This window comes from Euprymna scolopes, chromosome 46 (genome assembly GCF_053919585.1).
Source record: "Euprymna scolopes isolate OS-2025 chromosome 46, ASM5391958v1, whole genome shotgun sequence".
NCBI lineage: Eukaryota > Metazoa > Mollusca > Cephalopoda > Sepiida > Sepiolidae > Euprymna > Euprymna scolopes.
This window is the reverse complement of record NC_136527.1, coordinates 183,167,985-183,240,073: the sequence shown is the minus strand read 5'-3', so window position 1 is coordinate 183,240,073 and position 72,089 is coordinate 183,167,985. Positions and strand designations below refer to the sequence as shown.

At 33.4% G+C, this 72,089-nt stretch overlaps 1 protein-coding gene across 1 annotated transcript; it reads left to right on the top strand.

The window, feature by feature from the left end:
* The first annotated feature begins 17,452 nt into the window (after nucleotides 1-17,452).
* LOC145270296 (uncharacterized) lies at nucleotides 17,453-65,100 on the top strand. Its single transcript, XM_080125942.1, has 3 exons — nucleotides 17,453-17,819; nucleotides 20,921-21,282; nucleotides 62,758-65,100. Exons 1-3 carry the CDS (start codon nucleotides 17,453-17,455, stop codon nucleotides 63,496-63,498), a joined length of 1,470 nt encoding a protein of 489 aa, XP_079982068.1. The 3' UTR covers nucleotides 63,499-65,100.
* Nucleotides 65,101-72,089: the final 6,989 nt, after the last annotated feature.

Sequence of the window (72,089 nt, the reverse complement as noted above, 5' to 3'; positions counted from 1 at the left end):
GTGGGAGAGAGGTTGCAGGGGAAGAGAAAAGGGCACCCCCACTAAGCTACGAAGTCTATTTTTTACACTGTCAAAGCAGGATGGGCTGTTTTTAGCAGCTCCTGCCCAGATGTTGTAGCAGTACTCCATCCTTTGACGTACTTGGCTTTTATATAGATAGAGAATTGCATCAGCAGTGAGATATCTACGGGATCGGTTAAAGGATCCCACCATTTTTCCAGCGAACTTGGCAACAGACTTGGTGTACGTGTTCCATTTCGGATCAGGAGTAAAGATCAATCGCAGAAGCTTGTCAAAACATGGAGCCTCCCCATGACAAAAGCCATTCATTTCAGTTGATGCCAGATGGGGATCAGAGCTTTGATGATGTAAAGATAGGAGGTTGGTTTTAGATGCATTAAAAGTAACCAGTTATCTCTTCGCTCATTGTACCACGCGCTCAAGATCAGAGGAGTGAGAATCAGAGAGAACTTTGTCATTTACGGCCTTTGATGTGTTGCCATAGATGGTCGTGTCATCAGCATAGATGTCAACGAATGATTTATGTATGTGTTTTGGGAGAACATTTATGTAGATCAGGAAGAGAGTTGGGCCTAGGATGGACCCCTGAGGGACTCCAGCATTAATACTGCGGCTTCTGATTTCTGCCCATCAACAACTACTCTTAGTTAGAGAAAAATGATTTAACAATTTATAAAACATTTCTAGTGATACCGTAGCTGGAAATCTTGTCAAGTAGGCCCTTATGCAATTCCTTATCGAAGGTCTTGGATATGTCAAGAGCAATTGCCCTAGAGAGGAAGCCTTTATCAAGAGATTCACTAATCCTATGAGATATAACAACACATCTGCTGTACATCTAGCAAAACGGAAACCATATTGCATGTCACTAAGAAGGTTATTTCTGCTGAGGTGGTTGACTACTTCTATATTTTATATGGATTCCAGCAACTTACTCATGACACACAGGAGACTTATTGGTCTGTACTGGGAGGGAGATGACTTATCACCTGAATTCTTAAATACTTATCATACTGACGAGGTTTTTCAGGGTGTTGGAAAGCATTTCTCCTTAAACAGTTTTGTAAGTACGGGGCAAGTTCTGGTCGAAGCTTTTTCAACAGTATAATTGCTTTACTGGAATCAAGGTTCTTGATTAGGTTGGTGAACTCACGCACATATATTTGTATGTTGTATAGTGTGTTGTCTGTTATAGGAGGAAATACGGGGAGTTGGTGACCTTCGTCGCAGAGGGTAGAATTAACTGTAAAGTTCTTGGTAAATAGTTTGGCCTTGTCTGATGCTGACGAGATGAACATTGATGATGGTTGGGATAGAACACATGCTTTTGTTCAGGATCCTGTTTGTTATTTGCAAAAACTTCTGCCAGTCCTGAAAGGGGCTTTAGTCTCAGTACATCTATTACGTCTATAACCCTTATGCCTGAGTGGCTTCCGGGCCTTGATAAGTGGTTATCACTGTGTAAAAAAATACGTTGGTAGTTTTGGAAAAGTGATTTCTCAGCGCGATGAACCATGGCTGACTGTCAGGGTTTTGTTGGAATTTTTTAAATGGTATAAATCGGTCTATGCCAACAATTAACCATTCGGTCAGGTCTGATACTATATAGGACATATACTTTTTAAACATGGAATGCAGAGGTTGATCAGATATGAATGTACGGAAGCGATCCCAGTCTGCCATAGAGTATTGATATACAGTACGGTGGAGAGGTTCGTCTGAAGACTTATTTTTTTCATTTTTATCGTAACTGATACAACGGAGTGCTCGGAGGATCTCAGGGGAGATAGAACGGAACATGAACATAGCTCAGGGGAAGTTGTTAGAAAAAGGTCTATAAGATTTTCATACTGACCGGTATTGTCGGGCACATGGGTGGGTTCGTGAACAATCTGAGTGAGGTCATAGGCAATGGGAAAATCATGATAGAACCTCCCCTCATCATCCCACATTATGAACATTGAAGCGACCGCAAATGTGAATGTTAACCAAAAAATGAGCAGACAGGATGTGGTCAATTCTCTAAGATATAATCTTAAAGATAGTAACCTCGCTGTTGGGGGGGGCGATAGAGGGCAAATATAAATGCGGTACTGTAAGCAAGTGCGACCCAAAAGAACATATAAGGTAAATTAGTGTCCTCTCTGGAGATATCCCTACCATACGGAAAGCCATCTTTAATGCAGTGTAACGTAATCCCCCATTAAGAAGCGTTAGAACTACGCTGAGGTAGCTTTGTATTCCCGAGTGACGCCAGATAACCTAAATATTTAAGATAGAGAAGATAAATATACATATTTTATTTCATGTCAAAATAGGTATTGTTTGAAAACCAGAGAAATATATTTTTACGGCTAAAAAGTTGACAACAGGAAATTTCACTTAGAACCTTGTCTGGCCTTAGATGAACCCAAGGTCGGAGGTCAGAATTGACATCTGTCCTTGAAAATCATACTTAGATTTCAGTGTGGGAATTATACCCACGCAAAACCCTGGGGCTTAGGATTTGGTTGAGATTTCGTGGCGAAATCTTATTGGCTGGGGTGAAGTACTACCCCATTCACTTACCTTACTATAAATACGACTGTCGTGCGAACATTAATGAGAAGAGCGAGAAGAGTTTTCAGAGAAGAGTCTCGGAGTTGAGTCGAAGAGAGTTTCAGATCAGAGCAGAGCAGAGACGTGACCCCTCCCCACCTCATCCATCTGTCTGTCGCTGAAGAGAGTTGAGACTGAAAAGAACTTGCAAAATCTGAATAATTTTATGAGAATTGTAAAAACATTTGTACATAATTTTAAGCTTTTGTAGATAGACTACAATCGTTGTCTTTTTTCCTGCCTGCTGCTTCGATATTCGCTTTCAGCATACCAGATTATGTAACAACCTCCGATGAGCCTAGACGACTACGTGCCGAGATCCAGTGAAATAAGAGTCCTAGCCACCTCCTCGAACGAGGCGTTACAGTATTCCATGCCCATTACGATTTGGGGGGGCATATTTCATTTTCGCTCTATACGAATGCACATCGGAACCACAGAAGTACTCCCCATCCATCGGTAAACCTTCTGAATTGTTCACTTGTGAAAGTGGTGCCATTGTCAGTTAGTATCTCCATTACAGAACCACGTTCAAGAAAGATACCGTTTAGCTGCCGGATGACTGCTGCCATATCTTGTCGACAGAACGTTCGCCATATCAAAAACCTAGATGGGCCGCAGTCAATGAGCGTTAGGTAATCGTCGCTATTGTGGTGAGTACCGTCTATCGCAAGCCGGCTCCCATGGCTCTTTACGTCCATTTTTCCTTTTTCCCAGCAAATGGATGCCGGGTCGATGGATTGGCAAGCAACGCAACTCTCAACCACTCTTTTAACGTCTGCGTTACATACTTCAGCGTTATCCAACTTAGAAAAATACAAGGTTCGCTTGATCCCTGGATGTCCACTTTGGTGGTGGACTTCCTTAATTTGATCAAACTGAGCAGAACAGACGGTTGCGGTACAAGCTGGTTTTATGGGTTCGATGGTTTTTCTAGTGGCGTCAATCCATCTGCGAGGAAGTCTTGTTAAACTATCAGCCTTATTCAGGATGGATCAAACCAGGGTGATTTCCATTGACAGCACATATTCTTTTTTGACCCTCATGATGGTATCAAGCCACCATTGGATGAGTATCTTTCTTGTAACTTTAGTTCGTACTCTGGCCCTCATGGTAAGAATGTTCAAAATCCACTTGTGGACACAAGTAGAATCTATAAACAGCCGCAGGGTAGCTGACTTCTAGAGGATCGCTGATATATCCTGCGGTGGGTGGCCGTAATAAAAGGATATTCAAGAAAGGTATTCCACCAGGGAAATAAATGGATAAAGAGGTTCTGAAGTAATAAAGAATTAGAGAAGTTTATTGAGAATATTTACAGAGACAGCATGTTACGTTTTTAAGTGTTCCCGCCCAGGGAAGGCTCTCACAACCGGTGACCGGTGATAACGTTCTTTCGATAAAAAGTTCCGGCGGTGATTAGCAGTGTCAGAAATTTCGTGAAAATAGTGAATAATTCCACCCCATCTTTCCAAGCTTATAACTCCTCGAAAAATGTAATTCAAGCCCTAATTTTTTTTTTCAATTAAAGGAGTAAGGACCAAGGTTTTATTTAAAAAAAACAAAAAACAAAACAATGTGTGTTTTTTTTTTTTTAAAGGTTTTAAACTTCGGACTTTACAGGTAAATTTCTAAAAAACTGATTTTTTTTTTGTTTTTAATTTGAATATATTATTTATTGACCTTTTCTCTTCAATTTGTGATATATAAACCTATTAAACATAAATTAATTATTTACTTTTTAATAGACATTTCAAAATGAGAGGCGTAAATTATTCGACCCCCTATCTTTCTAAGCTTATAACTCCTCGAAAAATGTAATTCAAGCCCTAATTTTTTTTTCAATTAAAGGAGCAAGGACCAAGGTTTCATTAAAAAAAAAAAAAAAAGACAAAAAGAAAAAATGTGTTCTTATAAAATAAGGTTTTAAACTTCGGACTTTACAGGTAAATTTCTAAAAAACTGATTTTTTTTTTTGTTTTAAATTTGAATATATTATTTATTGACCTTTTCTCTTCAATTTGTGATATATAAACCTATTAAACATAAATTAATTATTTACTTTTTAATAGACATTTCAAAATGGGGGGGGCGTGAAAATGGGGGGGCGTGAAAATGGGGGGGCGTGAATTTAAAAAAAACGTTTGTCTAAAATATTATATTCGGTTTATTGGAAAGAACATAAAATTTCACATTGACCCTGAAAATATCGTAAAAATAGAATCAATAGAAAAATTTTGATAGATTTTTAAAATTTAAAAATTTAAAAATATTGAGTTTAAACATTGAAAAATATTGAGTTCAGAAAAATTCATTACTGTTTTAAAAAAAAAATAAAAATATTTTTATTACTTTTAAAACAACTGTAATAGTTTATTTTGGAAGTATAATCCATAAAGAAAATAAATAACCCACTTTTAACAGAGAAATTACGAGATTTTTATATTGTATTCGCAGTTTCGTGTTAGGGGTGTCAAAAATTCCTACAAAAATTCTGATACTGCTAGTGAATTGCTCATCTCGCTATAACATTTTCCGACTACGTTTTTTTTTTTTTTTTACTACTTTTTAAAATTAATTAATAAATGTTATGGGAAGATTCGTTACAGAAAAAAAAAGTCGCCACAGCTTTAAAAAAAACAGTTGTTTGTTAAAATCACAATTTCCTCTTCAGCTATCGTTGCATTTTCCTATATTTTCGCAATAATTCTTACCAGACATTAATTTGTTAATTTAAAAATGTATTAAAAAAATGTTTTGTAATGCTTTCATTCTTTGGGGGTTAAGCTTAAAGAGTTTTTTTTTTTTAATAGAAACTCACAATAATAAGTTTATATTACTGTACATATAGATTCGAAAAAGTCGTCAAAAACAAATATATAACAAATAAATGTTATCAAAAGCAAGATAAGTTACTTTTCTACCACACTGGATATGTTTTTAGTGTTTTTATTTAATGTAACATGTTTATTCAGCTCGAAAAACATACAGTGTTCACCGATGTATTGGAAAGTTAAAGATGGGGCCTTTCGGTGACACGGTATGTTTGGGAAAAGGAGTTAAAAAAAAAATATGCAAACACTGTTGGAAACTTGCTCAATATATGTTGCCGTGACATAGACTGACATATATTCGGTGGGTTTTTAACAGTATTTTGTCTGGATTTTTTTAAAACTCCTTTTTCCCGAACTTACCGTGTCAAAGATTTTTTTTGACTCCTTTTCCCAAACTTACCGTGTCAAAGATTTTTTTTTAAATTCGTTGCAGCTTTTTTTATGTTTTGATTTAATAAAAATATCCTTAGTAGTAGCGTCCTAAATTATGAGATGAAAATTGAACGAATCTCTTAGTGAAATGGAGTTGTCTCCCTCTACACAGAACCTTGTATACAAAAACACCCATATTATTATCGTTTATTATTTTTAATGTAGTAAGGGAAAAAATACCAACTGCTTGAAGCATTTCTATTACTTTGCTAATGCTTTTTCAAAACCATATGAAAATAATTTTTATGTGTAATTATTTTATTCACTAGATTAATGTATAAAGATTTTTGTAAAAATAAACTTTATTCAATTTAATCTTTAGAAAAAATATATGATATACCGTGTGGTTGAGAAAATATAGGAATAATCAAGAAACTGTATTCCGTGAAGGAAATAAAGAGATTAATATGTACTGCAGTACTGCACATTTAAATAAAAGAATGAAAGTTTATTAATGTATTTACGGATATACAATGTGTCGTGTTTATCGTGTTCAGTCTAGGGAGAGATTGCAATTAAAGGGACATAACTCCCAGAAGAGTTACCTCCCCCTGAAACAATATATAAGGTAAATAAAAGACCGTTTGAGCAAGTCACACGGTGAGCAGTAGATTGTAAAGTATTGATTTGTGTCCTTTTCTATTCTCTACCATATTCACACCCGGGGGCTGGTGCATCATTTTACAACATTAAACCACTTCTCTATCAAAGAAGGTGTTAATGCATAGAAGGAGGGCACACACAACCCATGACAAATAAAGCCTGTCTTGAACTAGTTACAATGATGATAACGCGCAAAACATAAATGGAATGAACAAACAAATTAGAAACAGGTATTACACTTTCATCGCTGTTCGTTTAATGCTGATCTTATGTAAAATAAGCAGACTAATAAGCAGGTTTAAATCTGGAATAATGAGTGAAGGTCATCGTAAGTTTAACCGAATCAAGTTTGATAACAATAAGTAACAATTCCCATTACGTAATCATGACGTCATAGTTTAATTTCTTGGACCAAATCTATTTTTGTCATTTGACTGACTTCACTGTTTGTGCAATTCCTTCCTCTTATTGGATTTGTTTATGTGAAATATTTAGTTTTACAATTTTTAATATGAACATTATTTGGATTATTATTCGGAATACTGTTCTCATTTTAAACGTTAACAGTAATTCGACTAATCCAAATAATAATGAAATGTTTTATCTAAAAAAATAAACCTGATTTTTAAAGCTTCATATTTTTTTAATGAATTGAATACGAAATATAAATTTACAATAGAAATACCCCAAAACGTTTAAGAATTGCAAAATCTAAACTTTATAGGAAAACAATTCAGACATTTTTACAGTAGGAACAAATTAATGATTACACCGTGTTATTACGATGACCTGAAGTTCTTTGTTCTGAAGCGGTTGTTTTTCATTAAATAATTTCACGTTTAAATCGTGTTTTTCAACTTTTAATTTCGATTCTTTTATATTTTCATATATTTTATTTCTTAATGAATTGGACACACAAAACGAAAGTTGTATCAATTTACTAAAGAAATCAGAACAAACAAACAAATTTTCTGTTTTGAACACAAAAGAAAAAAATGACAATTTTTCTCGTATTGAATGAAAGGTAAGTTTCTTTTATTCGACATTTTTTAAAATATCATTTAACAACTTACAAATAATTTTAAATATTTAAGTTTATTTTTATTGCAATCAAATGTGAAATGTAATTTATTTTTACGCTTTTAAAAATCGTTTGAATAACTTTTAAGTATAATGTGAAACAGAAAAACAGTTTATTTTTGCACCTCAGAAATATTGATTTTTTAAAAAAATATTTTTTTTTATTGCAATCCAATAAAAATATTTAAAAAATATGCTTTATAACTTGAATAAAAATTTATGAATCTCCGATTTAAAAAAATCTTCTGGTAAATATGAAGAATTACTCCACCTTCGAAAATTCATTTAAAATTACCATTCTTACATGTTTTCGGGGTCGCTGAAAACGAAATTAACGTTTAAAATTACGGAAAAGGAGTAGTCTCCAAGATATAAAGAAATGTTAGTTTAAAACAAGTAGGGAATCATTTTTCTATATTAATTTAACGTAACTTTGTGGCCATAATTTTTTTTTTCGGAAGGGTGGAGGTACTTTCTTTTCACCCTCGGAAAATCCTTTAAAATTACCACTAACTTTTCAAATTCCAGGAAACAAGTAGTTTCCAAGACATGAAGAAATGTACTCACTTTATCGTCACCTTTTTATTTTTTATGGGGGGGGGCTGCCAGTTAATTTTCGTTCTTTTTTGGAGGAGGATATTCAATTATAGAACTTGTATAGTTTTAATTAACTGTTTTGAGCAGAAGAACTGTTTAATATTTTACAAAAATTCTGTTTATATTTGGTGGGAGGCGGTGGAGGGGCGGGATTGTTGTGGCTGCCGCCCCTCCTCCACTGCCTCCCACCAAATTTAAACAGAATTTTTGTAAAATATTAAACAGTTCTTCTGCTCGGTTAATGTCGGCACGTTACTTACGTTAAAACGGTTAATTAAACTGCATAAAAGCACCTGTTAAAAACTATACAAGTTCTATAATTGAATATCCCACTTCAAAAAAGAACGAAAAACAAACCGCCTCCCCCCAAAAAAAGAAAGTTGACCATGAAGTGAGTGCGTTTCTTCATATCTTGGAAACTACTTGTTTCTTGGAATTTTAAAAGTTAGTGGTAATTTTAAAGGATTTTCCAATGGTGGAAATAAAGTCTCCATGTCCCCTCAAAAAATCGTGCCCACAAAGTGCGTGCTCATTTTACGTTAAATTAACATAGAAAAGTAATCTCCCACCTTTTAAAAACTAACATTTCTTCATATCTTGCAAACTATTTACTTGCCGTAATTTTAAACAATATTTTCGTTTTCAGCAACCCCGAAACCCTGCGACCCCGAAAACCTATAAGAGTGATAATTTTAAAGGAATTTTCGAGAGTGGAGTAATTCTTCATATTTACCAATCTCCCTTTAAAATATAGTATTCAATCTGACTATTAGATCTTTTTGTCAAAAATGTGTTTATTTAAGTAAAACTTAGGTGATTTCTAGTAAAATAATAATGTTTACCATAAACAAAATAATTTAATTCAAAGTTGGTTTAAACTGATTTTTCGATATTTAATTGTGCACTAGTACAATTTTATTCAATATTTAAGGTTATAGAATAGGCAACACTTTCTTTAATAAAGTTTACATAAAAATGAGCACCCATTTATTGACAATCACCAATTAACTAAAATTTAATGTAGAAAAAATAATTGGTAAATGTTTACAATCGAAGCCACCATAGTTTTAATCCTACAAAAATATCAAACTCTCCTTTTTGTTTGCAGTTGCGTCTGAAAAGCCATAAAAAATATCCCGAAAAATAGAATAACATTAACACAAATTATAGATATTTAACACTTTCTTATATAAATTTAACATAAATTTAGCACCTATGTCCTAGCAGTGTCAGAAATCGCGAATAATTCCACCCCATCTTTCCAAGCTTATAACTCCTCGAAAAATGCAATTCAAGCCCTAATTTTTTTCAATTAAAGGAGCAAGGACCAAGATTTCATTAAAAAAAACAAACAAAAAAAACGTGTTTTTTTTTTAAAAGGTTTTAAACTTCGGACTTTACAGGTAAATTTCTAAAAAACAGTATATTTTTTTGTTTTAAATTTGGATATATTATGTATTGACCTTTTCTCTTCAATTTGTGAGTAAATAATTATGTACTTATCGGGGTCTAAATTAATTATTATTAGACATTTACAAAATGGGAGGCGTAAATTATTCGACCCCCTGTCTTTCCAAGCTTATAACTCCTCGAATAATGTAATTCAAGCCCTAATTTATTTTTCAATTAAAGGAGCAAGGACCAAGGTTCCATTAAAAAAAAAAACAAAAAAAAACAAACAAATAACGTGGTTTAAAAAAAGGTTTTAAACTTCAAACTTTACAGGTAAAATTCTAAAAGAACACTATGTTTTTTTTTTTTTTTAAATTTGAATATATTATGTATTGACCTTTTCTCTTCAATTTGTGAGTAAATTAATTATTTACTTTCGGGTGACTAAATTAATTATTTACTTTTTAATAGACACTTAAAAATTGGGATCGGGGGGGGGGTTAGTGAATTAAAAAAAAAACGTTTGTCTAAAATATTATATTCAATTTATTGGAAAGAACATAAAATTTCACATTGACACTGAAAATATCGTAAAAATAGAATCAATAGAAAAATTTTGATAGATTTTTAAAGTTTAAAAATTGAAAAATATTGAGTTCGGAAAATACATTACTGTTTAAAAAAAATATTTCTATTACTTTTAAAACAACTGTAATAGTTTATAAAATTTATAATCCATAAAGAAAATAAATAACCCACTTTTAACGGAGAAATTCCGAGATTTTTATATTGTATTCGCAGTTTCGTGTTAGGGGTGTAAAAAATTCCTACAAAAATTCTGATACTGCTACCTATGTCCTGTCCAAATATCAGTCAAAGAGACTTGTAATCGTTCGCAGTTTCAAATTTTTATGGCAGGAAAAGGGAGAGGGAATTCCTTGTATCGCTTTTTGTTTTGATTTTGCGAAGGTAGGATTAGACCCACATGTTTTAAACTATTCTCTACTTTCACCTAACAATTTATTTGTCAGAAAAAGTGATGCACGACATTTACCTGCGACCATCTGGAAGAGCTTAAGCAAAGAAAATGTTTGTTCACGTCGTGAGGGCAGAAGTGCTAGCAGTTCATCAGAGCATTCACCATTAAAATACTTGTAGAACAGGCAGGGATGCAACGTTCGTCGATGGGACAGAGGCTTAAGCTTAGATGCCAGTTTAGGGCCTATCAGATTTGCGACTCTCTTTTGAACCCTGTCAAGGAGCGAGAGACTAGTAGCCGATGCACCAGCCCAAATATGACAGCAATACTCCATACATCGGCGAATGGTTGCCTTATAGAGATACAGGATACTTTCGGGTGTTAGTAGTTTTTTAGCACGGTAGAGAGAGCCCACCTTCCTTGCAGCGGCCCTGGCAATGCCCTCGATGTAATTGTTCCAACTCATGTTTCCTGTGATTTAACATTGAACCAAATAATTTACTTGTCTGAAAAAGTGATGGACGACATTTATCTGTAAAGAAAATATTTATGGCAATGTTGATCTTTTTATGCTTGAGGTAGCCATTACGTTTGACTTATTTGATTGGATAACTTGGGTATAATAAGTCACATGATCGGACTAAAGGTGTGGTTAATCATTCCGAAGTTGTGATTAGTGGAAATTAAGTGTTTTCCAACATCACCAGACCAATGAGGCTATACGTTTTGTGTTACCTACGGCACAAGTCGCAACAATCCCTTGTGGCAGACTTAAAATAACTGATGCTCTATAGTGGACAAAATACGACATAATTCTAAAAAACTGGAATCTTATCTGCATTCAGATGACATTCTAACTTCCATCATGTTCCTTTCTGTTCTCCAGAACTCAACTGCCGCCATCTTGACTGCCGGCCTTATATTCCCTCACCCTGATCCTTAAGATAATTTTCACATTGACATTTAAATGTGCATTTAACATTCAACCAAATAATTTATTTGTCAGAAAAAGTGATGAACGACATTTATCTGTGACTGTCTGGAAGAGCTTAAGCAAAGAAAAAGTTTATGGCAATGTTGATTCTTTTTATGCTTGAGGTAGCCATTACGTCCAACTCATTTGATTGGATAATTTGGGTATAAAAAGTCACATGATCAGACTGAAGGTGTGGATAATCATTCCGAAGTTATGATCAGTGGAGATGAAATCTTTTCTAACATTAGCAGATCGACAAGGTTATACTTTTTGTGTTACCTACGGCACAAGTCACAACAATCCATTGTGGCAAACCTAAGATAACCGATGCTCTACAGTGGAAAAATACCACATGATTCTAATAAAAAAACTGGAATCTTATCAGCATTCAGATGACATTCTAAGTTCCATCACTGTCATTTCTGTTCTCCAGAACTCAACAGCCGCCATCTTGACTGCCGGCCTTATATTCCCTCATTCCAGTGTCTAACCTTATTGATATGCAAATCACATCAAACCACATTCCCCTTTGACCCTTAAAGATCACCTCATAAACCTATAACCATGCTACTTTCACTTCCTAGCCCACTCATATATCGCTACACTAGCCCACTCAAATATTCCCGCTACTCTTGCTTCCTAGCCAACTAAGATATCCCTGCTAGTCTTGCTTCCAAGCCCACTAAAATATCGCGGCTAATCTAGCTTCCTAGCCTACTCAGATATCCCTGCTAGTCTCGCTTCCTAACTCACTCGGATATCCCTGCTAGTATTGCTCCCTAGCCCTCTCAGATATCCCTGCTCGTCTCACTTCCATGCTGACTAAGATATGCCTGCTGGTCTCGCTTCCTATCCCACTCATATATTTCTGCTAGTCTTGCTTCCTAGGAAACTAAGATATCCCTGCTAGTAACACTTCCTAGTCCAATCAGAAATCACTGTTTTAATTACTTCATTTAAGAGCGACAATTTTTTAGCAAATGCAACCAAATTTCTTTTTAAATTTCTCATTTAAAAACGATGACTTTTTCTGTACAAGTCAACTGAATTGCATTGAAAGTTCTTATAACAGCAACGACTTTTTTGTTCAAATACAACCAAATTTAAAATATGACCGAATTTCAGCATCACGCACTCGAATTGCCATTGTAAGTTCTATAGAATGTTTAATTTTCAAATTTTGACTTGCATGTGCAAATAAAAAAATTCTCTATAGTCCGACAAATAATCACAAGTCCGAGCTTTTAATGCATATTTCACTTCTCAATAGCATCATTTTTTCGAAAGTCCAGCTTTTGATTACGTATATAAAATCCACAGCATAACAAAGTTTTACTTTGACTTTTAAATGTGCATTTAACATTCAACCAAATATTTTTTAAATACGTTAGTTGTATGATGACAATAAAAAACCCAACAAATTTTCACTTTGACTTTTAAATATGCATTTAATATTAATCCGAATAATTTATTAAATACGTTTGTTATATTATGGCAATAAAAAATCCAACGCATTTTCACTTTGACGTTTAAATTGTTTATTAAATGTGTATGTGAAAGTACAGAATAGTTAACAATATATAAACTCTAATTCCCAACAACGTAACAAACATATGTTTTGTTTATTAATTTGTTACGTGAAAGTACAGAATAGTTAACAACATGTACACTATAATCTCCCAACAACGTAACAAACGTTTTGTTTATTAAAAATTATTGTAAGAAGCTGCAACCGATATGCTCCTCTTATACCACTATCAGCCGGTCAGTGAGGTGTATGAATGACTGACGTGTTATATTAAATGTCTTAAAGTGATCTCGGGAAAATGTAAAGATGGGCCAGTCTTTAGGAACTTTGTAACAAGAAAATCATACCTGAGATGTTGGATGTGCTGTGTGGCTCCTTCTTCTCCCAGGAAACGTCTTGACCTCTTCACCCTTGGTGACGTTCTGACTGGAATTTTCCTTCTTCATTTTCCGGACTGCTTTGTTGTTTCAATGAAGGCATTTATTGCAGACACAAGAAAAATGACACGCGACACAATTGTAATATATATGAAGCATAACTATTTTATTTTACAAAATATATTATACATAAACTTTTACAATTCAAAACTGGACAATATGCTTTTCAAACCTAACTAGTATTGAAGGAGGAGTCGTACAGGAAAGAGACAGAAAGATAGCAAGGGAATTATGGGAAGGGATTTCTTTGTATCTATATACATATCAATATCTCTCTCTATATATATCTATATATATATATCAATATCAATATATATATATATATATGTATATCAATATATATATATGTATATCAATATATATATATATGCATATCAATATATATATATATCAATGTTTCTTATTTTTTCACTATGATGAATATCAAATAGAATTCTAGGTGTAACTGTTTCTAAAGTATATGTTAAAAACACCTGTATCGACTCTTTCTGTGTCAAATTATAAAACATCCGATTATTTTCTTCTGTGTATCATATAAAGGTTTGAGTAAACAAGATTTGATAAAAAAAACAATATATAAACGATGATACTAAAATATTGAAATTCATTTATTTCTGTTATTTACAGATGTTCCTGTTTGCTGATTGTTATAGAAAATTATTGATATGAACGACAACACATATATGTATGCGAATATGGATATATATCATTATATATTATTACATTTTCATTGATCAGTATGTTTTACTATAGAAAATTATTGATATAAAAGACAACACATATATGTATGCGAATACTACTATTCAAAATAATTATTGGAAATAGTGTAGAAAATCACACACACCTTGAAGATAATATTCACATATGCGGTATATGTGCATAATGTTCAAACGAATGAAAAGCTATAAACAAGATGATCACAATTCACAGAAAAGTATGCGAAAGTCCAGCTTTTGATTACGTATATAAAATCCACAGCATAACAAAGTTTTACTTTGACTTTTAAATGTGCATTTAACATTCAACCAAATATTTTTTAAATACGTTAGTTGTATGATGACAATAAAAAACCCAACAAATTTTCACTTTGACTTTTAAATGTGCATTTAACATTCAACCGAATATTTTTTTTTAAATACGTTTGTTGTATGATGACAACAAAAAAATCCAACAAACTTTTATTTTGACTTTTAAATGTGCATTTAACATTCAACCGAATAATTTTTAAAATACATTTGTTGTATGATGACAAAAAAATCCAGCGCATTTTCACTTTGACTTTTAAATATGCATTTAATATTAATCCGAATAATTTATTAAATACGTTTGTTATATTATGGCAATAAAAAATCCAACGCATTTTCACTTTGACGTTTAAATTGTTTATTAAATGTGTATGTGAAAGTACAGAATAGTTAACAATATATAAACTCTAATTCCCAACAACGTAACAAACATATGTTTTGTTTATTAATTTGTTACGTGAAAGTACAGAATAGTTAACAACATGTAGACTATAATCTCCCAACAACGTAACAAACGTTTTGTTTATTAAAAAGTATTGTAAGACGCTGCAACCGATATGCTCCTCTTATACCACTATCAGCCGGTCAGTGAGGTATATGAATGACTGACGTGTTATATTAAATCTCTTAAAGTGATCTCGGGAAAATGTAAAGATGGGCCAGTCTTTAGGAACTTTGTAACAAGAAAATCATACCTGAGATGTTGGATGTGCTGTGTGGCTCCTTCTTCTCCCAGGAAACGTCTTGACCTCTTCACCCTTGGTGACATTCTGACTGGAATTTTCCTTCTTCATTTTCCGGACTGCTTTGTTGTTTCAATGAAGGCATTTATTGCAGACACAAGAAAAATGACACGCGACACAATTGTAATATATATGAAGCATAACTATTTTATTTTACAAAATATATTATACATAAACTTTTACAATTCAAAACTGGACAATATGCTTTTCAAACCTAACTAGTATTGAAGGAGGAGTCGTACAGGAAAGAGACAGAAAGATAGCAAGGGAATTATGGGAAGGGATTTCTTTGTATCTATATACATATCAATATCTCTCTATATATATATCTATATATATATATATCAATATCAATATATATATATATATGTATATCAATATATATATATATATGTATATCAATATATATATATGCATATCAATATATATATATATATATCAATGTTTCTTATTTTTTCACTATGATGAATATCATATAGAATTCTAGGTGTAACTGTTTCTAAAGTATATGTTAAAAACACCTGTATCGACTCTTTCTGTGTCAAATTATAAAACATCCGATTATTTTCTTCTGTGTATCATATTAAGGTTTGAGTAAACAAGATTTGATAAAAAAAACAATATATAAACGATGATACTAAAATATTGAAATTCATTTATTTCTGTTATTTACAGATGTTCCTGTTTGATGATTGTTATAGAAAATTATTGATATGAACGACAACACATGTATGCGAATATGTATATATATATCATTATATATTATTACATTTTCATTGATCAGTATGTTTTACTATAGAAAATTATTGATATAAAAGACAACACATATATGTATGCGAATACTACTATTCCAAATAATTATTGGAAATAGTGTAGAAAATCACACACACCTTGAAGATAACATTCACATATGCGGTATATGTGATTAATGTTCAAACGAATGAAAAGCTATAAACAAGATAATCACAAATCACAGAAAAGTATGCGGTTTTTGAAAAGACAAGATTGTACAATATTCAATTCTATTAAATATTTTATTCTTGTGAAGGAGAATATTTTCGAAATAATGCTCAAGTGAAATTCTGTAATATTCATAACAGAATACATAATATTGAACCTGGATAAAGTTTAGTAAAACATGCAAGTACACAGTGAGAAAAGGCCACATTCTTGTGAAGTGTGTGGATATTCTTGTTCTGTAAAATATTCTTTAGTGAGACATATGAGAACTCACACTGGAGAAAGCAAAAGAGAAAAGCCACATTCTTGTGAAGTGTGTGGATATTCTTTCTCTAGAAAATCACATTTAGTGACACATATGAGGACTCACACTAGGGAAAAGCCATATTCTTGTGAAGTGTGTGGATATTCTTTTTCTAGAAAATCACATTTAGTGACACATATGAGAACTCACACTGGGGAAAAGCCACATTCTTGTGAAGTGTGTGGATATTCTTGTTCTATAAAATCACATTTAGTAACACATATGAGAACTCACACTGGAGAAAAACCACATTCTTGTGAAGTGTGTGGATATTCTTGTTCTCAAAAATCACATTTAGTGACACATATGAGAACTCACACTGGGGAAAAGCCACATTCTTGTGAAGTGTGTGGATATTCTTGTTCTAGAAAATCAGATTTAGTGACACATATGAGGACTCACACTGGGGAAAAGCCATATTCTTGTGAAGTGTGTGGATATTCTTTTTCTAGAAAATCACATTTAGTGACACATATGAGAACTCACACTGGGGAAAAGCCACATTCTTGTGAAGTGTGTGGATATTCTTGTTCTATAAAATCACATTTAGTGACACATATGAGAACTCACACTGGAGAAAAACCACATTCTTGTGAAGTGTGTGGATATTCTTGTTCTCAAAAATCAAATTTAGTGACACATATGAGAACTCACACTGGGGAAAAGCCACATTCTTGTGAAGTGTGTGGATATTCTTGTTCTATAAAATCAGATTTAGTAAGACATATGAGAACTCACACTGGCAAAAGGCCACATGCTTGTGAAGTGTGTGGATAATCTTGTTCTAGAAAATGAAATTTAGTGAGACATATGAGAACTCACACTGGAGAAAATCTTTAAGCATCATTGTCCAAATAAAAAAGGCATTGCAAGAGAAAAACTCACATGCCAGAAGTTTAACTTTATGAAGAACAATGCTTTCTCTACGGAGCAGATTTCCAGCATGATTAGAGACATTCACTTGATGATTGAGGATGATATCTGCCCAATAAGCAACCCCATCCCTCTTCCCAGTGATATTACACCAGAACCCATTTCATCTCAACTACCCGACATGGTCTCAGACCTAACATTGACAGAGGAGACGCGTTATCAAGGGCAATGCCCAATAAACGACAGTAACTCTCCTCAAGACTCACCTCCGAAAATATCTCAACTAAAACATGGGCAAAAACAACACCGCAATGCCCCACCTGTAAATATGACACTGGATGGCGACCAGATTGAGCTGGAGGAAGAACTGGCGAATAAAATAGAAATTGCACGATGCCTGGCTGTTGGAGATCGACCCAGACTGGTGAAAATAAATTGTACCAAAGCCTTCAAGATCCTTGTTACGAAAGTGAATGATGCTCTCACAAAAATTGTCTCAACTAATGCGTCATTTACTGAAACAAACCATGCAACTTTTGGGGCACCATGGTTTATGCAGAGGAAACTTTTACCTCAGCATAAAGAGAAAAAAGAGGGAAAATTTGAGGCCAAAACAAAAGAACCAGTCTGGAAAAGTAGGCTTCAACAGAAAATATTAAAACTCCGAAAGGAAACATCCCGGATATCTGCCTTTCTGTTATGTGACAGCCCAGGGAAAAAATTAAAAAAGAAGATGAATAAACTTAAAACTGACTATTCTCTTCACAACCAAGTGAAGCTAAGAGCTAAAATAGCAGAAAACCAAGCTGAAATAAAAGCTTTAGCTGTACAAATTAAAAACAAACAACAGAAAATGGAGTCCAAGTCATTGAATGAGTTGTTTGGCAAGAACCCAAGGATGGTGTACAGAAATTTAATTAAAGAGGAAATCAAGGTAAATTCGCCACCGTCACAGAGAGGGAGTGGATATATACAATTAAAGAGGCTGTTAAGGGCAAACAAAATATGCCACCACTAAAAATCACGAAAGATGCTCTAAGGAAAAATCACCCATTTTGGCAACTTTAAAATCCCAGGAATTGACAAGATCCCAAATTTCTGGCTTAAAAAACTCACAGCACTTCATGAACATTATGCACAGGCATTTACTCGTGTTGTCAGCGGTGAGGAAGATCCACCAGAATGGTTAACTCTTGGTAAAACGACTCTGGTACCCAAGAGCCAAGAGACTCACTTGTCCAATAAATACAGGCCTATCTGCTGCCTCTCAACCACATACAAGTGGCTTACAGGAATGATTGCAGATGCAATCTATCAACACCTGACCGAGGGTGAGGACCTTGAAAACGAACAAAAGGGATGCACCAGGAATAAACTTGGTACAAAGGACCAACTGCTCCTCAACAAAACCATCCTGGAGCACTGCAAAAAGCGTCAAAGAAACTTATCAATGGCTTGGATAGGCTATAAGAAGGCATTTGATAGTGTGCCTCACTCCTGGATACTGAGATGTTTGGAGATATATAATGTTGATGAGAGCATAAGGACATTCCTTAAAAAACAAATGACCATGTTGCAAACATCAATGGCTCTACACCACATGGAAGGGACAATACAAACTTCAAATCTCAGTTTCAAGCGAGGTATATTTCAAGGTGATAGCCTGTCACCATTGCTTTTCTGCCTTACTATTGACCCACTCAGCAAGCTCCTCAAAAATGTGATGCTGGGTACAGTCTTAGTAGGGGAAGGAAAAAAGAAAAAGTAAAAGAGTAAATCATCTACTTTTTATGGACGATCTCAAACTCTATGCAGAGACAGAAAAAAAGCTTGTCTCTCTGATTGAAAATGTAAAGACTTTTACAGAGGATGTCTGCATGGAGTTTGGATTTGACAAATGTGCCAAATGCACAATAAAAAAAGGAAAAAAGACGACATCCGAAAATATTCGGTTCAATGATGGCTTGATTGAAGACCTAGGAGAGGATGCCACATATAAGTACCTCGGTATAGAGGAAAATCTAACTGTGGAGCATGAAAAAATGAGACATAAGGTTGAACAAGAATACACATCACGCCTTAAAAAGATACTCAAATCCGAATTAAGCCCGAAAAACAAAATAACTGCCATAAATCAACTTGCAATCCCTGTCATCACATATGGGTTTGGTATTATTGACTGGCCCCAATACAGTATTAATAGGCTAGATACAAAGACCAGGAAACTCCTAACCTTGCATAAAATAATATACCGAAATCAATGTATGGACAGGATATACCTTCCACGAAGAGAGGGTGGCCTCGGTCTCACTGAAATAAACCATGCATATCGAGCCACCATAGTAAGCATGGGGAAGTATATTAAAAGCTCAACAGATATGACAATAGAAATAGTGAGGGACCACCATGAACGTCTACCTCAACAAACCTCAGTCACGAAGCTTGGCGAAAACTTTGGGGGTGTCATACTGGAAAATACTGCCGAGGTATATGATAATCCAGCAACACAGATTGAAAGAAAAAAGAGAAAGAAATACACCGAAATCGAAATAGACACAAGAAAGCAAGGATGGGAACAACATAAAAGAGCAGGAAAGTTTCTGGAAGAGCTTAAACAGGAATATATAGACAAGGATGCTTCACTCCAATGGCTCAAGAGCGGGAGACTTCCATTTGATGAGGAAAGACTCATTGTAGCCAGTCAAGACCAAGGCTTACTCACAAATGGATTAAAAAAAATGGCTGGCCTACAAGCAAATGGCCAATGCCGGTTTTGCCATTCAGCAATTGAGAGCCCAAGGCACCTAATGTCTGCATGCCCAATCTTATTGGCAGATGGCCTCTACACTGCCCGCCACAACAAAGTATGTAAGTACCTTCATTGGAAAATCTGTGGAGAGATGCAGCTTGACAGAGCGACGAACATCTGGGAACATGAACCACCACCAATAACATCAAATGGAAAAGTGACCGTGTTCTATGACAAAGACATACAGGTGGGGAGCTACATAAAAGACAAGGCCATCAAGCCAGATATTGTAATATGGAACAAGCCTGAAAGAACTGCGCTCATTATCGATGTTACAGTCCCAAATTATTTTGGCCTTAACAGAGCTGAACGGGAAAAAATAACAAAATATCAGGACCTAAAAAATGATCTAAAAACGACATGGTCTCTGAAAGAAATAAACATTATACCGGTTGTGATAGGAGCAACTGGGTTAATAAAAAAGAATCTTCATAGATACTTAGGAGCAATCCCTGGAAGACCAAGCTGTAACGAAATACAAATAGCAGCCATAAAGGGAACAGCATCTATTCTTAAAAGAACCCTCGGATATAAATTTAAATCATAACAGAATCAAGTGTTAGCTCCAGGAGGGAGCCCCTTGATCTCTTAATACTTACTGAAGTAAAATAAATAAAAAAAGTGAAAAGACACATACCTGTAAAGTGTGTGGATATTCTTGTTCTTTAAAATCACACTTAGTCATACATATGAGAACTCATACAGGGGAAAAGCCATATACATGTTAAGTGTGCGGATCTTTTTCTCATAAATCAAATTTAATGATACACGAGAGAACTCACACTGGGGAAAAGCCATATATTTGTGAAGTGTGTGGATATTCTTGTTCTCAACATTCAAGCTTAGTCATCCATATGAGAACTCACACTGGGGAAAAGCCACATACTTGTGACATGTGTGGATCTTCTTTTTCTCAAATATCAAGCTTAGTCAGCCATAAGATAACTCACATTTGGGAAAAGCCATATGCTTGCGAAGTGTGTGGATGTTCTTTTGCTAAAAAATCAGGGTTAGTCAAACATATGAGAACTCACACTGGGGAAAATCCACATACTTGTAAAGTGTGTGGATCTTGTTTTACTCAAAAATCAGTCTTAGTCACCCATAAGATAAATCACACTGGGGAAAAGCCACATACTTGTGAAGTGTGTGGATCTACTTTTACAACAAAATCAAGCTTAATTAGACATAAGATAACTCACACTGACGGAGAAAACTTGAATGCCTACTAGACACTGTCCTCGAGTGTCTAAGGTCGCTGTACAGAGGTTTGTCAGAACAATCTGGCATGAGGATACTTTTTCCATGGAAGTAAACCCTGACCAAATATTCAAAATCACATAGCATTCGCAGCCCAAACAGGATCTCCTAACTACGGCTAACCCACATTTGCCTTTTCTGAGGAATGTTGCAACTTCTCCAAGTGATATTACCTCAAGTAATAGCACGAAGCTGGATACTCCACCAGACTAGATAAATTCTTGTCCTGGAATCCAGTAAGACCAAGAGACCAACATGAAAGATATACTACAACGTATGAAAATGGTTAATTGGGGAGAGAAAAATTATGTTCTCAATTTCTTTACTAACTCTTGAGAGATAAAGAACTTTAATGGAACATTCGAATATCTAGGTATCTCATATAGAGTTCAAGTGTTAGCCCCAGGTTGCGGGCCCCTTGATTTCTGAGAACTTCGATTGAAGTAAAATAAAACAAAGAAGGGAAAAGTCACATACTTGTGAAGTGTGTGGATATTATTGTTCAGTAATAACAATTGATGATTCTGCCACACAGAAGTAGAGAATGTTAACCTCTTGACATCCAATTGTAATGTCCTGTTGGTAACGACTATTATACAATGTGACAGAATGGAGTGTTTAAGTAACTCCACTGTAAGATCTTGAATATTTCATGTATTAGCAATCTTGGGAACATGTACCAGAAACAACAGTTGGTAATAAGTCATACACCATCCATTATGACTACAAAATTCCTACATCTACATACATAGAAAACGGGATATTAAGCCGGACATAGCGATATGGGACAAGAGGGAGAAAGTAGCAACTCAAGTTAAAGTAAGCGTCCCTAATGATGCGGCCTGAACATCTGGCTAATCTACTCGGTGAACCAAGTGAAAAAGAAATACAAACAATTGCACAACAATGGGCAGTTAGAATCTTAAAAAGATATTTCAGTTGGCGTAACTAAATAATTGGAGTATGTTTGGCATCTGGTGGAAGGCTCCAGTCCCAACAAAAACAAAGTGATAAATTAGAAGATAAAAAGCCACATTCTTGTGAAATGTGTGTTTTTTCTTATAAATAATGAAAAGTTATTGAAACATGAGAACTCAACACAAAAAATTCATATTTGAGAACAATTTGTAAATATTCTCGTTTTTTTAATCAAGTTCATTGATACATATTAAAATCGCACAATTAGTAAAAGCCATTTTTTGCAAAATATGTTTATAGTCTTATTCTAAGAATTTGCATTTATTTATATGAGAACTTCAAACTAGACAACATTACATCGAACACACTTGAAAGGACTCATTATTGATGCAACAATTCTAAATGAATATTGTCATAATAAAGAGAAAAAGAGAATAATATAATATTAGTAAATAAATAATCACAAAGAATATAATTGGGTGCAACTGAGAAAAAAATCACAGACATGGAATAAAACTATATAATAATATATATTTGTGTTATAGTCTTTCGTTCAGAAGAAGATGTATTTCTTGTAAGGTAAAAATCACCAAGAGAGCGAAGGTCAATGGGACAAGGTATGTTTCCTTTTTGTGTGAAGTGTAATGCAAAGATGTCTATTTGTCATGGAAAAAGAACTATATTTGTTCCGGTTGTAAACAGTATCGATATGTGTATCCACCCGCAAGCGGAAAACATCAGAGATTGTATACTAACAACACAGAAAAGAAAACATAATACATACATTAATATATTTACATGAACACGGTTACATAGACGCAATACAACGCGACACGTACATATGGACGTTATGTATATGTATATATGCATCAGTATACATTTTGAATTGTCTTCCCCGGCCTTTTGCATTATCAATTTGTTTACAAATACGAAAAAAATATTTGAAAAGACAATAACAAGTTATCTTATTAAAGATTTTATTAGAATATATTTTATTGAGAAATAGTAAAGGATTTTTTACACAGTAACCACCACTTACTAAGACCCAGAGGCCACTCGAGGATAAGGTTTAATGGGTATACATTAGTCAATGTGATTATAGCGTAGTAAAAATAAGTAGTGAGAATTTTGAAAATTGGATTACTTAGGTGACAGTTCATCAAGAACTTGTTTACGTTGGATTTGAAGACAATCAGATTGTAGTCAGCTGGAAATTTTGAACTTCTAGCAGCTCCTGCCGAGATGCGGCAACAGTACTCCATCATTGGATTACCTGGCTTTTATATAGGTAGAGAATTGCATCAGGAGTGAGAGATCTACTCATCAGATCGTTGATGATTTACAAAAATAACATTAAGTATCATTTTTTTCTCATCAAAAAATGTTTTTGTCTATCTTTATAAAACAATAAAATCAGTAAAAAATGTTAAAAATAAAATAAAGATTAATATTCAACAATAAAAAAATAAAAAATAAAATAAAGATCAAATTCAACAATAAAAAAATAAAATAAAGATCAAATTCAACACTGGATTTTAATTTTATTTCGACCGTTACTGTATTTTAAAATTTTTAACGAATCTTTTCTAATTTCATCTGAAGAAATTTTTGGCTTGTTATAAAATATATTTAAAACAATTTTTGTTGGAAATTATATATCTTTGCAACGGGTAATAAGTGTCCACTTTTTTCTGCCTGATGACCTTATTTTGCGCATGTCTGCCACCGTGCATAGCTTTCTTGGTGTCTGAGTGCCCGAGCAAAACGCGTTGAGCGTTTTAACAATTCACTATAATTACCCCCTCCAGCGATGCAGTTTGGTCTGAGTTGATAATGCAGCTGTGAGTCGATGGTGAAAGCTCTCTACCATCCAGTTAGCAGAAGGATGATAGGCGATTGTTGCTATGTGAGAAGGTTTGAAGGATTGGCAAATGTCTTAGAAGGTTTGTGATGTAAACTGGAAACATCTGTCAGTGGTAACAGTGGTGGGTACACTAAAGTTAGAGATCCAGTTCTCTACGAATGCCTGGGCTACGACGTCTGTTGAAATGTCATACAAAGAAATTGCTACTGGCCAACGTGTAAAAAAGTTTACCATGGTGAGCATGTTGCGATGACCATCAGAAGGTCGCAGTGGTCCAACAATGTCCAGGGGATCGTGGGAGAAACCTGCGTCAGGCACAGAGAAGCTGCCTAGGGTAGAGTTTATATGACGATGAACTTTTGTAGTTTTGCATGAAATACGTGCCTCACTTCATCTACGTATATTGCCATTCATGATAAGCCAAACAAATGAGCTGCGATAAGCTTGACGGTTGCCTGCTTGCTGGGTTGTGTCAAGTCGTGAATGTGTTGAAATACTTTCTTACAACAAAAATGAGGTAAGTAGGTTCTTCAACAGATATCGCACCAGATTAGCTTTCTGAAAAGGAATAGGAATCTTTTTCAACATAATGTTTGATTTGGACATAAAGTCTGTCAATGCCGTTGTTACATGGAAAGGGATGTCCCCTTCCCCTGTAAGTAAGAAGTGAAAATGAAATTAGATTCAACGTTTATGCAAAGTTAAGAAATTAAATGTTAGAAATTAAGTCTATTCTATTTTGATAATTCTATTAGAAAGAGTTAAATATTGTTTATGTCAGTTAAAGATATATTGTTAAAAATAGGTTAGAATTACAATTGAGGATTCTGTTGTTCGCCAAAAATGTGTTTAGACAATCATATGTAAAGTCACGTGAAAATTAGTCACATTTGAAAAAATACTTCTGACGTCATAAACAAAGGAGATTTCTCAATATAGGATTCTGTGGGTTCAGAGTTAGAGGCAGTCAGTTGATCAGCCAAGAGTTGAAAGGCAAGAGTTGGAAGCGAAGGTAGAAGAAGATAGGTCCAAGATGAATTCCTGACTTCATCGAATTCCGGCCGATCAAATGAATAAAGAAATCACCATTTATGTTGTAACTGTTGTCTTGTGTCATCATTCATCGCAAACAAAAGGAAAATGTGTTTATCATTATTTATAACGAACATTGTAATCTTTCGAAGATTATGTGACCTCCCTCCTCTGTGTTAAGTACTTGCTTCATATATCACCCAGTCCGTATTAATATGAAACCTCCAAGAATTGTCGCAGTCGTTGTTATGATGTAATATATATATATATATATATATATATATATATATATATATATATATATATATATATATATATTATATATGTGTGTGTGTGTGTGTCATTATCATTCTGTTATAAGAACTGTTATATATGAAGTTCCCAAGAAGCATCCTAGAACTGTTATAAATGTCTTCCCATCATTATTATCATTATCAGTGTTATATCTGTATTATATGTCCCCGTATTACATGAACCCATTAATGTATCCCGATATGTCCCCCGCTACACAATGACGTGTGTCATTCCTAAATCCAGATGTTTGTCAAAATTGTTGAGGTCACAGAAGCGGGAAAGGGTGTCAGCTACATTATTCATTTTCTCCTGGTAACTATTGAATGTCGGCAGAATATTGTGTCACAATTCTCTGTGTGTATGTTTACTAGAGGTAGAAGATGTAAGGTAAGCGATCAGAGGTTTGTTGTCGATGAAAATTGTGAATTGTCTCCCTTCCAACATAAAACAAAAATACTTTAATGCTAAATACATGGCGTGTAGTTTTTCACTGAAAATACTGTATTTGCGCTGAGTAGTGCCCAGTTTGACCATTTACCACCTGGTTGAGTACGGCAGAAACAACTACATCAGAAGCATTTGTAGAAATGCAAGTCTTACGTCATACGATGATGTATGTTTTTGGAGCACGCGAATTTGTACGTGTGCACTGCTTGATGCCAAGCAAGAGAGAAGAAGAAGGAGACGGAAGACTATGTCAAAGGTCACAAGAAATGCGCGCATATTAATTAGTTATCTCATGATTGTGCATGCCCCACTCCTTGCTCTGTGTCGGTGGGTTTGATCTAGACAAAGCAAATTTGCGGCATGTATAACGTTTTGCAATAATTTTATTGTTAAGTTACTGATGTCAAAATTAAATGAGCTTCATATGTTAATTTTATTCAGAGTTCATGAAAAAATAAAGTAAAAACAATATAAATATTAATAAATTGCTGAACACTTGTCTTTAACGAAGTTGTCTCTAACAGATGAAAGAATAACTAAAAATATAAACAAGATAACAAGATTTAATGATAACATTTCTATTTAACAAAAATATTAACAAGACCACATATATTTCATGATAAAATTTTTATTTAATATTTTATTATGTGGATAACAAATATTTATTAGTTGAAAACACACTACATATAATATAGTGTATCTACAATAGTTTTGCTACAGTTGCAATTATTCTAGATAATTACAAATATTTTTTCATTAGGACAATTACTCCTACCAAAATGCAAAAACACAGTACATATAATATAGTTTATCTTTTTTTTACATAGGCATCACCACTTATCAAGGCCAAGAGGTCACTCAAGGATAAGGGTTAAAGAGTGTACAGTAGACAGTGGACAATATAGTAATCATTAGTAATGAAAATTTGGTAAATTTGATAACTCATATAGAACGGCTCATCAAGAACTTATTTACGTTAGACTTTAACATAACCATATTGTAGTCAGCTGGAAAGCAGGAAAACGGAAGACAATTCCACAGGCGTGCAGTTCTAAGAAAGAAGCTTTGTTCATGGAATCTACGTTTAGGTTTAGGCACAGATAAAGAGTGGGGGAATTATTGATAGTGTGTACAGCTAGACGAGTGTTTCTTGTGAAAGTTTGGCGAGGGGGACCATAGATTGAAGCTCAGTTGAACACTTTCCATGAAAATAACGATACATCAGAGACAAACTCGCAACATCTCTTCTGTGAGATAGAGGTTGCAAGGAAGAGAAAAGGACATCTCCTACGAGGCTACGAAGTCTATTTTGAACTCTATCAAGGCAGGACAAGTCCTTTCTAGCAGCTCCTGCCCAGATGTGGCAAAATATTCCATCCTTGGACGTACCTGGCTCTTATATAGATAGAGAATAGCATCAGCAGTGAGATATTTACTGGATCGATAGAAAGATCCCACCATTTTTCCAGCAGCCCTGGCAACAGATTTGATGTACGTGTTCCATTTAAGATCAGGAGTAAAGGTCAAGCCCAGAAGTTTGTCAAAACTTGACGCCTCCTGAAGACGAGAGCCATTCATTTCAATTGATGCCAGATGTGGATCAGAATGCTGATGATGTAAAGAGAGAAGCTTGGTTTTAGATGCATTAAAAGTAACCAGCAACTCCTTTCCCCATTGTACTACGTGCTCAAGATCAGAGGAGAGAGAATTGGAGAGACCTTGGTCGTTTACTGTCTTAGATGTGCTACCATAAATGGTAGTGTCGTCAGCATAAATGTCTACAAATGATGTAAGGATGTGATTTGGAAGATCATTAATGTAGATCAGGAAAAGAGTTGTGTCCAGGATGGACCCCTGAGGGACACCGGCATTAATACTGTGAGCTTCTGATTTTTGCCCATCAACTACTACTCTTATGAACCTATCCGAAAGAAATGATTTAATAATTGAGAAGACATTTCCAGTTATACCATAGCTAGAGATCTTATGAAGTAAACCTTTATGCCATACCCTATCAAAGGCCTTAGATATGTCAAGATCAATTGCCCTAGAAAGGTGGCCTCCGTCAAGAGATTTGCTAATTCTATGATATATTACTGTAAGCACATCTGCTGTAGATCTAGCAGAACGGAAACCATATTGAGTGTCACTAAGAAGGTTATTTTTGTTGAGATGGTTGATTACTTCTGTATTTAACACAGATTCCAACAACTTACTCATGACACACAGGAGACTTATTGGCCTGTACTGAGAGGGGGATGAGCGATCACCTGAATTCTTAAATACAGGGCATACTGATGAAATTTTCCAGGGAGATGGGAAACTATTCTCCTTAAGACAGCGTTTAAACAGTTTTGTAAGTATGGGGGCTATTTCAGGTTGAAGTTTTTTGAGTACTATAATTGGAATACCGTCAGGGCCAGTTGCTTTACTGGAATCAAGTTTTTTGATTAGCTTGGCAACATCACATACAGATATACGTATATCACATAGCGTGTTTTCTGATAAAAAGTTTTGTTACAGTTGCAAATATTCTGCATAATTTATAATATTTTTTCATTTGGACAATTACTCTTACCACAACTAGTATATTTCTTTCGTCATAGTTTATTTGTTTTCAAGTTATTCCAAGATATTCACATTTCTTCTGTACCACTTGATTCGCCGACATAAATTTATATCCGTAAGTTTTTTTAAAGGATTAAGTACATATTGGTATTACATTGTATATTGGTAAATGATATTATGTAGAGACAGTACATATTGGTATTACATTGTATATTGGTAAATGATATTATGTAGAGACAGTGAATATTGGTATTACATTGTATATTGGTAAATAATATTATGTAGAGACAGTACATATTGGTATTACATTGTATATTGGTAAATGGTATTATGTAGAGACAGTACATATTGGTATTACATTGTATATTGGTAAATGATATTATGTAGAGACAGTGCATATTGGTATTACATTGTATATTGGTAAATCATATTATGTAGAGACAGTACATATTTGTATTACATTATATATTGGTAAATGATATTATGTAGAGACAGTACATATTGGTATTACATTGGATATTGGTAAATGATATTATGTAGAGACAGTACATATTGGTATTACATTGTATATTGGTAAATAATATTATGTAGAGACAGTGCATATTGGTATTACATTGTATATTGGTAAATGATATTATGTAGAGACAGTACATATTTATATTACATTGTATATTGGTAAATAATATTATGCAGAGACAGTGCATATTGGTATTACATTGTATATTGGTAAATAATATTATGTAGAGACAGTGCATATTGGTATTACATTGTATATTGGTAAATAATATTATGCAGAGACAGTGCATATTGGTATTACATTGTATATTGGTAAATAATATTATGTAGAGACAGTGCATATTGGTATTACATTGTATATTGGTAAATAATATTATGTAGAGACAGTGCATATTGGTATTACATTGTATATTGGTAAATGATATTATGTAGAGACAGTGCATATTGGTATTACATTGTATATTGGTAAATAATATTATGCAGAGACAGTGCATATTGGTATTACATTGTATATTGGTAAATAATATTATGTAGAGACAGTGCATATTGGTATTACATTGTATATTGGTAAATAATATTATGTAGAGACAGTGCATATTGGTATTACATTGTATATTGGTAAATGATATTATGTAGAGACAGTGCATATTGGTATTACATTGTATATTGGTAAATGATATTATGTAGAGACAGTGCATATTGGTATTACATTGTATATTGGTTAATGATATCATGTAGAGACAGTGCATATTGGTATTGCATTGTATATTGGAAAATAATATTATGTAGAGACAGTGCATATTGGTATTACATTGTATATTGGTAAATGATATTATGTAGAGACAGTGAATATTGGTATTATATTGTATATTGGTAAATGATATTATGTAGAGACAGTACATATTGGTATTACATTGTATATTGGTAAATAATATTATGTAGAGACAGTGCATATTGGTATTATATTGTATATTGGTAAATGATATTATGTAGAGACAGTACATATTGGTATTACATTGTATATTGGTAAATGATATCATGTAGAGACAGTGCATATTGGTATTGCATTGTATATTGGTAAATGATATTATGTAGAGACAGTACATATTGGTATTACATTGTATATTGGTAAATAATATTATGTAGAGACAGTGCATATTGGTATTACATTGTATATTGGTAAATGATATTATGTAGAGACAGTGCATATTGGTATTGCATTGTAGATTGGTAAATGGTATCATGTAGAGACAGTACATATTGGGATTACATTGTATATTGGTAAATGATATTATGTAGAGACAGTGCATATTGGTATTGCATTGTATATTGGTAAATGATATTATGTAGAGACAGTGCATATTGGTATTGCATTGTATATTGGTAAATGATATTATGTAGAGACAGTGCATATTGGTATTGCATTGTATATTGGTAAATGATATTATGTAGAGACAGTGAATATTGGTATTGCATTGTATATTGGTAAATGATATTATGTAGAGACAGTGCATATTGGTATTGCATTGTATATTGGTAAATGATATTATGTAGAGACAGTGAATATTGGTATTACATTGTATATTGGTAAATAATATTATGTAGAGACAGTGCATATTGGTATTATATTGTATATTGGTAAATGATATTATGTAGAGACAGTGCATATTGGTATTGCATTGTATATTGGTAAATGATATTATGTAGAGACAGTGCATATTGGTATTGCATTGTATATTGGTAAATGATATTATGTAGAGACAGTGCATATTGGTATTGCATTGTATATTGGTAAATGATATTATGTAGAGACAGTGAATATTGGTATTGCATTGTATATTGGTAAATGATATTATGTAGAGACAGTGCATATTGGTATTGCATTGTATATTGGTAAATGATATTATGTAGAGACAGTGAATATTGGTATTACATTGGATATTGGTAAATAATATTATGTAGAGACAGTGCATATTGGTATTATATTGTATATTGGTAAATGATATTATGTAGAGACAGTGCATATTGGTATTACATTGTATATTGGTAAATGATATTATGTAGAGACAGTGCATATTGGTATTACATTGTATATTGGTTAATGATATCATGTAGAGACAGTGCATATTGGTATTGCATTGTATATTGGTAAATAATATTATGTAGAGACAGTGCATATTGGTATTACATTGTATATTGGTAAATGATATTATGTAGAGACAGTACATATTGGTATTATATTGTATATTGGTAAATGATATTATGTAGAGACAGTACATATTGGTATTACATTGTATATTGGTAAATGATATTATGTAGAGACAGCATTTTTCAGGTTTTTGTGTGAAGACAATTAATGTAGCTTGTTATCCAAGTGTTTTTGTTACAGCGAAAGGCTGTCCCCTTTCATTGTAACTAAGAAGTCTATTAGATAAGTGAAAATGAGATTAAGATAAGCCGTGACTCGAATCTTGTAAGCAAAGTTAAGAATTGGAATGTTAGAATTTAGTCTATTGTTAAATTCTATCAGAAATAGTTAGATATTGTTTATATCGTAAAAATAATTGATTGTTCATTCTTTTAGAATCGGAATATTAAAATGGCAGCTGAAAGAATGAACAATAAAAATTAAAAATATATTTTTTAAAAATGTTTGAGTTGTATGTTGAGAATTCTTTTGTTGTTAAGTGTGTTGCAAAAAACGTATGCATAGCCACGTTAATTGGTACGTTTGGAAAACACAATTCTGACGTCATAGAAAACGGGGATTCTCAATATAGGTGCTAGAGTTAGTCAGATCAGAGGAGTCCAGAGTTGCGGAGTTGAAAAGTTTAGTTAGCAGTTGAGTTGGGTCGATTTTTTTTTATCATGGAGCTCACCACTTATCAAGGCCCGGAAGCCACTCAGAGGTAAGGGTTATTGCGTGTACAATAATCAATGGGATAGTATTTTAGTAATTGTTAGTATTGGAGATTTAATAAAGTGTTTTACTTAAAAGGGCGGTTCTTTAGGAATTTGTTCATGTTGGCCTTTTTGTGTGAAGACAATTCATGTTGTTGGTCAATCAATAATAAAACATCTATATGAAACGACAGCTTTTGTCAGTTTATTGATGGCAGTTATTTTAAATGATATTATGTAGAGGCACCATTTTTCAGGTTTTTGTGTCAGTGCAATTCATGTAGCTTGGTGACCAATCAATAATGAAACATTCATAAGAATCGACAGCTTTTATCAGTTACCTTGAGTGATATTGTTACAGTGAAAGGCTGTAATTTTTTTTTTTACAGTGATCACTACTTATCAAGGCCCGGAAGCCACTCAGGGATAAGGGTTATTGCAAGTACATTACCTTAGTGTGGAGCTTTGATGAAGTGTTTACTTAAGGGGGCGGTTCATTAGGAATTTGTTAACATTGGACTTGAAGACATCCAAGTTGTAGTTCGGAGGGAAGCAGGCAGACGGAACAGAGTTCCACAGGCGTGCAGTTCTAAGAAAGAAGCTTTGTTCATGGAATCCGCGTTTTGATTTAGGCACAGATATAGAGTGGGGAAAATTTTTCACAGTAGATTCAGCTAGACGGGTGTTTTTCGTGAAAGATTGGCGAGGGGGGGGGCAAAGATTGGAGTTCAGACGAGCATCTGCCATGGAAATAAGGATAAAACAAGGATAGGCTCGCAACGTCTCTTCTGTGGGAGAGAGGTTGCAGGGAAGAGAAAAGGGCATCCCCCACTAAACCACGAAGTCTATTTTGTACTCTGTCAAGGCAGGATAGGCTATTTTTTAGCAGCTCCTGCCCAGATATGACAACAGTATTCCATCCTTGGACGTACTTGGCTTTTATATAGATAGAGAATTGCATCAGTAGTGAGATATCTTCTGGAGCGGTAGAAGGATCCCACCATCTTTCCAGCGACCTTGGCAACAGACTTGATGTACGTGTTCCATTTCAGATCAGGAGTAAAGGTCAAACCCAGAAGCTTGTACAACACGGGGCCTCACCCAGACGAGAGCCATCCATCACAATTGATGCCAGCTGGGGATCAGAGCGTTGATGATGTAAGGATAGGAGTTTGGTTTTGGATGCATTAAAGGTAACCAGCCACATCTTCCCCCACTGAACCACGCGCTCGAGATCAGAGGAGAGAGAATCAAAGAGAACTTTGTCATTTACAGCCTTTGATGTGTTGCCGTAGATGGTCGTGTCATCAGCATAGATGTCAACAAATGATTTAAGTATGTGTTTAGGGAGGTCGTTGATGTAGATCAGGAAGAGAGTTGGGCCCAGGATTGACCCCTGAGGGACTCCAGCATTTATATTGCAGGCCTCCGATTTTTGTCCATCTACCACTACTCTTATGAGCCTATCGGAGAGAAAAGATTTAATGATTGAGAAAATATTTCCAGTTATACCGTAGCTGGAAATCTTGTGAAGTAGACCCTTATGCCATACCTTGTCGAAGGCCTTTGATATGTCAAGAGCAATTGCCCTAGAAAGGAAGTTTTTGTCAAGAGATTCACTAATCCTGTGGGATATAACCGTCAACACATCTGCGGTAGATCTTGCAGAGCGGAAACCATATTGTGTGTCACTAAGAAGGTTATTCCTGCTGAGGTGGTTGACTATTTCTCTATTTAATATGGATTCCAGCAACTTACTCATAACACACAGGATACTTATAGGTCTGTATTGAGAGGGAGATGACTTATCACCTGATTTCTTAAATACAGGGCAAACTGATGAGGTCTTCCAGGGAGTCGGAAAACACTTCTCCTTAAGGCAGCGCTTAAATAGTTTCGTAAGTATGGGAGCAAGTTCTGGTTAAAGCTTTTTTAACACTATAATTGGGATGCCATCAGGGCCAGTTGCTTTACTGGAATCTAGGTTCTTTATTAGCTTGGCGACCTCATGCACGGATATTTGTATGTTACCTAGCTTGTTCTGTGTTATAGGAGGAAATATGGGGAGTTGATGGCCTTCGTCGCATAGGGTAGAATTAGCTGCAAAGTTCTTTGCAAATAGTTTGGCCTTGTCTGCCGCTGACGAGATGACCTCTGGTCCATTGATAATGGTTGGAATAGAACGCACACTTCTGTTCAGGATCCTATTTGTTATTTGCCAAAACTGGTGGGATCCAAGCCGCTGATCAGCTATCTTGGATTTAACAGACTGGGCATATAGCTCTCTTGCATTTTTTATTACTCTTTTACAGTGGTTGCTGGCAGACCTGAAAGCAGCTTTAGTCTCAGTGCATCTATTACGTTGGTAGCTATGGAAAAAGTGATTTCTGTGCGCGATAGCAGCAGCACATTCTGGGGAAAACCATGGCTGGCTGTTAGGTTTTTGTTGGAATTTTTTAGATGGTATGAATTGGTATATGCCTACAATTAAGAAGTATATTAGATAAGTGAAAATGAGATAAGGATAAGCCGAGACTCGAATCTTGTAAGCAAAGTTAAGAATTAGAATGTTAGAATTTAGTCCATTGTTTTATTCTATTAGAAATTGATATTGTTTATATTGTAAAAAGAATTGATTGTTAAATTCTATTAGAAATTGATATTGTTTATATTGTAAAAAGAATTGATTGTTAAATTCTATTAGAAATAGATATTGTTTATATCGTAAAAAGAATTGATTGTTCTTTCTTTTAGAAAACTGAATATTATAAATGTCAGCTGAAAGAATGAACAATACAAATTAAAAATATATTGTTAAAAAATAGGTTAGAGTTATATGTTGAGAATTCTGTTGTTGTTTAAAGTGCATAGCAACGTGAATTGGCACGTTTGGAAACACACTTCTGACGTCATAGACAAAAGGGGGGATCCTCAATATAGTAGCTAGAGTTACTCAGATCAGAGGAGTCCAGAGTTGCAGAGTTGGGTTAGTAGTTGAGTTGGGTTGAGTTTTTCATGGAGGTCACCACTTATCAAGGCCCGGAAGCCACTCGGGGATAAAGGTTATTACGTGTACAGTAATCAATTGGATGGTATTGTAGTACTCGTTAGTATTGGAGATTTGATAAAGTGTCTTACTTAAGGGGGCGGTTCATCAGGAATTTGTTTATCTCAGACTTGAAGACATGCAAGTTGTAGGCAGGTGGGCAACAGGCAAACGGAAGAGAGTTCCACAGGCGTGCACTTCTAGGAAAGAAATTTTGGAGTTGGAGTCAGTCCTTTGGAAGCGAAAGAAGGCACATCAAACGATGTAGATTCAAAATTGTAATTTCTGACGTCATCCTCATTCGACCGCTTGAATGAATAAAGAATCATCTTTGCGTTTTTGTAACTGTTGTCATGTGTCTTCTTTCAACACTCAAAAGGTAATGTGTTAAACATCTTAATATGAACATTGTGTAACTTTTACAAGAATATGTATTTCACCTCTGTGTTATAAGAATTGTGCATCCATCACCCTCCTCTCTAATATGCATGTTACAAGGAAAAATCCCCCCCCCCTGTTATAAATGTATTGTCTCCCTCATCGTTACTATCATGTAATATGAGTCCCCTATCATATATGACCTCATTAATATGAACCCCAATATGAAACCCCCCCACCTACTATACAACAATATTTTCGATGTGAGAATTTGATTAAAGCGCTTCATATATTTTAATGATATTTGATTGGTTTTCTATGCAGTAATTTGTGATATTAGAATCGATCCAACAATATATTTAATATTAGACTATATTATAGGATGATAAGTTTCTTTGCTTTTAATAAGGAGATTTGTGATGGTTTCTCTTCTTTCTTTTGGATCCTGCTGAAGACTAATCGATAATGTGGATATAGTGATGTTACTTGCTTTAGCCATAAAATTGGTAATTGATCAATGCCAGGGGATTAGAAATTGCAGAATGTCATAATTTGTCTCTTATTTCTTGCAAAGTAAAAGTAATTTCTAGCATCTGCTGTTTTTTATGGTTGATTTCTTTTACATTGTAAATCCATTGTGTTTCTTGATGTTGCTTTGGGTTTTCATAGAGTGTATGTCTCTAGAATCATTCTTCGTCTTCTTTTCTTAGTGGTGTTTGAACTGTGGTAAATTGCGGTTCTCGTTATATTTCGGTACACTTTTCAGGGGTTTTGATCGAACTGGCCATTGATTTGTTTAGCTCTAATTTTCTTGTCTTTACCTCTGATCTGTTCAGGTAATTAAATTTTCATATTCTGCTTTCTTTTCTAGAAGCTGATGATCTTCAATGTTATACTTTCTCTCCATTTTATTTATTTTTTTTAGTAAATGTAAGGATCTGGTTTAGTTCACAGTATAGGAAATTATTTGGGAGCTTCTTTTCTGAAAATATCTATTTTTCTTGGAAGCTTGATTTTCTACTTGGGTGTTACAGTTTTGACTATCTCCCTCCTCATTTCCCCTTTTGGTCTTTCAATGTGTGCTCTTGGGTTAGCTTACTTTGCATATAACATGCTGCACCAAAGTTAGCAATGGTTTATGTCAGTTAATGTGAAATGTAAGTGTTATGTCAGTTAAGTTTCAATGTAGCAGTTTTATTTTAGCCATTCTCACGTTGACTTTTTCCAGTAACATTTTGAATTTCTTCCCAGTTTTGATCTTGATTAATTTGAGTCGCTCTTTAATCTCCATTGTTTTGGTCAGTTCGATTTTATTTGCAAGCTCTTCTATTTCTTGTTCAGTTGATTGGTTAATAATTAGCTTTTGATTCAAAGATCCTGGTGATGATGCTCCTCTATTAAGTCTTGATTGGGTTCATCTTCTGTTAAGTAGACTAGGTTCGGTGTCATCTGTGGCATCTTCTGTTAAGTAGACTTGGTTCGGTGTGATCCGTGGCATCTTCTGTTAAGTAGACTAGGTTCGGTGTCATCCGTGGCATCTTCTGTTAAGTAGACTAGGTTCAGATGTCATCCATGCCATCATCTGTGTCAGCTATGCTATCTTCACTCTCATCAGAGTTTGATGATGAAGAGTCAGGTGGTTCAGTAAAGATCTGGATGTTTGGAATTACATCTCTTGTAGGTCCCATTATGGATATTTCATGGGTAGCCATCTTGTGATATGTCCTTATCTGGGCGACCTCCCAGAATTAACACTTGCTTCTTGGCTACAACCCTTGTTGTTAGTGGATGTGACAGTGGACATATGTTGTTCTTTTTTCTCATATGAATAATTAAATACGACTTTGCACTTAGTTCACCGGATATAATCACCAGATAGTTTTTGAAATTATTTTTCTATTAGTCCACTTGCTCCATAATGACGGGTATGATGGATATCTTTTTAAGATTCCACTTTCTTTGCATGTCGTATATAAGTCCTCGGTATTTTGTTTTCTCTCTCTCTAATCTCAGCATCATAAGGGACGCTTACTTCAACTAGGGTTGCCACTTTCCTCTCTTGTCCTATACTATATCACTATGTCAGGCTTAATATTCCCATTTCTAGGTATGTAGCTGTAGGTGTTTAGTAGTCATAGCAGATGGTGTATGACTTATTTCCAACTGTTCTTTCTGGTAAACATATTACCAAGACTTACTACAACATTATTCAAGTTTTTACAGATTTTCCAGTGGACATATTTACACACACCATTGTATTGCATTGTATAATAGCCGCCCCCCCTAACAGGACTTTACAACTGTGTGGCAGCGTGAGTTCTCATATGACTCATTAAAATAGATTGTTGACGAAAAGAATAGCCACAGACTCCACACGAATAAGGCTTTTCTCCAGTGTGCGTTCTTATATGTGTAGCTAAATTCGATTTTTCAGAAAAAGATTGTCCACACATTTTACAAGAATGTGGCTTTTCCCCAGAGTGAGTTCTCATATGTCTTACTAATTTGGATTTTCCAGAGCAAGAATATCCACACACTTCACAGGAATGTGGCTTTTCCCCAGTGTGAGTTCTCATATGTGTCACTAACTTTGATTTTTTAGAACAAGAATATCCACACACTTCACAAGAATGTGGCTTTTCCTCAGTGTGAGTTCTCATATGTATATTTAACGATGATTTTACAGAAAAAGAAGATCCACATACTTCACAAGAATGTGGCTTTTCCCCAGTGTGAGTTCTCATGTGTATGATGAAATTCCATTTGATAGAAGAAGAATATCCACACACTTCACAAAAGTGTGGTTTTCCCCACGCGTGACTTCTCATATGTCTCACTAAATTCGATTTTGTAGAAGAAGAATAGCCACATACTTTACAAGAATGTGGCTTTCCATCAGGGTGAGTTTTCATATGTCTCACTAAATTCGATTTTCTTGAAAAAGAATAGCCACACACTTCACAAAAATGTGGCTTTCCCTCAGCGTGAGTTTTCATATGTTTCAGTAAATTCGATTTTTTAGAACAAAAATATCCACACACTTCACAATGATGTAGCTTTTCTTCACTGTGTGCAGACATATTTAAATAGAATTGATCCTGGAACAAGATGATCACTACTTACTTATAAGCAATACTGAATTCTTTCCTCACTTATATTGTAATTCAGTTGTTGATGCGAGTTTGATTTTATTTTAAAGAAGCCTTAATTTGTATCATTTATCGTTTAATTGATGAGAGATATTTCATAGTGTAAAAGTTAAAATAATGACTTTTCTTACATTTGTGAGCATACGTTTTTGTTGTCTTCCGTGTAAGGCACAAATTGTCTATAGAATAATGTTTTAGGAAAATGATGATCATTAAAATTCTTTAAAAACGTTCAGGCAGGAACATCTGTAAAAAAATAAAATAAAATAATATATTTTAATATCATTTTTTTATTTTAATCGTGCCAACAAAACAAGAAACATAACTTTTTAAAACATTTAAAAATCACAGAAATAAACATTTAATTCACATTCATATTGTTTAAATTTATTTTTATTTCGGAATATTAGTCTCATCTTTATTAGTTGTTGTTTTTGGATCTTTTTATTGGTTCACAACGTTTCGGCCAACTTCCTCTGGCCTTCGTCAGGTGGTAACCGCGACGGATAGGAACTTCGAATCTACTAACTGCATTCTCAGCCATCACTGCCATCCGTAGTTGTTGTCGTCTCACCACATTTTTGACCATTAACCTCTGGCACGCTTTGGGTGGGATTGAAACCGCTATCTTCAGACAATGTTCATCTGGAACCATAGAGATTCAACGTCTCTATCAACTGCGCCCCGAAACGTTGTGAACCAATAAAAAGATCCAAAAACAACAACTAATAAAGATGAGACTAATAGTCCGAAATAAAAATAAAATTAACATATAATGCTCATCTCAAAAAATGAATTCCAATTAAAGAATAATATATATACACATTCATATACTTTAAATGTTTGATATTATTCATAGTATTTTGTAATAGATAAACGAATTATGCAACTAATAAAGTAAAATAAACAATAATATAAGCTCATTCCATGTCAAATCGATAAATTGGGGGGGAGGCACAAACCATATCCGACACGGATTTTTTAAAAATTTGCTACACTTATAGATCTCCATGAAAGGAATTGAATGGCACCTGTTACACATCTCAAGGTCAAGGGATTTCTGCGATGTGGGTGTTTTTTGTTTTTTTATTCAATTTTCACCCAAAACAAGGCACAGTGCCACTTTGAAGCAGGGGGATACTATCAGGGACTTAATTAGCAGGGTCATTATGAAGGGAGATGAGTAGGAAGATGTTTGTTAACATTACACTTGAACTTCTGCATATCAGTGCAGTTGGGAAAGCTGAATCCCGGAAGGGAGTTCCAAAGACCCGCAGTTCTGGGGAAGAAACTATTGGAGTAAAAGGCTTTCTTGCACCTAGGGATCTCTACTGTAAATGAATGAGACTTAGTAGCTCGTCGGATTTGTCGGGGGTAGTTACGTCGGGGAGGTACAAGTGTTTGCAGTTCGGCAGAGCATTCACCATTACAGTATTTGTAGAACAGGCAGAGGGATGCAACATCTCGTCGATGGGACAGAGGCTGAAGTCTAGATGACAGTTCAGGACCGATCAGGTTGGCGACTCTCTTTTGAACCTTGTTCAGGAGCGAGAGACAAGCAGCAGATGCACCAGCCCAGATGTGACAACAGTACTCCATACATGAGTGAATGGTGGCCTTATAGAGGTACAGGATACTGTCAGGCGTAAGTAGTTTTCTAACACGGTAGAGGAAGCCAACCTTCCTTGCAGCAGCCTGGGCAATGCTCTCAATGTATCTATGTTGCATAAGGGTTTTTCATTGAGAGAGTCTTAGAGAGAGATGCTTATCTTAGAAAGAGTTCTAGAGAGGAATGTTGTAAGAGACTTAGATAGATTGTTCATGCTATGAGAGATTCCTATATATTAAAATGTTCATTCCTTAATTGTGTAGAAGAAGAAAGCTCTTTGAGTGAGGACATAGTGTTCAGACAGTTCGGACATGATGATGTTGAGACGTGTATGTAAAGACATATAACACAAATATATAATACAATTCCACTTTACCTTTTTGTAAGAATCATAAAACACAAGACGAGCTTTACAAAAAAACACTTGATGGTTTATTTCGTCACACGGCCGTGTTTCCACCACCAAGAAGTCAAAGTCTCACATTTTTTCTTGAAGTGACGTCTCGCTCCTAGACGACTGACTCCCTCCGAGTTTCTTCACTGACTGTTTTCTAACTCTTTTTTCTCTTTTCCTAGAATTTTCTATTTTCCGTGACGTCATACACATGTTAAAACATGTGCCTTCTTTCACGTTTTCTGGACATACGTATCCAAAACTTTTCCTATTTCTACAAAAGGAATTTTAATCTATATTCAATATGTTAAAAAACATTATCTTAAAAGCTGCATTCTTTAAATTTAAAATTTCAACACAAACTTTATGGTTAACATTCTTTCCTTGAAATATTTATCTATATTCTAAACGAATGTTTGTTTTTCATTTTTAAATTCTCACACGTAATCTATTTCAAAACCAAATTACGAGGTTCGAATTTGTCTATTGCTATTTCCTTTTCATTTTAAACTAAATTCTCCATTGTTATACTTACATGAAAAGGGGACAGTCCTTATCATGTAACATCCCTCCCTTCCATATTTCACAAAAAAAATGTATGCATTTTTAAATTTAGTACATTTTTTTTTTATTTTTACATCTACACAACCACACGGCTAGAAAGATCAGGCTAAAAAACAAACGAAAAAAAAATCTCTTTCAGTCAGCCCTCCACGGCCGACTTCACAATTATTTATTTATTTATAAGATCAGAACCTTTCTGATCTTCGTGGCATTTACTTTTTTGGGTGTAGAGTCTTTACCAATGATTCACATCAGCTATTTTCCAACCACCCATATGCCGCAGACTAGAGGTTTTCACCTTTCTCGAAATGGACGACTTCCTGCATCTCAAAAGTGTTCTGATCTCTCTTTTCGCATGGTTAGTCTTATCAAGTATTGCTTTGTTTTTTTTTTATTCTATAAGTATCTTATACGGGACATACCAAAGCTCATATACTTAAATCTTTGTGGTTGGCTTCAGAAGTTTAAGATATATCTTTTTTTCTCTCATACGGATTCACTCGGATTTCCTTGCTTGGATTCTTGAAACTTCGACGAGGATTTAGAAATATCACCCCTAACTAATTAACACTTTTCGCGCCCAACACCTTAATAGCGCTCTAAATACTATCTAATAGCCCGATTTTTTTTAACAAGCCAATTCATTTATCAATGAATTACGCATGGTGACTTGTTTACTATATTTCCATTAATTACTACGGATTTCTTTTACGGCATATCGGCCTTTTCTTCTTTTTCTTTTTAATATTTCTTGTATCTTTTGTTCTCTGTGTGCGTGTGTTCAAATTTTTTTTTGTTCTTTTTTTTTCGCATTTCTGTGATCGTGTAATTTTTTTCTTTCCGTGGTATTATTTATTTATCTATTTTTTAAAATTACCTTGGACCCTTTTAAAACGTTGTGTTTTTAATTTTTTTTTCTCCGTGGTAACCGAGGTTCTTTTTTTTTTTTAAACCAACCCTTGCTGGGTGGTCTGGTCATTTACGGCACCAAATTGTATATGTTGCATAAGTGTTTTTCATTGAGAGAGTCTTAAAGAGAGATGCTTATCTTAGAAAGAGTTCTAGAGAGGAATGTTGTAAGAGACTTAGATAGATTGTTCATGCTATGAGAGATTCTTATATATTAAAATGTTCATTCCTTAACTGTGTAGAAGAAGAAAGCTCTTTGAGTGAGGACATAGTGTTCAGACAGTTCGGACATGATGATGTTGAGACGTGTATGTAAAGACATATAACACAAATATATAATACAATTCCACTTTACCTTTTTGTAAGAATCATAAGACACAAGACGAGCTTTACAAAAAACACTTGATGGTTTATTTCGTCACACGGCCATGTTTCCATCACCAAGAATTCAAAGTCTCACATTTTTTCTTGAAGTGACGTCTCACTCCTAGACGACTGACTCCCTCCGAGTTTCTTCACTGACTGTTTTCTAACTCTTTTTTCTCTTTTCCTAGAACTTTCTATTTTCCGTTAAAACATGTGCCTTCTTTCACGTTTTCTGGACATACGTGTCCAAAACTTTTCCTATTTCTACAAAAGGAATTTTTACCCACATTCAATATGTTAAAAACATTATCTTATAAGCTGCATTCTTTCAATTTAAAATTTCATAACAAACTTGATAGTTAACATTCTTTCCTTTAAATATTTATCTATATTCTAAACAAATGTTTGTTTTACATTTTTAAATTCTCACACGTAATCTATTTCTAAACCAAATTACGAGGTTCGAATTTGTCTATTGCTATTTCCTTTTCATTTTAAACTAAATTCTTCATTGTTATACTTACATGAAAAGGGTACAGCCCTTATCATGTAACATCTATTCCAGTTCATATTCCCTGTAAACGTTAGGCCGAGGACTTTAAAAGATGTACTTTCAGGCAATGTGTTCTTGGCCATTGCTATTGGTGGTAGAGAAGTTTCTTGTAGTTATTGAAGGAAACAAGCTTAGTCTTAGCAGCATTGAATGTGACCATCCATTTTTTCTCCATTCCACTACAGATTGGAGGTCATCCTTTAGTGTTTCTGCCATGTCCTTGGATATGTGTTCATTTGTTTTCCTCTCATATCTGTCATAGAGAGTGGTGTCATCGGCAAATATACCCATCTCCGAAATAATTTGATCAGGGAGGTCATTTATGAATATCAGGAATAATAGAGGTCCAAGGATAGACCCCTGAGGTACTCCTGCATTTATGTCATATTGTTTAGATGTACGACCGTCGAGGACAACCTTGATTTTTCTCTTACTTAAGGATTTAATTACATTATGAATTCTTCCAGTGATTCCATATGATCTATTTTTCCTTAGAATACCATCGTGCCATACCATGTCAAAAGCCTTAGATATATCAAGGGCTACCGCTCTCCCCTCCCCTGTTTTGCCAATGGACGGTATATACGTTCAGAAACTACAGTTAAGATATCTGCTGTTGAACGGGCTTGCCTGAATCCATATTGTTTGTCAGTCAGGAGTTTAGCAGCTGTTAGGTGCTGGACTAGGGCTTGATTAACTAAGGACTCAAATATTTTGGCGAAAAGCAGGAGGAGGCTAATAGGGCGATAATTTAGTGGGTCAGTTCTTTCACCAGAATTCTTGAAGACTGGTACCACAGAAGAAGTTTTCCAGCAGTCGGGAAAGCAAGATTCGTTAAGGCATTTATTGTAAAGTTTGGAGAGAACTGGAGCAACCTCGGCAGAGCATTCTTTTAATAGCACAGCCGGGATGAGATCTGGTCCACATGCTTTTGAGGTGTCTAGGTTTCTTATAATAGCATGTACCTGAGAAGGGGTGATTTTCAAATCGTCTAGTGTGGCGTCTGTTCGCAGAGGAAAGTCAGGGAGGGAGTGGTGTACCGGGTTCAGTGTGGAGTTTGAAGCAAACTGACTGGCAAGCAGATTAGCCTTGTCAATTTCCGTGCAAGCAACCTCATGATTGTTTGATAGTGGGAGAATAGTTTATTTTTGGAATCTAATAAACCGGATATTGTTTTCTTTTGTATCCTCAGCATCGTCATTCCAATTAAAACCAGAAGAACTGAAGAACCTACCAAATGACCTTTATCCACTATGTCGAGAGATTACAAGGCAAAACCTGGCGCAAGGGCTTACGACTCTGATAACCTCATCAAGGCTGCAGCAGACATCAAGGGAGGAAAGTATCAACGTGAAGTCTGCAGGGCCTGAGTTGTGCAAAGCTGCAATACTACCTTCAGGTGACTTAGGGTGAAAGACTACTGCAGTCACCAGGTGGACAGACCATTATTTCATCCCTAATGGAGAACGCCATTGTCGAGCACATGCTGGCTGTGTCAAAGTAGGGATTCCTATTCGACATCATCGATCTACGAATGACTGTGAATAAATTCAAGGACAATGTCCCTGGTGAGAACTGGGTGCAGTCATTTATGAAGCGGCACAAAGTCCATATAAAGAACTGCACGTGTCAAAACATTTCAAAGAAAAGCACTAGTGTCAGTGTTGGCTCGATCAACGAATATTTTGCAGAGTTGGCCAGGACACTAGAAGGAGTCCCTCCAGAGAATTTCATCAATTACAACACAAACGTGGTGCAAAATGCCCTGAACGTATCATCCATGCAATCAGATTTTACATGAATACACTGACAATAACATAGCCTTCGCTGCCTACCCCCAAACGTCACACATCTGTGCCAACCCCTTGATGTGGCCTTCTATGGTCCAATGAAAAGGAAGTGGAGGTTTATCCTCACTGTGCGGAAACAATCAGGGAGCAAAAATGCAGTCACTGTTCCTAAAGACATTTCTAAAACTGCTCTGTAAATTGAGCTCCCCAATCAAAGGGAGCACCTAATGGCAGGCTTTTGCAAATGTGGCTTTCACCCCATGGATCCACAGCCAGTCCTCAATCGCCTGCCCAAGACTGCAAAATCTGAGGAGATTGACAGAGTCAACACTTCAGTCTCAGAGGTATTTCTAAACCACCTGAGACTTTTGTGACATGGTGAGGAGTGGCCAGTCACAAGGGAAAAGCGAAGACAGTTAGACGTCATTCCCGGGAAAAGCATTGGAGCACTGGAGAAATGACGAGGAGGCTCCAGCAGCACCGGAGGATGAAGAGGTGGCTCAAGCAGCCTCAGAAAGTGGAGAGGCTATTCACGAGGCCAAGAAAACTGTGACTGACTGAGGGGGAGGGAACCAACTCTGAGAATGAGACTGAAAGGTGAAACATTTTTAAAAATTCTGTCAGGCCATAAAAAGCTGATCATTTAAAGGGTCTTTTCAATGAGTTTGTCACCCCATAGGGAGAAAGGGTTACTAAAACCATGCAGTTTTAATAAGATTTTTAAGAGAATTTGATAGTGTGGTCTTAGTCATCCCATGCCAGAGAGACTAAGACTGCACCAAAATAGGCATGTGCGACATAGAAATAAAAGAATTTACTCATTGAAGCTATGCAATTGATGCACACAATCAGTCACTCTAATATATATATTAAAAATTGAGTTTACAATGATTTTTCTTGATCTGGCACAATTATGAAGTTCAAAATGTTACCTTAGTCAACCCAGTCTATGGTACTCGGCTTTTACACTAAAACAATATAAATATTTACACTCGGCTTTCACGCTAAAACAATATAAATATTTACACTCGGCTTTCACGCTAAAACAATATAAATATTTACACTCGGCTTTTACATTAAAACAATATAAATATTTACACTCGAGTTTAACACTAACAGTATATAAATATTTACACTCGGCTTTTACATTAAAACAATATAAATATTTACACTCGGCTTTTACACTAAAGCAATATAAATATTTACATGCGACTTTTACACTAAAACAATACAAATATTTACACTCGGCTTTTACATTAAAACAATATAAATTTTTACACTCGGCTTTTACACTAAAACAATATAAATATTTACACTCGGCTTTTACACTAAAACAATATAAATATTTACACTCGGCTTTCACACTAAAACCATATAAATATTTACACTCGGCGTTTCAACTAAAACAATATAAATATTTACACTTAGCTTTTACGCTAAAACAATATAAATATTTACACTCGGCTTTTATGCTAAAACAATATAAATATTTACACTCGGCTTTTACATTAAAACAATATAAATATTTACAAACCAAACTCCTATCCTTACATCATCAACGCTCTGATCCCCAGCTGGCATCAATTGTGATGGATGGCTCTCGTCTGGGTGAGGCCCCGTGTTTTGACAAGCTTCTGGGTTTGACCTTTACTCCTGATCTGAAATGGAACACGTACATCAAGTCTGTTGCCAAGGTCGCTGGGAAGATGGTGGGATCCTTCTACCGGTCCAGAAGATATCTCACTACTGATGCAATTCTCTATCTATATAAAAGCCAAGTACGTCCAAGGATGGAATACTGTTGCCATATCTGGGCAGGAGCTGTCAAAAACAGCCTATCATGCCTTGACAGAGTACAAAATAGATTCGTGGTTTAGTGGGGGATGCCCTTTTCTCTACCCTGCAACCTCTCTCCGACAGAAGAGACGTTGCGAACCTATCCTTGTTTTATCGTTATTTTCATGGCAGGTGCTCGTCTGAACTCCAATCCCTGGTCCCCCCTCGCCAATCTTTCACGAAAAACACCCTAGCTGAATCCACTGTGAAAAATTTCCCCCACTCTATATTTGTGCCTAAATCAAAATGCGGATTCCATGAACAAAGCTTCTTTCTTAGAACTGCACGCCTGTGGAACTCTGTTCCGTCTGCCTACTTCCCTTCGGACTACAACTTGGATGTCTTCAAGTCGAATGTTAACAAATTCCTAATGAACCGCCCCCCTAATTAAACACTTCATCAAATCTCCACACTAACGTAATGTACTTGCAATAACCCTTATCCATGAGTGGCTTCCGGGCCTTGATAAGTGGTGATCACTGTGTAAAAAAAACCCAAAAAAACACTCGGCTTTTACATTAAAACAATATAAATATTTACACTCGGCTTTTACAGTAAAACAATATAAATATTTACAGTCGGGTTTTACACTAAAACAATATAAATATTTACACTCGGGTTGAAGAAAAAGAAACAAGAACGACCGACCGCGTTTTTGTGTGCCTTACCTCGTGTTCATAATGAAGAAGAAAGAAACAAAAATGGCTGCCCTGTTTCTTTATATGCCTACAGGGTGACCACGAGGTATGCAAATGAGATGCTCCTGATTGGAGATAAAAGAGGAGTGATTTGGGGAAGGAGGGCATTTCTGAAGTTAGATTGCGAGCAGAGAAGTTGTATTTGTAGAAGAGAAAAGTCGGATTCGGGGAGAGAAAAGCTAAAGTTGCAGAAGTTCGTTTTGGAGTGGAGAGAAGACGCGTCAAGTGGTGACCAGAAAGTGAAAGTTCGGACAGCAGTGTCACGCAACCGACAGGTTTTATACTAGAATAGTAAAAAAAACGCCTGACATAAGACAGTCACCTGGGAGTCCTGATAATCATTGACGAATCGAACATTAAAAAACCGCTCGAAGAAAGCCAACCAATAAATTGAATTGTAACACATCTGCATATATACTATGACAATATTTAAACGGTATCTTGGTTTATTAAATTGTTAGGTGAAAGTACAGAGTAGTTAACAACACTTGGGTTATTATCGTATTCCACTCAAATAAAAACAAAAATCGATACTAGATCTTCCCGCCTGTCTTCCTCTCCACAAAAACTTAAAACTGAACGATTAGATGTCTCGTTGACTGCTATTTGGACTTAAATTTTAAAGTAGGTGCTCAATTTAAGTTAAATTTATATAACAAAGTCTTAAATATTAATAATTTGTGTTTTTTATTCTATTTTTCGGGAGATTTTATAATGATTTTTCAGACGTAATGGCAAACAAAAAGGGATTTTTATTTTATGTTTTTTTTTAATCAGTAAAACTATGTTGGCTTCGATAGTAAATATTTATTAATTAGTTTTTCGACATTAAGTTTCTGTTAATTGGTGATGGCCAATAAATGGGTGATCATTTTTATGTAAACTTTATTAAAGAATGTGTTACTAATTCTAGAACATTAAATATTGAATAAAGCCTCACAATTCGCACAGAAAACCGTTTTTACAAATATTTTTTTTAAAAAATCAATTAAATACCAAAAAAAAAAAAAATAATAATAAATGAAAAACAAAGTTTTTTTTGTGCTCAGTTGCCTAACAATTCAACTAACTTCGAATTAAATACTTTTGTTTATGGTAAACATTATTATTGTCTCAGAAATAACGTAAGATTTACTTAAATAAACACATTTTTGACATTTAAATCTAATTGTCAGAGTGAATACTATATTTTAAGAAAAAAATTTTCAATCATAAATTTTTTATTCACGTTTGTTATAAAGCATAGCGGAATCAATATTTTTATTGGATTGCAATAAAAATAACCCTTTTTTTTAATATCAATTGTTTTAAATAATATTTCTGAAGGGGTGGAAAAACGAACTGGCTTTCTGTTTCAGATTATTTTAAAATTTATTCAACTGGATTTTTAAATCGTAAAAAGAACTAAACTTTCGCATTGAATTACAATAAAAATAAACTTTTTTTAATATTTAAGATTATTTTTAAGTTGTTGAGTGATAGTTTTTAAAAATGTTTTAAAAAAGAAACTTACCTTTCATTCAGGGAATTAAATACGAGAAAAGTCGTTTTTTTTTCATTTGTGTTCAAAACAAAGTTGTTTTGTTTGTAAGGATTTCTTTAGTAAATTGATACAACTTTTTTGGGGTGTGTCCAATTCATTAAGAAATAAAACGTATGAAAATATAAAAGAATAAAAATTTAAAGATGAAAAACACGATTTAAACGTGAAATTATTTAAAGAGAAAACTAACTGCTAAAGAACAAAGAAGGTAAGGTCATCGTAATAACACGGTGTAGTCATTATTTTGTTCCTTGTGTAAAAATGGCTGTTGGGTTAGTTAAATGTGCCGAACTGTTTTCCTATCAAGTTTAGATTATATTTGCCAATTCTTAAGCCTTTTAGGTACTTGTATTGTGAATTTCTATTTCGTATTCAATTCATTTAAAAATAAAATATACAAAGCTTTAAAAATCATAACATCCAAGGCGAGAACAATATTCCGAATGATCCAAATAATCCTCATATACAAAATATTGTAAAACTGAATATTTCACACAAACAATTCAAATAAAAGGAAGGAATTACACGAAAGGTGAAGTCAGTCAAATGACAAACATAGATTTTGACCAAGAAATTAAACTATGACCACATAATGGGACTTGAAAGTTACATAAAATCATCATTAAACGAACAACGATGAAAGTATAGTACGTGTTTCTTATTGTTTACCCATTTCAATCATGTTTCGCGTTATCATGATTGTAGCGATTTCAAGAGAGGCTTTATTTGTCATCGATTATAAACGCCTTCTTTGATAAGGAAATAGTTTCTTAATTGTTTTCTCATTTCAATCACGTTTCGCCTTATCATTATTATGTTGTTCGAACACGTGGTTGTAAATGTGTCTTAATATTAAAATTACAAGCTAGATGAAGATAAAATGAAGCGTCTTACCATAAGAAGGTGTGCTTAGTTGATAGAGGCACATAAGTAGAAACCAGGATGACTGGAGAAAGAGATGACACGAAGAGATAGAAATCTGAGAAAGCATGTATGTGCATGTTTATTTCGTCACGACGCCATTACAGGAAGTGCCTCTTCCAGTCCACAATAAACGGAAGTCCTTCAATCAATCATGCAGTAAATGTCCTTGTTATATATATATATATATATATATATATATATATATATATATATATATATATATATATATATATATACACACATACACACACACACACACACACACACACACACACACATATATATATATATATATATATATATATATATATATATAAATATAACAATCATGATTGTAGCGATTTCAAGAGAGGCTTTATTTATCATCGGTTCTTATACTATACCATGCAATAACGCCTTCTTTGATGAGGAAGTAGTATAATGTGGTAAAATGCTTCGGCTCCCGAGTGTGAATATGCGAGAAAATAGATAAAAAAACAAATCGATATTTAACTCCTACTTGTCGTACAACTTGATCAAACGCGATTTTATTTACCCTATATATTGGGGCAGGGAATTTGGAGTTATGCCCCTTTAATTGCAAACACTACATTTTTTTCAATTCGTGGAATTCGTGGTGGAATAATATATATACTCGTAGCCAAATTGAATATTGAAATGCTCATATCTGGTTCCATGGGACGAAACTGCATAACAATTTGCAGGCTTTTTGAAGATTATAATACTATTCTGTGGTTAAAATTTTTATGACAATTGGTTTAAAAAAACAAACTATTTTCAAATCAGAAGCTCACAGTATTAATGCCGGTGTCCCTCAGGGGTCCATCCTGGGCCCAACTCTTTTCCTGATCTACATCAATAACATTGTAAAAAAAAAAAAAACTCTGAATTATACTTTAAATCTGCATACATTTGTATATATAGTGTCCAGGTACGCTACAACAATCAGACACGTAAGAATTTCTTCTGTTTGCAATATCAAATCCTTAAAAAATAACTTAAGAAAAGATGGAAAAAATTAAGAAAAGATGGAAAAAATTGGAAAAAGAAAAAAAGCAAGGAATAAAAAAAATGGAAATAAAACAGGCCTTACACTCTGAATAGTCCATAACTACTAGTAATATGCAAGTGGTCTAAAGTTCTATACCAACTTTTAATCTCGGGTTTCAGGTTAGTGTTACTCTTCACATCAAGGACAGTGTAAGGTACCTGCAAACAAGAACAACACAAGCAGCCAATCAAAAAACAGAAGCAAGAGAAACAGGAGGAGGATGTTATGTAAGTGGGGAGCAGGTTCAATGAGGAATTTGCCAGAAAAAAAAAATCTACACAAAATAATACTGGAAGAAATGATTAGTAAAAAGTTTAAAAAAAAAAAAAAACTTAAAATCATGTCTCCAAAATCAAAGGGGAGACAACTTCTACAAAAATGCACACAACCCAAATGATACATTTTATAAACGGTCTGAATTCATGCAAAATGGTTAAACATTTTTCAAGCAAATACAAACATAAACTATTTTCAAACCTCTGAATTATACTTAAAGCTGCATACATTTGTATATATAGTGTCCTGGTACGCTACAACAGAACACCGACTACTCTAACTTTGTTTTTTTAGGGTATTCGATGTCGCTGACATCAAATCTGAAAATCAAACCTGTCGCAAATTTACCGTTTGCATGGTATTAACCCCTGAACACAGGGACTATTTTTCGCCAATTTTACAGCTTCCGTTTACGCTACGCGCATGCGCGGTAGCATAAACGGCGGCTGTTAAATGTGCCTTCGCGTAGTAAACCGCTTCTCATATAGCGTACGTATTAAAAAAATATGTGAAAAAGAAATAAAACAAGAAGAAAAGAAAAAGTTTGTTTTTTTCAAAACAGAATTTTCCTTTTTTTTTTTTCAGAACGGAGAATTTTCCAATTTTTGTTTCTTTTATTGAGGCACAATTTAAAATTAGAGGAAAACGTTGTCTAAAACAATTTTTTTTTTTTAAATGCATTATAGCACTTTTGGGGGGAATTTTTCCTTTATTTTGTCTTACCGATTAGAATACCATTTAACATTTATAGGAGATTTTACTGTTTTCTGTTTACATTGGAGAGGAGGAGGGGTGTTGGACCGCCCCAACCCCAACTCCTATCCCAATGTAAACAAAAAACAGTAAAATCTCTTAAAAATGTTAAATGGTATTCTAATCGGTAAATGTTGGCACATTACTTACGGGAACATGGTTAATTAAACTGCAGAAGCACCTGTTAAGCCACACAAGTTTATAATTGAATCCCCTCTTTAGATCAATTTAAATGCATTAAAAACTACATAAGACAAAAAGAAAAAAAAACCCTAAAAGTGGTGTTTTGTATTTTTTATAAATTTTGTTTTAGACAACTTTTTCTTTTAATTTGAAAATTTCAAAACTACATAAGACAAAAAGAAAATGCTTTAGATCAATTTAAATGAATTAAAAACTACATAAGACAAAAAGAAAAATGCTTTAGATCAATTTAAATGCATTAAAAACTACATAAGACAAAAAGAAAAATGCTTTAGATCAATTTAAATGCATTAAAAACTACAGAAGACAAAAAGAAAAATGCTTTAGATCAATTTAAATGCATTAAAAACTACAGAAGACAAAAAGAAAAATGCTTTAGATCAATTTAAATGCATTAAAAACTACAGAAGACAAAAAGAAAAATGCTTTAGATCAATTTAAATGCATTAAAAACTACATAAGACAAAAAGAAAAATCCTCCCTAAAAGTGGTGTTATGTATTTTTTTTAAATTTTGTTTCAGACAACTTTGTCTTCTAATTTGAAATTGTCGGAAAATGAAACTAAATTTCTTTTTTTTTCTTCTTGTTTTGATTTTTTTTCATATAATTTTAAATTGTCCGCTCCGTGGAAGATTCATACATAATATAAGAAGGTCGTTTGCTACACGAATGCACATTTAACAGCTGTTGTTTATGCTACCACGCGCATACAATGATTGCAATTTTTCTCTCCTCCAAATTTGAAAACGTCTGGAATCTTTTAAACTTTTGTACCTTAATTTTCTTGCCTGATGATATCTATTATGATTGAAATGGTCTGCACATCGTAGCAAGATATGACTGTATTTACACCCACACACACACACACACACACACCACGCATATATATATATATATATATATATATATATATATATATATATATATATATATATATATATATTTCATCATTACATTCCTTTACCAATAAACAGATATCTAACTATATTGTGTGAGCTAAACAATTGTGATTCCACATTCCTTATTTTCAATAACATTCTGTATTTCTTTTTAACTTATGATTGGAATTTTCAATTTCAAATCTAGCTTCGCAAGTTCGAATCCTTGACTATCCTATTTCATGTTTACTCACTTACAAGAACAGGCTTCTGTTATTGTAACAATTTAGAGTTTCCGTTGCAAATTATATTTCTTCCTTTTTTTGTATTTACTTCAATTGAATTTGAAATTTTTTTTCGTTATATTATTTCTGTAACCTTGTTAATGTGCTAATTTTTACATTTGCTTTTGGCAAGCAAAACAACAACCAGTTTTTCCAAAATAAATGTTGGAATTTTTAAACTTTAATTCAGGGTCATATTTTTTTTGTTTGTTTTTTCTTTTTCTTTGTGTTGTTGCATTGCTATTTTCGTTTTTCTGTTTTTTTAGTAGATGTTTTCAAACAAAGTCGAAGTTTTCAAAAATAAAAAATATGAAAACCACTTTTTTATAAAAATAAAGACTTATTTATTTTAAACAATATATACAGAACTTTTTTTTAAATTTCTAACTATTTTGAAAAAAATAAACACTTTTTAAAAAAGAATATAAACAGAATGTATTTATTTTAAAGCTTAAACAATATAATCAAAGTTTTTATAATTTTAAACGGTAGAATTATTTTTATAAATTTAAAGAGTAAATTTTTACTTGGTTTCCCCCTTAACATTTTCTCATAAAATGACGACTCTGAAGTTTTCGACTCTGCTGAAAACGAATATCGCATTTAAATTTAACTTTTCTTCAAATATGTCGTTTATCGGATTTTAAGCAATATATTTTTTATGTTTAAAAGCGGTGACCTATTTTTTTTAACAGTTAATTTTCTATTTAAATAATTTCAAGTTTTGATCGTGTTTTAATTTTTATTTATTTATTTATATATATATATATATATATCTATTGATTTCTTTGTATAAGAATGAACAAAGATAATATAAACGTTATTGAAAAAACAATTTCTGTAACCTTGTTAATGTGGTAATTTTTACCATTGCTTTTGGCAAGCAAAACAGCAACCAGCTTTTCTAAAATAAACGTTGGAATTTTTAAACTTCAATTCAGCGTCATTTATTTTTTTTTCTTTTCTTTGTATTGTTGCAATGTTGCATTGCTATTTTCGTTTTTTTTTCTCCTTTTTAAGTACATGTTTTCCAACAAAGTCGAATTTTTCAAAAATAAAAAAAATATGAAATCAACTTTTTTATAAGAATAAACACTTGTTATTTATTTTAAACAATATATACAGAACTTTTTTTAAATTTATAACTATTTAAAAAAAATACTTTTTTAAAAAGAATATAAACGGAACGTATTTATTTTTTTAAAAGCTAAAACAATATAAATAAAGTTTTTATAATTTTAAACGGTAGAATTATTTTTATAAATTTAAAGAGTAAATTTTTACTTGGTTTTCCCCTTAACATTTTCTCATAAAATGACGACTCCGAAGTTTTCGACTATGCTAAAAACGAATATCGCATTTAACTTTTCTTCAAATATGTCGTTTATCGGATTTTAAGCAATGTATTTTTTATGTTTAAAAGCGGTGACCTATTTTGTTTTCAACAGTTAATTTTCTATTTAAATAATTTTGCGTTTTAATCGTGTTTTAATTGTTTTATATATCTATTGATTTCTTTTATTAAGAATGAACAAATATAATATAAACTTTATAGGAAAACAATTCGACGCGTTTCAATAATGAACGATCATTTTTACACAAGGAACAAAATAATGATTACACCGGTTTATTACGAGGACCTAAATTCATTCTTCTTAAGCAGTTGATTTTCTCTTTAAATAATTTCACGTTTAAATAATGTTTTTCATCTTTTAATTTTGATTCTTTTATATTTTCATATATTTTATTTCTTAATGAATTGAATACACAAACAAAAGTTCGGTAAAATTACTAAAGAAATCTTAACAAACAAAACAACTTTTCTGTTTTGAACACAAAAAAAAAAAAAAACGAAATCATCCCGATTTCTTTTTCGTATTGAACTCCTGGAATGAAAGGTTAGTTTTTTCATCTTTTTTACGCTTATAAAACTATTCAATCACTAAATTTTAAATTAATCTTAAAAATGTAAATAAGTTTATTGATTCCACCATTCTTTATAACAAACATGAATAAAAAAAATATGAATTCTAAATTAAAAAAATAAAATCACCTTAAATATATTATTCAATCTGATATTTATATTTTGGTAAATATGCTTATTTAGTAAAAAAAAAAAAAATAAATAAAAATAATAATAATAATAATAATAATAATAATAATGATAATGATAATAACAATAATAATAATGCTTATTTTAGTAAAACTTATTTGACTTCTGAGCAATTTCCATAATGACAAAAAATTATTTCGAAGTTTATCAAATTGTTAAACAACTGAACAGAAAAACTGATTTTTTTCAATATGGTTTTAAATTTTAAATTTTTTATCTGTTTATTGTCTGTCTTACCTATTTTGTCGCTTGCGAATTCTGTTTGCTATTTTAACGTTGATCAGTTTCTTTTATAAAGTTTACATGAAATGAGCACCCATTTATTGACCATCGTCGATTAGAAGAAACTTAATGTATAAAAAATATTAAATTAAACTAGAAATTAAAATATACTGTTTTTTTTTTGTTTTTTTTTTGTTTTCGCATAAAAAATCTGTAAATAAGAAACTAAAAAACAAAACAAAAAAATATTGAAATATTTTAGATTCCTTCATAACTTTAACATATTCACAAATTACCGGTCGACGAGACATGTTGTCAATGTTCGCAGTTTCATATTTTTGGGCGGTGGTACAAGGAGGAACATTTTGATTTTTCTTTATTACTCTTTTGTGATGGGGGTTGGAGTCCATGTGATATTAACTATTCTGTACTTTCAACTAGCAATTTAATAAACAATAAATATAATTGAAATATAATTAGGCATAACAAAACTTTGCAAAAAGTGTCACCATGACATATATTAGATTTATTTCTGCAAGTTTTTGATTTAATTTTCGATTCATGGGCGATTATCGGAACTCCCAAAATGACCAACTCATGTCAGCCAATCCTTTTTCTAACGGAATCGTCAGCAGTAATTTTCAAAGTTAATAAACACTTAAAAATATGTTAAATATATAAAAAACAAAAATTGTCCAGGTTGGAAGAAATTAATTTATATTGCATTGGGTAACATTTCTTTGTAATATAAGTTGTTTTTTTTTTTTTGTCAATATCGATAATACACCAATGTACAACTTACCATTAAAATATACATTTTATAGGTTTTCCCGGGTGTTATGAACGAATATCACATTCAAAATTGGGGGCGGCAAATAGTTTTTAAGATATCGACATCTTCATAATCCAATGTTGTCTCTAGTAGTTTTCAATAGCGGCCATTTTGCCTGGCGTAAGCATTTTTTCTGTGTTGTTTTTCGTTTTTATTTTTTATTTTGAACATTTTTTTAGAGCGTATTCAATTATAGAACTTGTATAGTTTTTAACAGGTGCTTCTGCAGTTTAATTAACTGTTTTTTTTTTTCGTAAGTAATGTGTCAATATGAATCCAGCAGGATCGGTTTTATAATTTCACAAAAATTCTGTATTATTTTTTGTAGGAATTGAGTTATACTCCATAACATCGATTAAAAATTTTATAAATAAATTTTATCTTGCATTTAACTCACCAAGTGCCTCATCTCTCACAATGTCGTCTACCAATCTTTTACTTTCTCTCTCTCTTCTCTTGAAATTATTACATATACTATACATTCCCTTTTAAGCTCAAGACTTAACTGTTTTTATGCTCAACTTAAAAAGACAAGTCCTATAAGCTCGAACGTTTCAAAATGGTTCTTATTCTCATTAGAGGGTCAGTTAGCCTTTGAATTTATAAATGGTTGCTCCAAATATTTTCTTCAAAATATGAAACTTTGTCAAACAGAAAGGCTGAAAATATTATTGGAGGATGTAAGAAGAAGAACTTTTATATTGAAAAGAAAAAGCTGTTCATAATTTTTTTTTAAAGAAAAGGTCACGACTAGGCAAGGCCCGTAGGCCACTCGAGGATAAGGGTTATTGAATGTACAGTAGTCAATGGGATAATTTCTTAGTAATCGTTAGTAGTAGAAATTTGGTAAATTTAATTATTTATTGGGACGGTTCATCAAGAATTTGTTTATGTTGGACTTGAAGAAAACAAAATTGTAGACGAACGGAAGAGAGTTCCACAGGCGTTCAGTTCTAAGAAAGATTCTTTGTTTAGGGAATCTATGTTTTGGTTTAGGCACAGATAAAGAGTTGGTAAAATTATTGACTGGTTTCATCTAGACGGGTGTTTTCCATGAAAGGTTGGCGGGGGGCATGAATTGGAGCTCAGATGAGCACTTGCCATGGAAATGATAAAGCAGAGACAGACTCGCAATGTCTCTTCTGTGGGAAAGAGGTTGCAGGGAAAAGAAAAGGGATTCCCCTACTAAACTACAAAGTCTATTTTGAAGTCTGTCAAGGCATCATAAGATGCTTCTAGCAGCTCCTGCTCAGATATGACAACAGTACTCCATCATTGGATGTACTTGGCTCTCATATAGATAGAGAATTGCATCAGTGGTAGAAGGATCCCACAATTTTTCCAGCGGCCTTCGCAACAGATTTGATGTACATGTTCCATTTCAGATGAGAAGTAAATGTCAAGCCCAGAAGCATGTCAAAAGATGGGGCCTCCCCAAGACGAGAGCCATTCATTTCAGTTGATGCCAGATGGGAATCAGAGCGTTAATGATATAAAGATAGAAGCTTTGTTTTAGATGCATTAAAAGTAATCAGCCACCTCTTTCCCTATTGGACTTGAGCATTTATTGCCTTTGATGTGCTGCCATAGATGGTAGTGTTGTCAACATAAATGTCTACAAATGATGTAAGTATGTGTTTTGGGAGATAATTGATGTAGATCAAAAAGAGAGATGGCCCAAGGATGGACCCCTGAGGAACTTCAGCAATAATACTGAGAGCTTCCGATTTCTGCCCATCAACCACTACTCTTATTAACCTATCAGAGAGAAATTATTTAATAATTGAGAAGACATTTCCAGCTATATTGTAGCTTGAAATTTTGTGAAGTAGGGCTTTATGCAATACTCTACAAAAAGCCTTGGATATGTCAATAGAAGCCTTTGAAGAGAGATTCGCTAATTCTATGAGATATAACTTAGCACATCTGCTGCACATCTAGCAGAACCGAAACCATATTGCATATCCCTAAGAAGGTTATTTCTGCTGAGGTGGTTGACTACTCTACTAAACACAGATTCCAGCAACTTACTCATGATGCACAGGAGACATAGGTCTCTACTGAGAGGAAGATAACCAATGACCTTAATTGTTGAATACAAGGCATACTGATGAGATCTTCCAGGGTGTTAAGAAGCAATTCTCCTTGAGACAACACTCAAACAGCTTTATAAGTCTGGGAGCTAGTTCTGGTTGAAGCCTTTTCAACACTATAATTAGAATGCCGTCAGGGCCAGTTGTTTACTGGAATCAAGGTTCTTGATTAGCTTGACAACATCATGCACAGATATTTGTATGTTGCATAGCATGTTTCTGCTACAGGTTCATTGATTGTTTGGGATAGAGCACACACTTCTGTTCAGGACCCTGTTGTCTATTTGATGGGAACCTTGCTGCTGCTTAGCTACTTTGGATTTAAAGACTGAGCATACACATCTCTTGCCTTCTTTATTATCTTTTACAGTGGTTGCTGGCAGTCCTGAAAGCGGCTTTAGTTTAAATACATCTATAATGTTAGGGGCAATGGAAAAATGATTTCTGTGCGCTATGGTAGCAGCACATTCTGGAGAGAACCACGACTGGCTGTTAGGATTTTGCTGGAATTTCTTCGAGGGTATGCAACAATAAGCAGTACATATTGTAATATTAGCTTTGTAAACGTATAGGATACTCTTATGTAATTTTCCAGCAAGGGTTAAGCTGGCTTTGTAGCATCCTTCCTTACTATGTTAATTGTGTATTAACATATTATTAAATAACAATTTTGTTTTAACCAATAGTAAAAGATTAAATATTAACTCGCTGATGAGTAAAACACATGTAGTAACAACAATTTCTATGTTCAAATGAATTAGCGATAAACTTTATCTCTCAACTTCCAGCAACATAAAGATTAAATATTAACTTGATGATGAGTTAAACACATTTAGTAACAACAATTTCTATGTTGAAATGAATTAACGATAAACGGATATCATTAAACAATATAAACATATCATTAAACAGATATAAGAGAATAGACCTTCGGTGAGATGAAATTAATCAGAATACTTAACTCATCCGGAGGATTTTGAGGATGAGCGACTATGAGAGAGTGGATGCAGTTGAGGGTACGATACTAATGATTCCATTCGTCAGCGGTTGTATCTGACGATCCTTCGAATTTACCAGGTCTCAGTATAGCATCCATTGTTGCTGTTAATTTTTAATTTTATTTTGAATAAATTGTAATGAAAAATAAAGACCTTTTAAGATATTAGAAGGGTTTTATTCAACATAAAATTCAGCAGATACAACAACATGGTCGGTAACGAACGACTAAGATGGGAAAAGGCGCCAATTTTGTTCTATTTGTAAACATCTGGTGTGCATGCGCACTAGCGCTCTAAACTCACAACAGTAATCTTAGCTTTGTTAACGTATAGGATACTCTTATGTAATTTTCTAGCAAGATTTAAGCTGGCTTTGTAGCATCCTTACTATGTTAATTGTGTATTAAAAAATTATTAAATAACAATTTTGTTTTAACCAATAGTAAAAGATTAAATATTAACTCGCTGATGAGTTAAACACATGTAGTAACAACAATTTCTATGTTCAAATGAATTAGCGATAAACTTTATCTCTCAACTTCCAGCAACATAAAGATTAAATATTAACTTGATGATGAGTTAAACACATTTAGTAACAACAATTTCTATGTGGAAATGAATTAACGATAAACAGATATCCTTAAAAAATCTATAAATTTGAATAATATGCTTTAAATTTGATAAATATATACGGAAAATAAGAAATAACTAATGAAAATTTAATATACAGATTTTACTCTATGTTTTCCAACCTAATTAGTTACGTTTTTGGTAATAAATAAGTCCCTTTTTAGTAAGTGCTGATAATGTTGAGTAATTTACATATTCCGTTATCAGGTATTCCTTATATACAGTATATGCATGTGCTTTAGGAAGACAGAAACAAACGTTTTCTGGTGAACCTAGATATATTTCTTTCATTATAATAATGACAAATATTACATTAAGATTGTCTCACACACTCACTCACACACACACACTCACACACATACTCACACACATACTCGTATGTGCACATTTTCCTTAAAACAAAATACGTTTATAAAGTATCTATTCAATAAACATTACAATTGCAAAGGTTTATTAAATTCATGTGTTTCATTGCATAAACCAATCAACTCACCAGACTTTTCATCAGTTTATCAAAGAAAATGTTCACTTTTTTCTTGGTTAAAAAGAAAATGTAATTTTAAAGCTCATTAGAAACGTTTAAAAGATATAAACATCTAAAATTCAAATAAAAAAGTAAAGGAAACTTAATTTTAAAGCGAATGAAAAAGGTTTAACGAACAATAAAATATCGACTGGTTATAGATACAACATTAATACAAAAGAAAGACAAAAGTTTAGTTCGTATACAATGAGTTAAATAGGTTCATTTTACATATTTAAATCCATACTAAGCTTTCAGCATAAATACTTTATATTAATAATTTATACAAGGTGAAAATAATTAGCATCAAACATCATAAAGAAGATAAAAAATATACGAATAATAAAAATACGCTTAAAACGTGGTTGAAATAATTCGTTGAATGCTAGTAACAATTTGTTTAATTTCAAAAAAAAAAAAATTATTTTAATAAAAATTAAAATAACTGCTAAAATTCTGTAACATTCACAGGTTTTGAGAGCCTTTTTGCATACAACTATGCATTATCAAATGTTAATTAAAACAAAATAATTGCGATAATCGATTATTAAAACTGATTAATGCATTCAAAAACGTTCGATGAAATAATTTGTTGAATGAAAAAATAATAAATTGCGATAATCGATTATTAAAACTGTTTATATCATTTGTATAATAAAATATGGGAATGATAATAATGCATTCAAAAACGTTGGATGAAATAATTTGTTGAATAAAAAACTGTTGAATTTATTAATAAAAAGTAAAAAAATAAGAACCTTATTCTGTTGTATAAAATTCGCTATTATGAGTAATGTTACGAAAATACACAGTTTAATACAGATGCAGGTTGTTGCACGGAGCCATATTTGGCGACAATGCAAAATACATATAGTAATCTTAGCTTTGTAGACTTTGTAAGAAATTGTCGATAGTTTTAATAAATGTACATATTCATATATACAGTATATGCATGTGCTTTAGGAAGGCAGAAACAAACGGTTTCTGATGAACCTAAATATATTTGTAACAATGGTAAATATTACATTAAAATTTTAATACACACGCGCACATTTTCCTTAAAACAGATATTCGATTATAATTAAGGCAATCTTTAAATTGCAACAGTTTATTAAGTTCACTGAAAATAGTTTACACTTTCAGAGGATATGTTCCTTTATTAAACATTTGATTCACATTTATATTTTTAAATTACTGCGTCTTACATGTGTTTCATTGAATGGCATAAACCAAAGAAATCATCAGACTTTACATTAGTTCATCAAAGAAGAATATGTTCATTTTTTCTTGTTTTGAAACGCAGTTTTACAGCGAATTAAAATGTTTTAAAAAGCGTAAAAATCGGAAACCCAGTAATAAACAATGATATTAAAATATTAAATTTCATTTATTTTTTATTTGCAGATGTTCCTGTCTTGAATGTTTTTAATGAATATTAAGGGAGTATGTTCCTCCTTAAACAGTATTATTTGCACAATTATTTCCTTACGTGACTGACAAAGATTAAATGTATCCAGTTCATTGGAACGCTATAGAAAGTAACGAGTGTTTTCGATGGGTTCAATAATTCGTTTACTGAAACTAGAGACACAGAGAAAAAAAGCATATATGCATGCACACACCGCAAAACAAAAACAATGACAACAAAGAAAAAAGTTTCTATTAAAAAAAGGATTTTATTTATTCAACAAAATGTTATTTTAAAAAAAACAGCTGCACACAACTATTTATTAGACATATATTTGTGAAGAGTTATTTTATCTGGATTGTTTAGCAAATAGTGATAAGAGCATCACACATATTTCAATTTGTGAAATTTTTGTTTAAGATTTTTATAAATGATAAGACATCGAATTTAACATTTCAGAAAAATCTGTTATTTTAGAAAAGATGATATTTTAACTTTTACACTAAGATATATCTCTTATCACAAAAATGAAAAGTGATACACAATTAAAGTTTATTTAGTATAAAATCTAGCTTGCATCAACAACTCCAGATAAAACTGAAAAAGGCATGATAAAATGTCATTGTTTATAATTTATTAGTGATAATCTTGTTGCAGGAGTAATTTAATTTAAATATGAATATACAAAATAGGGGAAAGCCATATTCTTGTGAAGTATGTAGATATTCTTATTCTCAAAAGTCACAATTAGTGAGACATATGATAACTCACACTGGGGAAAAGCCACATTCTTGTGAAGTATGCGGATATTCTTTTTCTGTGAAATCATCCTTAGTGACACATTTGAGAATACACACTGGTGAAAAACCACATTCCTGTGAAGTATGCGGATGTTCATTTTCTCAAAAGTCACATTTAGTGGCACATACGGGAACTCACACTGGGGAAAAGCCACATTCTTGTGAAGTATGTGGATATTCGTTTTCTGTGAAATCATCGTTAGTGACACATATGAGAACACACACTGGCGAAAAGCCACATTCTTGTGAAGTATGTGGATATTCTTTTTCTCAAAAGTCAAACTTAGTTGTACATATGAGAACTCACACTGGGGAAAAGCCACATTCTTGTGATGTATGTGGATATTCTTTTTCTGTTAAATCAAATTTGGTGATACATATGAGAACTCACACTGGGGAAAAGCTACATTCCTGTGAAGTATGTGGACATTCGTGTTCTCGAAAATCAGACTTAGTTATACATATGAGAACTCACACTGGGGAAAAGCCATATTCTTGTGAAGTATGTGGATATTCTTGTTCTCAAAAATCAAAATTAGTTATACATATGAGAACTCACACTGGGGAAAAGCCACATTCTTGTAATGTATGTGGATATTCTTTTTCTGATAAATCAAATTTCGTGAGGCATATGAGAAATCACTCTGTGAAAAAACTGGGAGAGAACTTGAATGCCTACTAGACACTGTTCCCGAGGGACTAAGATCTCTCTTACCGGAATTTGTCAGAACAACCTGGCATGAGGATACTTTTTCCATAGAAGTAAACCCTGACCAAATATTCAAAATCACACAGTATTCGTTGCCCAAATAAGCTCTCCTCGTTATGGCTAACCCATATTACCTTTTACGAGAAATGGTGCACCTTCTTCAAGTGATATTCCACCAGACTAGATAAATACTTGTACTGGAATCCAGTAAGACCAAGAGACTAAAATAAAAGATATATTACAACGTATGAAAATGGTTCATTGGAGAGAGAAAATTATCTTCACAATTTCTTTACTAACTTAGTGTTTGAGAAATAAAGAACTTAAGTGGATCATTCGAATATCTATGCATCTCATATATTTCAAGTGTAAACCTTTAAGACCATTTATTTTTGAGAACTTCGACTGAAGTAAAATAAAACACAAAAAATGAGAAATTCTTGTGAAGTGTGTGGATATTCTTTTTCTATAAAGTGAAAACTCACACTGTGAAGTGCGGGGATACTCATGTTTTTAAAATCAGACTTAGTGATACATAAAAGATGGAACAAGCCTGAAAGAACTGCGCTCATTATCGATGTCACAGTCCCAAATGATTTGGACCTTTATAGAGTTGAACGGAGAAGATAACAAAATATCTATATATAGTTCCTAACTGCTGTTTCCGACTGATAGTACAGGAGCCCTCACTCTTATGTAGAACTAAGAGCAGCTTCTCCATAAACAGTTGAATATTATCGGGATATTTGTAGGGATATGTCGCGCATGGAACGGGCCCCAACACTCATCCACAGTGGGCTTTTCTGATGTCACAATCTTATAACCAAGGTGAAAGCTGATGTTCTTGTATTACATTTCTGATATTCTGCACAACCACTTGTCCAGCATTTCTCATTCGCCCTAACTAAAACCTTTAAATCAAATAAAATTAAATGACTGTTCAATCGAACATTACGTTTAAACCAGGACCAAACTCAAAGAAAGCCAACCTGCCTCCTCTCTTGAGGCTTGCATTCACGAATATCCACGGGCTTATAACTAACTTAGTGCACAAACACGTGACGCCAATATCTTTCACAGCTTTAGTTGGATAAACTGCTTCCAAAATTATCCTACACGATGTTCTTATTCGTTTGAGATAAGGATCTGATGTATTTAACGGAGACCCTGCAGAGACTATCGTGCTCTCGAGTCTTCCAACGTTTACAATCCTCTGGATTAAAAATCAATGTTGCAAATTCAGTGTCAGTTCTTCAAAAGTGCAAGCAATCCATGATTTCCCGTACCCACTTCATTGTGTCAAATTTGTGATTAGATTCGAGGTCACATCACCTGTCCAAACTCACAGACTCACTCCGTACATGTAAGAAGACCCTTTTCTCTCTCAGTCGAAACTCTAACATCTTTCCACAAAAATTCTCTGGTGAATTTCCCGACCTGACAGCTAAGCTGTTTCTTTCTACGGATGCTTTTGATGTAGCTGTTTGTGCCGTACTCAACCAGGCGGTAAATGGTCACAAACAAGACCACTGTCTTTCTTTTCTGTTAAGCTGATCAATACTCAGCGCAAATACAGCATATTCGTTCGACAACTACTCGCCATGTACTTAGCAGTAAAGCATTTTTGTTTTATGTTGGAAGGGAGACAATTCACAATTTTCACCGATAATAAACCTCTGATCGCTTCTCTTAGATCTTCCACCTTTAGTAAACATACATCCAGAGACGCAATATTGTTCCGACATTCAATATTTACAAGAAAAAAACGAATGTAGCTGACACTTTTACCGCTTCTGTGACCGCAACAGTTTTGATGATATCACGACTGAACAAGAATGACATACTTTATGTCGAAATCAAACAAATCTTTGTATGACACCACTGTTTCCACTGACAGATGTTTCCAGTTTACATCACACATCTTCAGAGACCTTTGCCAATCCTTCAAACTTTCTCACATAGCAACAACCGCCTATCATCCATCTGCTAATGGGTTGCTAAAGAGCTTTCACCATCGACTTACAGCTGCATTAACAACTCAAATCAAACTGCATCGCTGGAGCAAACACGTGCCGCTCAGGCTCTTTTCCATTTTTCTTTCCTTTTTGTTCCAGCTATCGCGAGGGGTTATTAACGTGTTTTGTGTCTAGCTCGGACACTCAGACAAAAACAAGCTAAGCACAGTAGCACACACACACGTAAAATAAGATCACCAGGCAGAATAAATTTGAAAACTTATTCTCCATTGAAAAAACATAAATTTGCAACAAAAATGTGAAAACTTATTTTACATTGAAAAAATATATAAATTTGCAACAAAAATTGGTATAAATATATTTTATAACAAGCAAAACATTTCTTCAGATGAAATAAGAAAAAGATTAATTAAATATTTTAAAAAGCGGTTATGACTGAAATAAAATTAAAATCCAGTCTTTAATATTAATCTTTATTTTTACAATTATAACTGATTTTTCTTATGTTTTGTAAAGATAGATCAAAAAATTTTGATGAGGAAAAATGACACTGAATGATTATGTAGCAGAGTGAAAAGCAATTTATTTTACTTTCAATCTTTGTATTCATGTTCTTTTTTGTAAATCAACGATCTGATTCCCATCTAGCATCAATAGAAATGAACCGCTCTTGTCTTGAGAAGGCTTCATATTTTGACAAGCTTCTGGGTTTGACCTTTAGTCATGATCTGAAATGGAACACGTATATCAAACCCATTGCCCAGCTCGCTGGAAAAATGGTTGAATCATTCTACCACTCCGGTAGATCTCCCACTCCTGATGCAATTCTCTATCTATATAAAAGCCAGGTACATCCAACGATGGAGTACTGTTGCCAAATCTATGCAGGAGCTGCTAGAAGCAGCTTATCCTGCCTTGACAGAGTTCAAAATAGACTTCGTAGCTTAGTGGGAGATGCCCTTTTCTCTTCCCTGCAACCTCTTTACCACAGAATAAACATTGCAAGACTGTCTCTGCTTTATCGTTATTTTCATGGCAAATGATCATGTGAGCTTCAATCTATGGTCCCACCTCACCAAACTTTCACGAAAAACACTCATCTAGCCAAAACCACTATCAATAATTTCCTACACTCTTTATCTGTGCCTAAACCTAAATGTGCATTTCATGAACAAAGATTCTTTCTTTTAAACTGCACGCCCGTGGAACTCTTTTCTGCTTTCCAGCTGACTACAATCTGATTGTCTTCAAGTCCAATGTAAACAAGTTTTTGTGAAGCCGTCCCCCTAAGTAATCCAATTTATAAAATTCCTACCATTTATGTTTACTACGTACACCCATTAGCCATTATCCTCAAGTGGCCTCAGGGCCTTGATAAGTGGTGATTCCTGTGTAAAAAATACTTTAATATTTCTGAATACAAAATATTCTAATAAAATATTTAATAACATAATCTGTTATTGTCTATTCAAATATTATTTTCATATTTGTAAACAAGTTAATTATGCACAAAGTAAGGGAAGACAATTCGCAATTGATTTGTTTTATTTATTTATTATAAGAAAATAAAAGGAAAATATATTTAACCACCACCTATTAATATTAAAGAAAACATTTTACTTTAAACATCTTGACATTAACATATGTAGACAGAATTCATTAATCATTATTTCAGTTATTAATATCTGACCTGAATCAGTTCCCTTGTTCTCATTTAAATTTTCATCTAAGAAAGGTGGGTCGACTGTACATATTAGTAGGCCATTGGACAGGTAAAAACATGCATTGTAATATACTGGTGTATATATAGATAACGTGCATACGTGTTCATGTAAGTTTATCTCTTTTATGTAGGTGAACTGGATTAGGTTTGCCAGAGTGTCGCATTGTTGCTATATGCTTTCTATAAAGTCACGTGGCTGTGTAGTGGAACTGGATTAGGCTTCAAAGAATGTGGCATTGATCCTATATATATATATATATATATATATATATATATATATATATAGTATAATAATATAACGTCACATTGCTCTCCTGGTGTATACATTAAGCATTTTTTCAGTTATTATATCTGAAATAGTGCTTGAAGCGACCTTAATCATCTGTCTTGTTCTCATTTCAATGACCTGTAAGAAAGGTGCTCTCTAATGTGATATGTTCGACTGTACATATTAGTAGGCCATGGGACAGATAAGAGAGTCTGTGTTGTTGTATACTAGTTCATATATACATGTACATAACGTGCATATGTACGTGTCAGGTTGTATTGTGTCTATGTAACCTTGTTCATGTAAAATTATCTCTTACTGTATGTATAATGTTTTCTTTTCTTTTTATTTTTAGTATACAGCTTCTGTGGTTTTCCCTGTGTGTGGAGATACACATATAAACATTGTTTACAACCGGAACAAGAACCGTATGCGAGACAGTTCTGTTAACATAACGAATAGACATCTTTGCATTGCACATCACACAAAAGGGAAACATACCTTATCCCATTGACCTTCGCTCTCTTGGTGGTATTTACCTTACAAGAAATACATCTTCTTCTGAACAAAACACAAATATATATTATTATATAGCTTTATTCCATGTCTGTGACTTTTTCTCAGTTGCACCCAATTATATTCTTTGTGATTATTTATTTACTAATATTATATTATTCTCTTTGTCTCTTTATTATGACAATATTCATTTAGAATTGTTGCATCAATCATGAGTCCTTTCAAGTGTGTTCGATGTAATGTTGTCTAGTTTGAAGTTCTCATATAAATAAATGCAAATTCTTAGAATAAGACTATAAACATATTTTGCAAAAAATATATCTTTTACTAATTGTGTGATTTTCATATGCATCAATGAACTTGATTAAAAAACAAGAATATTCACAAATTGTTCTAAAATATCAATTTTCCAGTATTGAGTTCTCATATGTTTCACTAATTTTTCATTATTTATAAGAAAAAGGCAAACATTTCACAAGAATGTGGCTTTTATATTCTTCTAATTTATTTATTACTGTGTTTTTGTTGGAACTAGAGCCTTCCACCAGATGCCAAACATTCTCAAATTAGTTTAGTTACTCCAACTGAAAGATATTTTTAAGATTGTAACCGTCCATTGTTGTGCAATTGTTTGTATTTCTTTTTCACTTCGTTAACCGAGCATATTCGCCAAATAGTTTTTGAAATTCTTTTTCAATAGCCTGGTTGTTCCTATAATGAGTGGAATGACAGATATTTTGATTCCAGTTTCTTTTCATGTCGTACATAAGTCCTTGATATTTTTCATGTCGTACATAAGTCCTTGCTATTTTATTATTTTCTTCATATCAGCTCTGTTCATGCCAGCATCATTAGGGACGCTTACTCCAATTTGAGTTGCTACTTTCTACCTCTTGTCCCATATATATATGTTAGGCTTAATATCCCGTTTTCTATGTATGTAGATGTAGGAATTTTGTAGTCATAATGGATGGTGTATGACTTATTACCAACTGTTGTTTCTGGTAAACATGTTCCCAAGACTTGCAACTACATTGGATATTAAAGTTTTTACAAATTTTTCAGTGGAATTATTTACACACTCCATTGAGTCGCATTGTATAGTATCCAACGGGACTTTACAACTGGATGTCAGCTGGTTCACACTCCTTAATTTTGTGTGGCAGAAACAGCAATAGTTGTGTTTGCTGAATGAGTTCTCATGTGTCTCACTAAATTTGATTTGTCAGAGCTAGAATAATTACACACTTCACAACAATGTGGCTTTTCACCGGTGTGAGTTCTCATATGTATGGCTAAGTATGATTTTTCAGAACAAGAATATCCACACACTCCACAATGTTGTGGCTTTTCCCCAGTGTGAGTTCTCTTATGTCGGTCTAAACTTGATTTTTGAGAAAAAGAAAATCCACAAACTTCACAAGTATGTGGCTTTTCCCCAGTGTGAGTTCTCACATGTAGGATTAAGTCTGATTTTTCAGAAAAAGAATATTCACACACTTCACAAGTATGTGGCTTTTCTCCAGTGTGAGTTCTCATATGTTTGACTAAGCCTGATTTTAAAGAAAAAGAATATCCACACACATGTGACTTTTCTCCAGTGTGAGTTATTTTATGCCTGATTAAGCTTGATTTTAGAGAACAAGCGTATCCACACACTTCATATCTATGTGGCTTTTCCCCAGTGTGAGTTTTCATATGTCTCACTAAACTTGATTTTTGAGAACAAGAAAAGCCACATATTTCACAAGTATGTGGCTTTTCACCAGTGTGAGTTTTCATATGTTTGACTAAATATGAGTTTTGAGAAAACGAATATCCACATACTTCACAGCTATGTGGCTTCTCTCCAGTGTGAGTTTTCATATGTTTTACTAAATTTGATTTTTCAGAATAGGAATACCCGCATATTTCACAAGTATGTGGCTTTTCACCAGTGTGAATTCGTATATGTTTAACTAAATTTGATTTCTTAGAACAAGAATAATCACACGCTTCACAATAATGTTGATTTTCCATCGTGTGAGTTCTTACTTTTGTCATTAACGTTTATTTATTAAAGCAAGACTACCCTTACATTCATAAGAATTCTGATTTTCTCAGGTTTGAATCATGATTAAATGTTGAACAAAGTCTGATGCTTTAGAACAAGAATATCAACAAATTTGGCAAGAATATTTCTTTTCTCCAGTGTGAATATTTATGTTTTACTCAATTGTATTTAACAAACCCATTATATCTACACACTTCACATGTCGCATTTTTATAGTGTGATTTCCACAATGTTATACACGCATTATCAACACATTGATTGTAAGTAGAATTTATAAGGTGTTACTTTTCTTTCTACAAAATTATTCTAAGTGTTATAGTTTTAGGTGCTGAAAAAATATTGTTTCCTTAAAGCCACATACTTTTCTTTCTACAAAAGTTTTCTTAGTGCTATAGTTTCGAGTGCTGTAAAAATATTGTCTTTATAAAATCAAATACGAGAAAATATTGTCTCCTTAAAACCACACATTTTCTTTCTCCAAGATTGCTTTTGCTCTATTCAATAAAAATATATTACCGTTAAGATGTGTTATGTTTTCACCAATCTTTCACAAAAGTCATTAAATAGTATTGTTTCATGAAATTCATCAAATACTATTGTATAGTATAATAAATCTTCTCATAGATGTCTCTATATTTTCCAAATGAAGTAATAATTGTTTATAGGATAATGTTTAAAAAAAATGATACTCCATTAAAATTGAATAATAAGGTTCGATCAGGAACATCTGCAAAAAATGAAATTCAAGATTTTAATTTTTTCAATCACATATATATTCTTGGCATTTTATTATTTTATATTTTTTTGTAATATATAATCTGTTTGTTTATTGTTGTCGATATTATTAGGTTGAACTCACAATATCTGTTAATATAATATAAGTTAATCTAAATAACAGGTAATTGAGACACGTTAAAAATAATCGTTGCAAAAATAAGCAGATATTTTCTAATCTAACACAGGCCAGTCAATACAAGTGTTGCTCAAGATATAGTCTAATTGAAAATATTTTTTGCGTTTTATGATTTATATCCTAGTGAAAGTGAAACATTTATATTTGTATATATTGCATTCAAATATTAGTATAATGTCTATTGTTATTAATATTATAGGATTGAAGTCAATATCTATATTAATTTAATCTAAATAAGTTATACGATGCACTTTACAAAAATAACCTGATATTTTCTAACTTGACACAGATCCAGTCCACACAGGAATTATTTTAAGCTGAAATTATATCTAGCGCCATTTATAGTTTAGATGAGAAGGGAAACATATATTATATTGCAATATGTATATAAATATATGCAATAAACAAATGAGACGAAACGTGTATTCAACAAATACTTTTAAGGGATGTATTATACTTTACTCTAATAGTAAAATAAGGATATGTATATTATATAACAATATATATATATGAATATATAACAACATATATATTGATATATTACAATAATATATTATTAATATATATATATATTTTTTTATTCAATTTTCACCCCAAACAAGGCACAGTGCCACTTTGAAGTAGGGGGCTACTATTAGGGAATTAATTTGCGGGGTCATTATGAAGGGAGAAGAGTAGAAAGATGTTTGTTAACATTTCACTTGAACTTCTGCATATCATTGCAGTTGGGAAAGCAGAATCCCGGAAGGGAGTTCCAAAGACCCGCAGTTCTGGGGAAGAAACTATTGGAGTAAAAGGCTTTCTTGCACCTAGGGATCTCCACTGTAAAGGGATGAGACTTAGTAGCTTGTCGGGTTTGTCGGGTATTACACTATATATTAATATATTACAAAATATATAATTATATATTATGATATATACATTAATATATTACAATATATACATTAATACATTACAATATACATAAATATATTACAATACGTATATGTATATATTACTACATTACAATACATATATATATATATATTAATATACTACAATATACATATATTACAATATATGTATTAATGTATTACTATATATATATTTATATATTACAATATATACATTAATAT

Bases quoted from the DNA above. Each gene is read 5' to 3' on its own strand.
- LOC145270296 (XM_080125942.1), top strand. From the start codon at position 17,453: ATGATTAGAGACATTCACTTGATGATTGAGGATGATATCTGCCCAATA. The intron at 17,820-20,920 runs GTACCAAAGCCT...ATACATGTTAAG, and splicing joins CAGACTGGTGAAAATAAATT to TGTGCGGATCTTTTTCTCAT. The intron at 21,283-62,757 runs GTCTTAGTCACC...TATTCTCAAAAG, and splicing joins CTTGTTTTACTCAAAAATCA to TCACAATTAGTGAGACATAT.